At 39.7% G+C, this 72089-nt stretch overlaps 1 protein-coding gene across 1 annotated transcript; it reads left to right on the forward strand.

Moving 5' to 3' along the window:
• Positions 1–12031: 12031 nt before the first annotated feature.
• VEZT (vezatin, adherens junctions transmembrane protein) lies at positions 12032–54412 on the forward strand (the record flags this gene model as incomplete). Its single annotated transcript, XM_009700266.1, has 11 exons — positions 12032–12181; positions 19513–19602; positions 22153–22328; positions 25084–25359; positions 30361–30498; positions 38368–38515; positions 41618–41949; positions 43159–43352; positions 48931–49031; positions 49697–49904; positions 53835–54412. Coding segments are annotated over 11 exons (2391 nt in total), but the record flags the coding sequence as incomplete, so codon positions are not given.
• Between the last annotated feature and the right edge of the window lie 17677 nt (positions 54413–72089).

Consider the following 72089-nt stretch of genomic DNA (forward strand, 5'->3'; position numbering starts at 1 on the left):
AATGGAGGAACAATGAGTGACATTCTTTATTAACGTCTGTCTTAATTTATTAAGGGAGATCATGAGATAGGAAATTTGATAAGTTACCTGAGGTTAGGTTTTTCAGAAAATGGGCTAGACGACAGAATGCTGCAGTTACGGTGTACCCCAGAGTCCTCTGGGAAAGCGCACTGTTTGGTGTATTTTGATAGGAGACTGGAATTGTGTTAGGGTTTTTTGTTGCTGTTTGGACTTTTCCTTGTTTTCTTTTTATAATGTATAAATTAAAGAAATGTCTTGTTCAAAGTGGCTAAATTTCTGCGTCGTCATTCCAGTGGGAGGACTGTGTCAGATCTTCATTGCTTTGATAGTTAATAATAGCCATCTAATTTCTGACTTGAAATGTATTCATGGCCACTTCATATCTACTTGCACTTCTGCTGATGCTGTCCATTAGCATATATAGTTCTTGTATTTCTCTAGAATTTACCTCTCCTAATGTATTCCTGGAAAGCAATCTTATCCTGGCTAAGGATTTTGCTAAACTGAATAATCCAATATATTTTAGCTTCCCTTCACAAAACAGATTTTCCTGTTCTATTCTTTTTTTTGCTTGTTCGTTTGTTTTTTGGTTTATTTGTTTTTTGGGGTTTTTTACATCTGCTTCAATTTGAGTTCATGTTTCTTTACTGAGCTTGCACATAGTACTCAGCGTTCTTGCTGCAGTCTCGTACAACTATTTCCACTTACTTCTGCTGGGAATACTTTTTTGTTTCTTGCATCCTAGGCCTACGGAAAACTTATTCAAGTCTTCATACTGTTTGACTCGGTTGTAATGTGATAGAGTAACCCCTCATGTCTGTCCTTATTTTTATCAACAGCTTCCACATTATTGGAGTGTTTGTTTTTATTAGTCCCTCTCCGTAAGGTCTTGCTGTTGTCTACTGTTAAATTGCAGGCCATTAGCAGTACCCGCTCAAGGTTGTCCAGTTCTTTTTGTATGATGTTTCAATCCTTTTCTGCATATATGATGTTACTTGGTGTTACTGGGAAATTTCATTAGTGTGCTTTTTTGTTATAAGGATAATTAAGGAAAATTCAAAAGCTTGGACCAAAGAGTCATTTGTTAGGAACTCTGTTAGTAACCTTCTTCTGATCCGATAGCTTTCTGTTCAGCATAACCCACTGTTATCTCTGTCATCTATGTATTTGGATCCTCTCCCATCTTTTTCTTCTTAACTGATATGGCATAGTATCAAAAGGCCGTACCCCATATGGCACAGTATCAAAAGGCCATATAGGCCTCCTGCATTTCCTTCACCTAGAAAAATTAGCTGTCTTGTCAAAGAAAGATGTTGAGTGAGTTTGGCATAATCTACCTCTGGTGAACCCATGTGATATCTTCTTTGATTATCATCTGTTTTCTTCTTTGTCTTTGAATTTTGCAAGAAAGAATAATTATTCTCAGTAGCATGCTGGCTTTTGATCAGATTCATAGGCCTGACATATTCCTGATTGCTTTCTTCTCCTTGTAAAGATAGGCACTATGTTTGCTTTTTTCCACTTTTGAATTTATAGATTTATTAAAAATCCTTTCTGCTGGATCTTTGATCCCCTGTGCCCATTCTTTCAGAACGCTGGGATGAAGGTGATCCAAACACTGCTCTTTGAGTGCATTTTCAGCTCCCGATTTCTGCTTCTAGCTGTCATTTGTCCTATATTTTAATAAGCTTGTGCAAGTTTGTTTTTTACATTTGGATATATATTAAAGCCATGCTCACAGAATCACAGAATGGTTGAGGTTGGAAGGGACCTCTGGAGATCATCTGGTCCAGCCCCCTGCTCAAGCAGGACCACCTGGAGCTGGTTGCCCAGGACCACGTCCGGGCGGCTTTTGAGTATCTCCAAGGTGGGGAACTCCACAACCTCCCTGGGCAACCTGTGCCAGTGCTCGGTCACCCTCACAGTGAAAAAGTGTTCCCTGATGTTCAGAGGGAACCTCCTGTGTTTCAGTCTGTGCCCACGGCCTCTGGTCCTGGCACTGGGCACCACCGAAAAGAGCCTGGCTCCGTCTGCTCTGTACCCTCCCCTCAGGTATTTACATACATTGATGAGATCTCCCACGCCTTCTCCCCTCCAGGCTGGACAGTCCCAGCTCTCTCAGCCTTTCCTCATGTGTGAAATGCTCCTTCCTTCAGGTTCACCCAGACCCTTGTTGGAACCTAATCCCAGAGAGCCTTCCTGACTGTGCCAGCTATATGGTTCTGGTGGAAGGACTGGAGCTGGCCTTTGCTGCTTTCCATTTTAATGCAGTGTTTGCAGAAGAAAGGTGCAATATTTTTCACCAGATTGTCAAAATCTCATTTTTTTGGTGCAGCCACAATATCAAACTGCCAACACCTTACATGTTCAAGGGCTTTTTCATTCACAGTGTCTGAAATATGAAACTTTGCATGTAGAATTGTGTAAAATACAGTACTGAATTAATTTCATTGCCATAAACATCTCTCTCCATTTTTGTTTTAGTTTTCATTGGGAAAGAAGGCTTTCCTTACTTGAGACGTTGTTTTAATTTACTCATGAGTTGTGCCATTCCTACAGCCAGTTCTATCCATATTATTTACTTTTTCAGTACATGGAAATACATGTTAAAGAACAGCCCCACTAAAAGCTGGCTGAGTGTCATGGTGGTAATGTCACTTTGAATGTAATCTTTTACTCTAGATCGAGAGGATCTGATCATTAGTATGACTCCAGACTTTTACATTTGGGATTTATTGTTTGTCCCGGTAGAAATCCCAGACTGAAAAATACAATGTAAATTGTAGATTTGATTTTTTCTGACTTCAAATTTTATTTGTACAATGGGGAGAATAATAGCACATTAAGAAAACAAGACTTTCTTTGGCTCACCTATCTGCATCAAGTCTCAGAATCCATAGTAATCTGTATTGAAAAAGAAAACAAGCTGGGAATGAATGCCAAGAGAGTCAAAAATCTCCTGTCCAAATTCAAAAGTTTGTATCTATGTAAAATATCGAACACAGCTCTACTGAACTTAGAACTGGAAATTCAGAACAAAGATTTTGAACGTATAACGGGTGCTCTCATTTCATAGCCAGCCGTTGCTCAAGCAGTCATCTCCCCATCGTCAGGGGAAAATACGCACAGAAATGGAATTTCCAGAGTTTGGAGAGACACGGTCTGCGTTCTTTGTCTTCTTGCTGTAGTGGGAGAAGCTAATGTGAAAAATGAGTCCTGAAAACAGTGGAGAAGTGCTTTATGAGCAGCATGCCACCCCGAGAGAGAAAGGAAGCACCAGGGCTCAGCAGAGCTGGCAGCTACATGGCACTGGGTCTGGCCTGTGTGGGGAGGAGGTAGGAACGGTGGAGTCTGTTTAGGAGGGACGTGGGACAAAAGTGCTCGAGAAATAATCATAATCATCGTAATGCGTTCAAATGTCAGGTTCAGAAAGACAACTCTCGCTGCTTATTTAGGCAACAAACCAAGATGCTGAGGGGTGTGGAGGATACCTACAGATAATGTTCTGATACACAGATTTCTGTAAGAATTAAGAGAGAGTCCAGCAAGAGGCACTACCATTTCCCAGCATAATACAACTATAATCAGAACAGCCTTTAGCTGACGTGTTCTCTGCATGCCTACAATATTAAAACGTCTAAAATGTGGTATTTGTTTGCTTAGAATACTGGTGCATCACTAGATTGAGATTTTTAAACCAAGTGTAGCTTTTGGCAAAACACTTAGTGATGTTTGTTTTCACAAATGCTTTCTCCACTTAAACTGAGCTGTTCTAAAATTATTTTGTTTAAAAAATGAAAAAAAAAAAACCACCAAAAAACCAAGGAAACCTAACCTCAGAAACTTTTTGTCGTGATGAAAATGTTAAGTCACGTGCATTCAAAAACCTGAAAACTATAGGACTGGCAAAGTCATGTGGTTTTTGTGAAGTATCAGGCTTATAAATGTTGTATTCTAAAAAATAATGTCTCAAACATTATAAATTAGGAAAAAGAATAAGCTGAAGAAGAACATTCACACAACTTCAATGGTAGTGTCAGTAATGCGCTCTCAACAGGATTTTTCTCACTGAATATTGGGTGGACTAAAGATGTAGTACTCTCATACGTAAGCATGAAATAAAGCCAGTTTTAAATACACACTTTTGTCAAAACCGCAGTTCACTACTAATCATTCTGATGAGCTGGTTCTGAGACTGTGCTTTGTCTGCCTGAAGTGTGGGCTGTTGCCAGAAGAGGTGGTTGGGCTTCACTCCTCTTTTCTGGCTTATTCCTGTCCTCTTCCTTATGCTGGCACCTGGATTTGGGGGTGATGCTGTAAGCTGGCTCAGGGGACTGAGGAGACTATAAACTAACCTGACCAGGAAAGAAAAAAAAAAGGTGGATTTTATTTTCTGGCTTATTCCTGTCCTCTTCCTTATGCTGGCACCTGGATTTGGGGGTGATGCTGTAAGCGGGCTCAGGGGACTAACCTGGCCAGGAAAGAAAAAAAAAAGGTGGATTTTACTATTTTTTTTACAATCAGATCAGGCCCTTGTTCCATCTCACCATTTGGCTGTATAAATATTACCATTAGTGTTCTAACATGGTACTGCAGCTTTCGTCTGCACCCACTGGTAATGACAGATTAAATTGCCCGTGTAAACGCAGCCTGGGGAGATCTCTCTGCTGCAAATTGCGGTGTACTGTAGAGGCACCTGGACTAGTGACGGATGGACTATTTCGGGTGTTTTGCTTCTCAGCAGTCCGCTAAAGAGGAAGGGGAGGACAGGCTGTGCTCCTTTTCATCACGTGGCTGGGAGGCAGGTGATATCGGTGAGAAAATAAAAGAACCCGCAAGCTTAAAACTGTGTAAAGAACAGTCTGATTGTTGCAGGGGCCAAGTGAACTCGTCAGGCATTTTTGGATGACACTAATGTTGTATCTGAATGGGTAGAGAAAAGTACTATATGGGCCATACGATGTATAAACCCATGTTGCCTTTATTATTTTAAATAGCAAATTTGAAGACAAAAGTATGTAAAAGTATGTGATGATCCATAGTAAATTTTGAGGTCTGTTGATCCAAACATCTTTTAATCCTCCTCTGTATTGATTACTCTGGGGTTGTGTTTACAGGAGGGTTAATACTGCAGAGCTGCTCTCACAACTTCAAGTCGTGAATCAACTTCCTTGAGACACTTGAATAAAGAAAAAAAAGACTCACTGCACTTTTCTTTTAGGCTTCGTAATGTGACTGTCTCTTGTTTCTTGAATGCTTTTCACTTTAGTAAAGATGTTTGCTTACAGTGTGCTGTCATTAGGACTCAAAATTAACATGATTTATGATAGATAAACAAGTTAATTCTTTGGAGCTGGTGCTTTAAAGAGGTTTCTGGAATGTTACAGAAGTACTCCACTAGTTTACCAGTCAGATGCATTCATTTCATTAATTACGTTTTGAATGTAAGTGAAGGATAAAATCTGTGAGTTGTTAGTAACTGGTATAAAACAAACTGGTTTTCCTGTATCAGCCTGGTCCAATGACCTGCATGGTCGGTCACTTCTCCCCCAAAGCTCCAGGTACAGAGCCTGGCTGGCCCGTTACCCTGTCCTCCAGGGAAGGTCACGTTTACCACTTCTACTTTCAGTTTTTCAGGTATTTTGCATCTCTATCCTTGTCAGAAAGGTCCTGCTCAGCTTTTCACCTGTATCTGCATGTCCACTTTTGAACAGGTAAATAATCCAGAGCTCTCGTTGAGTTTCAGGGCTTCATCTAGTACGTAATATTTCTTTCTACGACTTTTCCACGATGACAGTAATATGCAACCACCTGCAGAAAATGTGAAGGGAAGAGCTTTCCCATGTCACAGATCCGGTGATACAGAACCATACACAGGCTATAAAACTTCCCTAACTCTTCAGGACACGCGAGTGCATGCAGAATTAGATATATATTGTGCATCGGAAAATATCCGGGAACACTAAGAGATTAATGGCTTCAAAGTAGTTCTGGGAGCCTGCTTCTAAATCAGATGATGCAGTAGTGCTGGAGAAACCAAGGTCTATTCTCCTGTGGTGGTGAAGGCAGAATAGGAAATTTAAATGACTCTTTCACTGCCTTGAAGTCATTGTCTAATATTAGCCCTGTCAGTGCCTGGCTCTTTGTCAGTCGGAGCGCGGGAGGAGGTGGTTACCAGCCAGGAGAATACGGCCAAGGCTTTTAAATACTGTTGCTTGGAAAGTCTTATTAATGGCTGCATATGAGATCGATGTGCAATAATTCTTTCAAGCAGTATCTTTTTAAAAGCCTTTAGCAATCTGTCATCCTCATCTCCCTCCTCCCCGCCCTGGTTAGAAAGCCACATTAGTCAGGAGAAATCGCACGGTCCTGGGAAGTTTCAAACTGCATCGGCTGATGCCGTCAGGAAAATGCTACTGTGCCGGGGCGCAGGTGCAATTACACTGACGGCTGCTTCTCATCCTCCGCTCCGGTCATCCTGGAGGGACAAGCGGAAAGAAACGGGGAGGTGGGCGAGATTCTTTCAGGTGCATGGGAGCGGTACCGAAGGCAAAAATGGAATACCCTCTTCCAGGAGACAAAGATTGCGCTGTCTGTGAGTGGTAGCTCAACTTCTTCAAATCTGTGTTTTGAGAGAGGGGGGAGATTTCAATACTGTTTGTTTTGTTCTGAGTTTAGTCAGCTGTTCAGCGTGTCTTCACCTTTGCTGTCACTGTGGTAGAAATGTTTTGCGTTTTTTTTTTTTCTTTAACTGATAAGTCATAACTTGTAGTTTTTTTGGAGGTGGTTTAAGCTCCCGCAGTGTTTTTGGCAGATTGCAAACCTCAGCTTTGGAAAAACATATCTGTGTTTTAAGAAAAGATCTTTAAACCTCTTACTTTGTGCCATTAAATACTACTTTTCAGGTTAATCTGCTCCATTAGCTACGGTTGGAAACTAGAGGAGGGGTTTACTAGGTAGTCAGTTTTGTCCTAGTAAAGAACGTGGGGTGTGGGAAGCCCCCATCTCTAATGGAGAAATCCTGAGTCATTTACTTCATGATGCATCAGCAAAAATAATTTGGGTGTGGCTTTGATTTTCAGCTGCTATTGTAACAAGACTATGAAAGCTAACGGTGTCTTAATCTGATCCATGATTGCAAAGGTTTTTTTCAGAATACACACAAAATGCCTCACATATTAAAGTGCAATAACTGTGCTTGCAAGGCTGCAGTAGATGTAAGTATTTGAGTCGGTATCTGTCAAAAGTAAGCTCTTTTCCAAAGCTAGGGAATTCTCTGCTATAACAACCTTTCTGTCACATAGCAGTAGCAATGTTACATATGTTTGATTATCTTTTAATGTTTGGCTTGATTTTGATTTTTTTGCATTTATTTTTACTGTAGGCTTAGAGTTGCAAACACAATGTTTAGCCTTCAGGTGATGTTTTTTTCTAGCCAAGTCAGTGCTATATGGCAAGTGACATTAAAATAAGCATTGGGAAAGGGTTAAAGAACAAAACTAATTTAGTGGACTGTTCTTTAATGCTGCATAATGTATCTTGGGTTTAGAACAAGACTCAACCACTTTCAACAATGAAAAAAGAAGAGTTATAATTAAACGTATGTATGTGAGAGAAACAGTTTTTAGTAGTATGGATCTAAAATAAATATGCTCAGGGAGTTATGAATGAGGAAGAAAGGATTTTTCTTTCTTAATTCTGGAAACAGGAGCTTATATAAACCATTTTATACTATAAATGTCCATTTACAATTGAATGGCTTTGCAGTATGACTATGCAGTGAATTAGAAAAGTCATAGAAAGATAAGTGGGTTTTTTGTTGTCAGTCTGTGCTGAGTCCCCAGAAAACCCTAATTCTTAAGTTTCAAAAAGTATATTCCTACTCAGTACATCGACTGTTTCTGACTACCTTACTTCATTTGTTAACAAGATTTTCCATGTATAATATGTACAAATTACACCAAAGAACTTGGTCATCTGTTTGTCCTGGAACTGTTTTCCATTTCCAGCACACATTTTGGACAGGTAACATAATAAAAGAATGCCCTGGCTGTAAAGGTAATGCCTATCTCTTGTATCTCGGTGGTTTCAGAAAGTGACTTAGAAGAAGAAACTTAAAAGAAACTTCAGAAATAAATACAGTATATGGCTGAAAAACCCTGTCTTGGTATCCTTACTTACTTTAGATAATACTTCCCATCAGTAACGGGTAGTATGATGGTAACATAACAATAAGCTGAATTATTAAAATGTTTTTTCTTCTGTACTTTGTAAATGATTCATTACCATGTCATTCTACCGGAGACAGCTAGAAGTAAATAAATGAACCTGGCTGTCAAACATGAGTAATACTAACTATTCTAGTTATTATCTAAGTTGAGAGTGGCTGAAAGTAAAGATTCAAAAATATATGGAAATAGATTCCTCTAGAATAATATGATGCTGTATTAATAGGAAGATGAGATTTTATATTTTAAATTTCCTTTTCATGCTGTCCATTGAAGCAACCTTGCTGTCCCTTTAGCTCACATTCTAACATAAAAGCTTTCTCTCAAGTCCAAATTATTTTTTTTGAAATTATAACCTATTACTGCTTGCAAGAATAAACTTTCTTATATGTCCTGAATTTCTTAAACTGAAAGTGTAGTATCTATAATATATGCAGAAATGTAAAATCAGGTGCTTTTTTTTTTTTTTTTAAATGTTGGACTGTCAAAAAAAGGAATGCATGAATTTGAGGCAAAGAAAAATAGGAGGAAAAAAGGCAGATCCCTTTTTCCCCAACCAAGAAGTAGATTTTTTTCTTTTTTAATATTATCGTGACATTTGCAGGTGAAAACAGCTGCGCCTGACAATGCTGATGAATGACAGTGTGAATTGAAACCAAGGAACTTTTCTCAGTTAGAACTGCATATGCGAGAGTATGTGCACATCTGTGATCTTTTTTATGGGAAAGAAGGAATTCAGGAGTGAGAGGTTTGGCTGAGGACGTAAGCGAGAAATTCAGAGCTATAATTTGTGGGACATCAGACACATTATGAGATTTAATTATTGCTTTTAAAGATTCGTGAAGATGAAAAATGCTTTGTAAGCATTAACTGTAATACTTCTGTCTCTTGCATTGAAACAAGCAGTACATAGAATAGGATATTTTAATGGTATCATATTGCAATTCTGTAGTTGCGTAATTAATAATTTTCTGATTCTTTGGTAATATTGGAAATTCTGTGTGAATGTTCACATAAATAAAATCTACCCTTCAACTTTTTAAAATTCCTTTACTGGATTTTCTAGCTGTTACTTACATACGTCGTGGGAGAAATTTGCTATAGACTGTTGGAGGCATCCTCAGTGAGTTATACAGACCGCACAGCTTTCCAAGTGACAGGCTTGTTAGTATCGTTTAAAGTTGGGCAGTATCTAGGATATGAAATATAATAAATAAATAGTGTGGGTTTTTATCGTAGCATAGGCTAAAGTATGTATGCCATCAGTGATGTTTCTAATAGAAGAGAAGCGTAATCTTCAAATTTTCTGGGCAAAATGTAAAACTGAATGTGCTACGCAAGAGACCTCACTCTTAAGGGAAGAATTTTATGATTGGTTCATTAAGGTTCTTAATGATCTAATTTCACAAGGGCCTCAACCCATTTCTTATTCAGTGCTTTCTTCACGCACATCTCACGTGCTACTCACGGATTCAGAAAGGGGAACAATGGTGGTTTTGCTTACAGCATAAGGGATTTGAGTCATAGCTTAGTTCTTGGTCATTTAAGTTAGTAATAAAAAATGAGGTTTTCCAATGTGCATTTAAATTCTGCTAATAATCTTTTAGAAAAGAAAGAGAAAGCATGTGGAGTAAGAGAAATGTGTTAGAGGAAGATTCTTGTAGGCCGAGTACTTTCTGAGAAACTGAAAGAGGAGAACCCTTACCAACTTGAAGGAATATGTGATAAACATTCAAGTTAAATTTTAATCAGTTATCATTTGCTAACTTAATAATCAAAAAACTGATTTCCAGTTCCGAGCAGTGATAAAAAATTGCAAATCTACCTGTATTGAGACCCCATAAAAGCCTTCAAAAAGGTAATCAGAAGGAATTTATGTAAAACCTAGTAAGGTGCCTGTATTCCACCGTGATTACAAGAACAAATAAAGTTATTCATCCTAGCTGGGGGCTAAAGTTTCATTAACGTTTGGAGAGATGGTGTATTTTTTACTATTTCTGTAGGGGAGCAAATTTGCTCATTACAGTTAGATGGAAGGTTTTGATATTGCCAAATACCCAGTAAGAGGGGAGAATTGGGCATTCTTACATCTATGCAATACGTCACTTATAAATGTAGCGTTCAGGATTTTAGCTAATTCTCTCTGTCGTCAGTGGACAGAGTCTCTGTCTGTCTCTCTATCTCTGCCTTTCTTCATCCATTTTTGTGAGGAAATGAAACTAATCTAAACAGCATTAGGCTGGTTTTCTTGGTCAGCTTTTAGAAAATTATCTCCTCGTGGACCCAAAAGCGAGGTGCACCCTGAGATACTAGTGGAAAAACTCCTTTGTATATTTGGGTTATTTTGCTGTCTGTCTGTCTATAGGTGAGTACCAATAAAGTACAAGAATAGTCATGTGTCAAATGATGGCTGGCCTTGCTTGGGACAAGTATGACCAAGAGGATGGTCAAGATGAAGGAAAAGTATGGTCAGGATGATGGACAGGTCTGCCAAGAGCTTAGATACAATTTTCTTGGAGTCCTGCCTGGAGCAAGCATCAAAACTATGATTTTGAATAAACCATTCTCTGTTCACCCACTGTTCTGTCTATGCGTCTTCATCTAAATGGGGAAAATTTGGGCTGGTTCTGACTGAAACCTCCATGTTACCCTAAAGCCTCTCGTGTGGGGATGTTCAGGTTGTTCCAGGTGTGTCAGCAGTGAACAGCCTGGTGCTGTATGAAAACCATTTTAAGAAGAACAAAGTTATGCATATCCATTCCTATTCCGAGTTTTGTCCTGAAGTTATTAAGAGAATTTAAGTGTCTTAAATATTATGCTTTCTTTTCCATTTTAATTAAATGATTCTGGTAAAGTGGCATGGTCTGTTTAGGGAGGAACACACCTACTTTCCAGCCAGTCCAGAACAGCACCTTGTTTAATTAGTTGGAGGCATTTGAAAAAGTACTCAACTATGGAGGAAGGATACTTGGAAAAAAGATCAGATTGAGTTGTCACACTGGAAAAATTCCCCCAAGGAAATGAGTCATTAACCTATCCTATCGATGTCATTGTGGGTGAGGGGAATTGGCTGTACCTGTGAGTTAGGTACCAATGTTTGAGTTTCAGGTAATGACTGGACACTGAATCTGTTGTGAGTAACTCGAGCAAAGCACGCAAAAGTATGAAATTGCATCCTTTAAATTGATAGCAGTGATCAAAATAGCACTTTGGTGATGGGGTTAAAAAAAATCCCTGGGTGTAACAAGTTAATTTGTTCAGCTAGTATGAATGATTGCTGCCAAGTTCTGTTGTATGGCAAGCAGTCCTTTGAGATTTGGCCATGTCGGTACATCGTCACAGTAGGCGGGCTGCCTCCACAACTTGCACCAGCAAGTTAATGGTAGTTAATGTAAGGATTTGTGGTAGAGGTTCAGTTGGTAGTTGTTTCTACAGACCTCCACAACTGTGCATTATTTACTGTCAGGTTTTTAGTTTACCCGGAGCTGAAGGCAGTACTGCAGGGGGGGGTCTCACCAGAGCGGAGCAGAGGGGCAAAATCCCCCCCCTCGACCTGCTGGTCACCCTGCTTGGGATGCAGCCCAGGGCACGGTTGGCTTTCTGGGCTGCCAGCGCACGTTGCCGGGTCATATCCAATTTTTCATCCACTGCTATCCCGAAGTCCTCTGCAGGGCTGCTCACAATCCATTCGTTGCTGATTGTGTGGTTCCTGTATTCACAGTTGTGTTCCGAGGGAAACAAGGAATGATTTTTAACATTGGGTTTTTCTCATTTTTCTTTTTTTAACTCTCTTTCAGAATTCTCCACTCTACCAGTATCTGCAGGATTTGGGACACACAGATTTTGAAGTATGTTCATCTGTGTCGCAGAAGGCAGAGCAATGTGCAGCAGCGGAAAGCCAAAAAGAGCGGACTGTGCATGCTGCCCAGAAAGTGAGCGCTCTCCCGTTCCTGAGTATTTATCTTCTCGATAGAGAACCACGTTACTTCACCAATAGGCAAAATCAGAGGGAACAAAGATAAATCTCTTACTTTATTTTAAAAAAAAAAAAAAAAAAAAAACACCCACAAAAAAAAAACCCAGCCAGTTGTCATATTTTATCTGCATGGTTTGTCAGTGTTGTTTGGAGTGTTTCTTTGCACTTACGTAAGCTAGGGAAGCAAGAAACTTTGATAATGAATTTTTTGAGTGTTGTAGATTATTTTATTTACTGGATATTATTATGTTAGCTTAGCATGACATTCTGGGAATAAAACCTGTAATTTTCTGGAGCTAAATATTTATAGATCCCAGCCCTTCTCAGGCATTCAGTTGCTAAATATCACTTACTCTGTGACAAAACATATTAAAAAAGAGGATTTCTGGGAAGTATAAATACAATAACTGATCTGAATGAGATAGTAGAACTGTGCTTAGATTATGGCAATTTACTAACGGTAACAGCTGACAAGGATTATCAACTGATTAACTCAGACATTTCTCTGTCATTTTAAGTAAAGGCTTGTGGATTTTTTTTTAAACATTTTTGTATTAAAATTATGCTTGGGAATTTGGCCATTTAACACCTACTACAGCCTACACATTTTTTGTTTTCCGTATTAAAAATCAATGGTATTTTACTGTTGTTGGTAGTGTACAGGCAATGTGACTCAGATGAGGAGCTGTAGTGTGGGTGAGGAAAATCCTCTTTTGAGGCAGTTAATGTAGGAATCTCTTCGCAACAAGTATATTGAAAATTCAGTAGTCAGTCTGTCTTCTCCTTAGCACCAAGGTGGAGCATGCAAAGAGCAGTTATTTTCTGCCTACCTCTTCCACTTCCACAGTGGAGAGTTCAATTTTCAGTGGCCACGCTCCAACTATATGTTAAGCCAGGAGGAAAAAGAGGTCTCCATGCAGACTTCTGTGTCTTGGCCACTGCGGGCTGAGGTGGGCAGCACCTCACACGTAAGAACTCAAACAAAGCATTCACAGGTCAATGCGTTGCCTCTGAAGAATTACCGTTTCTTTCTCCTCTTTCTCCACTATCTATGGTAGTTTCCATCTTTGTGCACCTTAGGTCATCTGATTCTTGTCTGCCATGGCTTTTAACCTTCTGCTGGAGCTCTGTTTTCCTGTTGTTCATTCCTACTTTATACCTCTTCAGCCATCTTCAAATCAGAGGTTCACAACCCTTTTCCTCTTGTTTGTAACCTCTGCTGCTTCACAGTGTTCCACACTCCCTGTTAGCTGGCAGAGAACTGAGGAGAACATCCTATTTTTCCCAAACACAGACAATATGATATGAGTGGCCGTGAGATCTCCAGAAGGTCTCCCTGCAGGCTTTGGTGGATGGAGGATCATGTGGCAAATGAGAAGAGATGATGCTTTTCTTAGGATCTATTCTCAAGCAATGCCATCTTGACATATACCTCCTACTCAGTTCTGAGATGTTTCAAGGAATTAGTCAAGTGTTAGTCAGTTAGTTAGGCTTTACTTCAACAAGATTTTTTCAGTTTTGTACATGTCCTTTTGTTCCTCCTTTGTTTTGGGTTAGAAGTGTTCTTTTCTTGTGGGATTTTTAATCTATTCCACTCTGTTTAGGATCTTAGGTGGGGTAGAATTCCTAAGTGTATGAATTGATGTGGATAACATCAGTCAGGTTTTTTCTGATCTGAGGGAAGAATATGTGGGTTTTGAAATGCTTGCAGTAGTATGGTGTACTTGGAAGGACTGACATGCAGAGTTTTTGAAGTGGGAATTTAGAAGTTGCAGTGTGAAGCTTGTTTTTCAGAGAAGTGTTGATTGGTCATATTTTCATATCATGATATTCATTTCAGCCACTCTCCGTATGGACTATATAAGCTTCCTCACACACTCATTAGTCTGTTCGAAAAGACAGAATAATAAAACATGAAACATTTTGCTTTTGTCTTCAGTCCTGTTGGAGTCTATCTTGATGGCTAGATTGGTCATAGTTTGTATTTACCAGGTGCACTGTGCGCTTTGCTTCGTGGCTGTGATCGCCAGTTTCTGAGACTTGTAGTCCTGTGGAAGGTTGCCGTGTCTCCCTTCTCTCATGCCCCACTTTCTGATCAAAGATGACCATGTAGAGAAGAGGCAGGCTGCACATCCCTTGAGCAGACCAGTAAGTACCACAGCATCCCCAGCACACGGATTAGACAGAGCCTCTAAAAAATAATCGTGCTATAATAAGAATCCCTAAGTTTAGTACTGTTCAGCCATGTTCTTGTAGAGTTTGCACCTTTTCAAAGAGTTCAGCAATCATGTAGAAAAGAATTACGAAGGAGCTTCATACAGAACTCCAGTCATGTGTGCTGAGGATTTGTGAGCCCGAGGAACAGATTAACCGAGGCGGGGAGCAGAAGTGATTGTGGCAGTGTCTCCATGCTTCCTTGGCTGGTTTCTCTAGTGTAAGATTATTTTAAATTTAACGAATAAATTTATTTCTGTTTACTGTATGTGGATAGCTATTGCATTTGTAATAATTATTGCTTCCCTCAGTGGTCACAAGGCAAGGCTGAATTTAATTGAGGGTTTAACTCACAATTTTTTATACTTTAATTTAAACTACCTTTAAAGTATTCAAGGCAATTTTAGGTCCTTTACCCTTACTTTTCAGAATTGTCAGCTGGCACTCACCATCACCCTCAAGAAACCATCTGAAAATATATTTTCCATTTAAAGCTATTGGCAGTTTTGTGGTACATTTACATTGAAGATACCTATTCTGGCTTAGTGCAGGAAGACTTTAATTAAACGACTGTTAATTAAAAATTGGGGTGACATATTTAATTGGCTGATTACCTGTTCATTACTATGAAGTAATGCATTGCACAGACTATCGCTTGTTAGCAGCATTACTTTATTTTGTATAATTGCTTTTGTGGAAGTCAGTAAAGCAGTATGATGCTGTGTCCATATATAATTTCCACCAAATTTAATACAAAAGTGCTGTGGGGTTAAGAACCTCAAAAGTATTAAGATATACTGCTTTTAAAAGCCTCAAGTAGTCCATTTTTCCCCTCCCTTCCCCTCAAGCATTTTACACTGAATTTTATTGAGTTGGGAGCAAGTCCTCCAGTATTGTGTCAGATGTAGAAGTAATTCGTCATGGTTTGCCTTGCAACTTGAAGGGAGTGGGTGCATGAAAATGGGCTGTCCATTTCTTACAAATAGTAGGATGACATTCACATTGTCTCATCTCTGTCTAGACAAGGATACATAGTAGAAATAAGGAAGAAACCTGTGTGTAATTTCTAGTGATAAAATGTCATAGGTTCTTCCTGCTGCTGTTCCGATAGAAATTCAGGAACATTAACACTTTTTTTTTTTTGTAATCTGGTATCAGAAGGTCTGATTTCGTCATTTGATTTCTGTGTCCCGTTTTGGTAGGGTGTCTCAAGATGAAAGAGAATGAGGGAGAAGCAGCTGGCCACACATTTAAAGAAGTAGACTGGATTTAGGAGGATCTGAGGCTTTGTTGCAACTTTTGTATGACATACAGGCAAATCTTTTACATTCCCATCCAATCATTTCCTCAATTTTACATAAGACTAGAATTATCACTTCCCTTCTCTCGGCCTTCGCTGGCCTAGACTACTGAAATTATAAGATGTCTGGGAAACAAATGGTTTCTGAGTTCTGAATATGTACCTACCCACAGACCTACTATAAAATGATGTTAGTTGAGGCTTAGCGTAATGCAAAATATAATTACAGGGAGTAGGTGATGTTCCATGCTGACTTATGCCTAGCATCTGTGTATCGTTTTCCTTCTGTTCTGAAAAGCAAGTTTACAAATGCCTTAACACTTTAGTAAAATAAAAGTAAAAAAGCTGCAGTATTGCTTTGTCTTTGAGTTGAGATTGCGTTCTCCTCTTGTATTCAGTCAAGTAGGAACTCTGCGCAGATACAATCTGACACGTAGCAAGATTTTGGCAAGGTAAGGATCTAGTTTGGGATGTTCAGGGACTGAAAAAACAAATCGGGCAAAAAAAAAGAGGTTCCTAGTGACTGATAAAAACATTGCTGCAGTGTCTTGCTGTCCTGCCAAGCAGAGCGTATGGTTCAGGCTTAACGAAAGGCAGAGGCATCAGTTGAATTTGAAGCACATCTTAAATAGTTCTCTGTGTGTGTGGTTTTGGTGGGTTTTTTAAATCAGAACATGGTCTTCATGACCATTGAGCTGAAAAACTGTAAAGGTGCCTCAAGGTTGTGTTCTGAGGGCTGATGAAATGCCAAGCTCCCATCTGGGGGAGTACAGAGATGTGATTTAGCGTGGTAATTATAGGTGCGGTGTTCCTGGCTGTGCCAATCTCTGGAGAAAGTTACAGCTAAAGTTCTGGTCTCATGATCACTTGGTACTCAAAAGCACTGTTTGCAAGAGCTGCTCCTAGACCTGTTTTCTGGAATTAAATCCTGTTTGGGTAATTCTGCTTGATCTTTAAGGAATGTATTTCTTCCCATTTAGATTTTTCCTTTCTCAGTCATTTTCCTAGACTGCTGTGCATATCTGAATGTTTAAATTGATTATACTGTCACACCTTATCCCATCTTAGATGTGATAATATTTCATGGCTAGAACAGGGCTGGTGCTGGAGGCAGGTACTGAGGATTGTGTTGGGGCTAGCCCTCAGTACCTGTGTGGGTGACCCGATATGGAAAGGCAGAGGGACCAGTCCTTTGCCTTTGTCTAGGGCTCCCACCCACTTCATGTTGGCTCTGGGTAGCTGGAAGGTATTCAATAAGTAACATTATCTTCTTTCTGAAGTGCACAGAATTGAAAGGTGCCAATGTGAACGATGATATTTTAGATGCCTGCTGGTTTGCCATTTCAGGTTCATCCTGTACAAAAGAGAAATAGTCCTAAGAATTTTGTTTTAGATTCAAATGAATGTACCTCAAATGTGCGTGTCCTATGCTTTTTTTTTTTTTAAGATGTTAGGAGTTACACATATTTGTTATTCAGTTTACAGAGAGTTTGACTGAGTGGTGTTTTAAAGTTGTAAGAATACTCCAGAAGCATTGGCAACATGACCTGACTTGTGTGTTGATGAAAGTTGTTTTACATGTCAGTAACACTCCCAGTGGGAATGCAGACTATGAGACACTATTCCAAGGATCTGAATAATTTAGTGTGTTACTGTACTCCACTGGGTCACAGCCCAAGACCGTGGGTTGTCTTGTTTTGTGTTTTCAAGCACTGACATGCCTGTTGAGTGTTTATGCAAGCTCAGATTTTTATTTTTAAACTAAAACATGGAAAATAAACCAAAAGATTACTTACATAGCACACTAGTATGGGTTTTTTTTCAGTAATTCCACAGTCTAGTTTAGTCAGCTGGTAGCAGTTTAAAATTATCCTCGGTGTAGGTTTAAATGTTCATGATAAAAACCCAAAGGCTTATGAAGGCTAAGCAGCTGAAGATGATAGGCTCCAAATAATTTAATACTTTAAATAGTAAATGAACAATTCTTTCTGTACTCTGCTTTCAGAGTACAGGGGAAAGTACTTCTGAATGAAACATCTGTCTGCAACTCAAATGCAGAACAAGAACCTTTGTTTATTTAATCTTAGTTTTCTACAAATTTTAATTGGAAAATTTTGGTTATTTTGCGCCACTTGAGGATAACCTAGTGCTGCAGCTTGTGACACTCTCCTCTTCCAACTTCTGTCAGTGCCCTTGAGCAACATCAAAATACAATCACTTGGATTTATTCCATAGTCTAAGAAGTGTGGATTGCTGGGGTAACTCCCCCTAATAAGCCACGATGACGCCTGTGTATCGGGAAGAACTCTCATTATGAAACCCCTATTGATTGTCTCTCTGCGGACCTAAAACCACTTCCTTTTGGTGTAGGTCTGCAATTCTACCTGTACACAGAAAGATGAGACAGAAGTAAAGAAAAACTTGAGTTAGGTTACCTAAACGGACGCCAAAGTAAGTTATTTCAAAAATCGTTGAAGCATAAGGGCTTTAAGGTGACAATTTCTGATGTTACTCAAAGCTCTTCTGCCCTGGCTTGTTGCACCAAACTTGTGTCGCGCTGCCGTTCAGAGGGCTGTCAGGCTGATCACAGGGCTAACCGCAAAGCTCCAAGCTCCTGTTGCTTGGTTTTACTCTTTTATTTCCCACCTTATAGTTGGGGGGAAAAAAAAAGAAAAACCCAAGAGGGGAGAAAAAAAGAAAAAAAAAAAAACCCAAGAGGGAGAAATGGAAGCAGCTGATTTAATGCATAAACCTTTTATACGTTAAGCTCTTATCATCTGTTCGGATATTTATTTTTTTTTATTTTGAAACAGTATGCCACAAAATGTAAGTGCTCTGCAATTAATTTTTTTTCGCATACATTTCATTTGATTGTATTACATGTCAGCAGTCTGACGATTAAGAGGTAGGGCCTCAGAATTCATGAAATATATGTAAATAAATATTTTGAAAAATATTTCCTGTCAACTCAGTCTGAGGAAAGTAGATATACAGTGTGTGTCAAAAACTCCTTTTTTTTTTTTTTTCATTGAATGGCTGCAGAGTGAAGCAAAATCATGCATCTATTTAATTGCAATCTTTCATGCATCGTATTTTGGGAAGATACATGAGTAAAATGATGCGATGACCAAGAGAGAGTCCCTCTAACTGGTGACGTTCGAAGTTGTGTTTACAGCTCAGATCAAAGTGTCGATCTAGGTTGCATGGGATGCAGGATGGAGACAAAGTACCTGATAGCACACACGGGTTGGGACAGGGAGTTTCTGGGACGGTTCCTCCTCTTACAGTCACTCTTCCCTCTCTCTGTTCACGACTTCTCCGGAGCCTTGTCCTCCGGCTGCGGTGGTCAGACCCGGAGAAGAACAACCTCTCCTTGGCATTTCCTTTTCTTCAGTCCCTGTCAGCCATTTCACTTCACTGCTTTTTTTTCTCTCCTCAAGGGAAGAGAATAGTAGTTGCCAACTTGAGATCAAACTAATGCTAGCTGTAGTTATTTTTAACAGTACAACATAACAATCCATTATGCTCCAACTAGGTGGGGTTACCGAAAGCTTTATTTCAGGCTCTTGTGTGCAGGCAAACTGACGGGAAGCAGATGTCCCCTTAGCGTACTCTGAAGTTAGGCCAGACACAGTAAGCAAAACTTCCTTATAGGTACTTGAGGCTGAGTTAACAAGAAAAGCAAATGCAGAAATAAAGGAATTGTCTGTTGTTATTTATGTGGGTTTGGCTTTGGGTTTTTTTTTAATTGGAGTAATTTCTGTTCCCTTCAGCAAGGCATCCTGTCAAAACTAGTTGAGTTCTTTAGAAGTTGGTTTCCTTTTCCACAGTATAAGAAAAACGATGACATACTTCACCGACTGGTAAGTGATCACTTTTTTTTTTTCCATTTCCTCTCCTAATCCACAAGTCTTCCTCACCTCTGTACCTCATCCTCTGAGTGCTATCTTTGATCTGCATTGTTGGTTTTGGCTCCAAGAGTTTTACTTATTCTTCAGATAATATTGATTCTGGTTTTTCAGAGTTACTGTGCCAGGCAAATTAGTCACACAAGAACAGGAACAATATCAGTAGGTAGATTGAAGATGTTCAAAAGATGGAAGAGAAATTAAAGTAAAAGGTGTGAAAAATTAAAGAAATTCTTGAGAGCTGAAAGGAGTTAGCTACACTGGAGGTTGCCTCCTTTGGTGGAAGGCAGCGTGGAGATGCTAGCTGAGAAAGTCCGTATGTTGCAGCCTAGTGCCTTGGGGACACAGGTCAAGAGAGAAGGCTTTAGAACTTCATCTGAGTGTTGCTTCACCCTCTGTTTCAGCTCATTAGCTCGGGTGCAGGACCACCGCCGTGCAGCTGTGCTCCCCCTGCACCCATCCTGCCCTATTTGTTTCTGCACCGCTGTCCACAGTGCTTCGGCATTTGGGAAAAGCAAAGCAAACTAAGGCACCTCCGTTCTAATGCTTCAGGGCGGTGTTAGGCGTTAAGAGCAGATGACATCTGTGTAGTGGTCTGGCTGCAGGGGGAGGCCAGAACAGTTCTCTGTACCACCTCTGTGCTCTCATTGCAGCAGGTCGGGTGTCCGTCTGCCTCACCAGAAGTTGTATTCTCCTACCTCTGGAGCCTGCAGGAACTTTTAGGGTCCAGGTCAGCCTGCGTGGGGTAGACCTCTGAAGGGTGATAGTTCTACCCCAGATAGTTAAAAATAGTTTTATGCTGCCTTTACACCATGGCAGGGGGGTTGGAACTAGATGACCTTTAAGGTCCCTTCCAACCAAAGCATTCTATGATTGTATGATTCTCTGCAGCACCACTTTCTAGCCAGGTCAGTCTCTAGCCGGAGCTTGTCTGAGATCTGCTTTAACTTGCACCCACCTGCTTCAGGTTCCTAGTCTGGCTTGCAAATGTCACATTAGTTAGACTGTTCCAGAATCTAAAAGTTAGAATATTAATTTATTTTTCTCTCCTATGGCGTAGGGATGATGTCTTCAAATGTAGCTTGAAAAGAAAATGTTGAGCAACATGAGAAGTTAGGAGTTTCCATTTCTCAGAGAGTTCTGCCGAGTCCAATTGCTCTCTCTTCTCCCTTATCTCAAGAGGACAAAATTTCCTCTGAAACCTCTCATTAGTGGTCTTTGGTTGTCTTTTTTTCTTCCTCCCTCTTCCCCTATGAATCAAAAGTATTATCTTAACAGCTTTTTTTTAGCCTTACTTTCTTGCGATGGAGACACAACCAAAGAATATGGAAAACATGTTTCTCCAGCTGCATGCTACAGTAGAGTACTGGAACGACACAGGATGTGTCAGAGGAGGACAGAGTTTCCTCTTGCACACAGTCCTGAAACAAATGTTTTCCATTAGAAAGTAAAATGCAAGTTATCTGAAGTAACATCAACGTATGGAATTAAAGTTTTGACTAGCCATCTTATGGTTTCATAAAGAATCTCAGTCCGTCAATGACCGAACTAAACAGATTTTGTACTGTGAAATGTCATATTTGTGTTAACAGCTTCTATTAGAGGGTTTTCAGAAATATTCTCCTTTCCCTCCTGTAATCTAGCTAGATGCAAAGATGCACGTGTTCAGTGTTTGTTGGGTTTTGTTATGACATTCTTAACTTGGAGTGTGTTGTAATTATAGTTTGGTGCAGTATGCAGATTAAAATTTCAGGGGGCTTCTCTGATGGATGTATTTGTCTTCAAGAGCTGTGCATATGTCTTGAAGAGCGATAGTTGTAAGGAAAAAGATAGCAAATGCTGATCATGGCATCAAATCCATAAGTAAGTAACTCCCTGAAGTTTGCTTGGAGTTTAGCAAGTGTGAGGTCTTCAGAGTCCCATGCTGTTTCATTTTTGGATCGAGTTCCCTTGGGAAAGGCACAGAATCCTGCAGGAGAGGACTTCACTGCCATGGCTCAGGGCTTGAGTCCAGTGCATTGACCCAACTGTTCTTAAGTGTCCAAGGTGACTTTTTATTGACTAGTTTGTAATATCTCTCTCTTTCTAATTTTTATTTGTTTGTTAATGACACAAATTACATCATGACATAAAAAAAAAAAGTGTTTGCTGTTTTATTAATGATCTTCTAATAGATACAGTACATCTCTGATTCTTACACAAATATATTGGCATAATCTGTGGCATGTTTCCAGGTATTGTTACTATCTAGGTCAGATCACAAAGTCAGCGCAATGCATCCTGCAAGTCTGAATTGTTAGGTAGTATGTGAGTTTTTAAAGTTAAGCAAATTTAATAAAAATGAAGTAGCTACTTGTGATATATCTGAAACATTCTTGTAGTCTTTGGGAACAGATTGTTGTCAGTAAAGTGTAGAGTGTCTGGGTGTTTCCCTTGTTCTGCTAACTCAATTTTAAGAATTTACATATTCTTTACTAATGCCTGTTTTTTCTCCTGCCTGTTAAGGATGTTGGATTTCGATTTGACACGCTCCGTACCATCCTGCAACAGGAAGTTCTGCTGCAGGAGGATGTGGAACTGATTGAGTTCCTTGACCCCAGTATCCTGTCTGCAGGGCAGTGTAAGCAACAGGAAAACAGACAGCTTCCAACGCTACGCTCCCTAGCAACTCCTAATATTTGGTACTGTACAGAGAATATTTACCACTGTTCACTGAGGAACCAGCAAAAAATATATTGTGTATTCTTTATATGAAATGCAGCAATAAAGTAACTATTTTTTTTTCTCAGATCTTTGAGTCATTGGTCCACTAGTCCCCAAATTTTTATATAGGATGGTTTTTTCCTTGGACCTTTTTATTGAAAGAGTGAGTTTTAATCTGAGATAGCTACATGAACGGGAATGGATACTTCCAAACCCTAATAAATGCTCTAAGGAAGAACTAACATGGTTGATTAATTCATGAATTTCTAAAGCTATACAGTGGTGATTTTGATAAATGAAACATGATTGTGAAGACTGAATTGAAAAGTGTTTTCTTTGCTGTGGTCTTCACAAAATATGTTGGAATGGGGTGTGCAATTTATTTTCAGATGTAGAATACCAGAAGAACAGACTAAAGAATATTTAAGTAAGATGCATTCAAGTCAGCAGAGGCTGGTGAAATTCACTCTAGAATACTGAAGGAGCTAGCTGCAGCAGTGTCTGAACAGCTACCACCTGTATTTGAAAAATAACAAGGATGGTGGGTGTTCTGACCAAGTAACTTGCTCAGAAATGGATAGGAATCAGTAGATAAAAATATATTATAGCACAGCCCAGTGCTATGTTTTAATACATATGTTAGGAAAATAGATAAAAGTATTATAAAGCCACAGCAGGTTAAAACCCCAAACTGTTTAAGTTGTACTATGTTATTATTGATGCTGTCTGTCAAACAAGAACTTTTGAACCAGATTTTTCCAGTGGTTTGTCCTGGTCCTAGCACTATTTGTTGTTTCTTTAAATGTTCAGATGATAAAGTACACTTACAAGATTTGTCAATATTGCTCAGCTTACAGATGACACCAAGTTTGTAAGTGTTTTGGCAGAATGGACTTCAAAAGTAGCTTGGAGAAATATCTTGAAATCAATAGAATAGTCAATAAGGAAAAATCAAATTAAGAAATACAAAGTGGTGAATAATTGGGTAGGCAGGACTACTTCAGAGAGGGATCTGCACATCGTTGCAGAGCATAAATTGAATGTGTCGGCAAATTATTCAATAAAATGGCAGATCTCATCCTGGTGTCCTTGTTATATGCGGGACACGGGGGTTTACTTTTCAGTCTGTTTCCCTAAGCCTTGTGTGAGACTACAGCATCCAGTTTTGGATGCCACACTTGGAGAGGCATAGATAATTTAGAGACAGTCCAGAACAGAACAAGAAGGAGGAGTTTAGAAAATGTAATCTTTCGGAAACATTAAAGAGTGCTAGGATTGTTTGGCCAAGATGGAGAAAATTGAGGTGGGATGGAGCAGTGTTATGATGTGTAGAATGTAGTTAATAAGAAGGTAGTGATCAGTCGTTGTTTATTCTGTTCAGAAAAAGGGAAGGATATGAGGAAAAGGAATGCGATTAATTTACCGATGATTCAGACTGGACTTGGGGGAAATATTTTGAACTCTGAGGATACTAATGAGTTGGAATAGCTACCTGGGTGGGTTGTGGAGGCTCCATTTTCTTCTTCAAACTGTCTGTGAAGATCTGGATTAACCAGAAACTGAAAATGGACAAAGTGAGCTCTTAAATCCCTTCCAGTCTTTCATTGTTGTGATTCATTTTGTGTGGGTTTGATTTTTTTTTTTTCTTAATGTACCAAGGAAGTTAATAGACTGTGTGTCTGTCCTTTTAATTACATATCTGGAATATTTTAACCCTGGACCTTTACTGAAACCTCTCAGTAGCCCTGAAGAGTTAACACTTATAAAACTTGTTAAAATATGACCACAAAACTGTCCAGAAAATAGAAAGCCAGAGATCATGTCTTATTTTAGAAACGGGAAAATATTCCTTGTGAATACTTCCAAAATTAAACATAAGATACGCAGCTTTAAGGGGTGAAGAAAGTGAGTATTTTTCTTTCAAAAAATTCTGGAAAAGTAAAGTTGTTCTGCACCTTGAAGCCCATATCCCATCCATCTCTGTGAAGACTGTCATAAATTGACAAAACTGCAACTATAATACTGTATATGAAACAGGGTGTATTTTCTAGCAGTTACTTATTTTTGCTGAATTTTTCTAGATTAAAATAACAGCTTTATGAAGTTTTTTAAATGTCCTTGAGAAGTAACTGACCTGAGATACTAGTAACTCCGTTCCTTAAGGATTTTCAAAAGCTGCCAAAGTATTTAGAATGATTATTCAAGCCATCTTTATAAAAATGTGTTAAAAACTAGTGGTGTGTTGGTGTCCAATTTAAATGAGTCAGACTCTGGAAAAAATAAAGCTGGCATTACTTGATGGTTTTGTTACCAAAAGAAACATGCCCTTCCCTACTGTACTCTTGAACCTGGAAGTACGGATATTCCAGTTTCTACCCACCCTGGCCTATAATGCTGAGTAGCCAGGTTTTTTTTCTTTTTCTATTTTCTTTTTTTGTTTAAAGTCATATGTGTAAGAAAAACTGACCTTTCAAAGGTACATTTGTCTTCTACTCATGCGATAAAAAAGCCGGCGAAATGTTTCCTTAGAGTCTACCGACCAAGTAATACCATGTACGTATACATCTAAATCTGCCAGGAGGAGTAGTTTTGGGTGTTTACAGCTGCCTTCAGGACTTACATAAAAACCCCATAATAAGATGTCATAATCTCAAATGTAACCAAAAGCTTCCTGATTTTCCCACTTGTTTGACCTCAGGAATCTGTGGTTGATGATACCTTTTGTGTTTGCAGGGATGTGTCGCTGTTCCTTGCCTTTGTAAGTGCACTGCTTATGCTTCCTTCGTGGTGGAAGGAATCATCGTGGCTGCTGTGGGGACTGGTCCTGCTTGTCTATGCAGTCTTTCGAGTGTGGGGCACATGGAGGACAGCCAAGCTGCAAATGTCCCTGCGAAAATACTGTATCCAGCTGGAAGAAACAGTGGCGAATAGCCGAGCTTTTACTAATCTTGTGAGGAAAGCTCTGCGACTTATTCAAGAGACTGAAGTCATTTCCAGAGGATTTACCCTGTGAGTCTATATTTCACTCTATTTAATACACTAATCCATTCAAGCCAGAGGTCTTGTTTCACTGTCTCCCATAACAAGTGGCATTACTGAAAAACATAATACTTAAAGCTTTTTGTTACATAAAACAGTGTTATTACCATTCATACAAAAAGTATGAATTCCAACAATTTAGTGTTAAAACCCTGCATCCTGAAGGAGAATTAAGTCTCACAAAACTTGTATGCCTTTGAAATCTCGTGCTCTGCTAGCAATGTAATACATGAAGAAATGGATTTTGAACTAATTTAGTTAACTATTTTGGGGAGTCATTTAGAGAGTTGGTTGTTTAAGGGTTTTTTTGTATCTTGTATTACCAAATATATGTAAACCTGCAAGTAATTATTCCTATTTTAGAAAACAAGATGGCATGAAAACCATTCTATTTTAATTTAAACATTATCATCTGAAGTAACGAGAACACAGCAATCAGGAAAGACCATCAAAAGTAATTTCCCACCTCAAATAAAGTTTACATTACTCTGTTTTCTCGCATACAATTGTTGAGATGTTCAGATTCTTAAATTATTTACTGCTGAATTTGCCTCTCATCCACTTAAGGGATGTGAAAGTGTTCCTGTTTATTTAGCTCTTGTAGCTATTTGGTAATTTTTGCTTATTTGCTATGTGGAAGGGTGTCAGAACATGTTCAGTGCGTGCAATGATCCCAAAGCCAACAGGCCCGCTTCTGTGCACTCTCATTGCCATGTATGCCTTTCCCTTGTAACAACCTATGGTTAGATACGTACCTGTGCCAGTTAGACTTAAGGTTAAAGGCGGTGGGAAACGCCAACAGCTAAAATCCAGTTGACTTATTTCTAAAAACAATAAAAAATTCCCTTGTGTGCACCAAGAAATTGTTTGTTCATGCCAGACCAACGCTCAGGCACATGTTTTTACACGCAAACTTGAAACTGTAGACTTAACATTTTGAATTAATTTTCTAGCTTGAAATACCTTCAGTATGCTTTATCGAAGAAATGTTTCATTCTCCCTTTGGAATGCATAAGCATGTCTTCAGTCTGCCTAGCTATGTGTTTTGGTTTGTTTTGTTGCTGAAGAAGCATATAGTTAAGCAATAGGCAGTCTTATCTTTGCAAACGGGTTCTTAAAAGAAATTATTGTTAGGGCTTGTCCAAATTACTGATGCGAAAAACATTTGGATTTTTTCCTAAGTTTAAGCAAACGAACTTGTGGTCAATGTCTAAATTGCTGGTGCCTTGTTCTTTTACTACATATCTTAGATAACAGATTAACAAAAAACAGACTGGTCTTTAAGCTGATGCTTGATCTAATAGCCTCTTTACTTAAAACTTTGGCAAGCTTTTCAAAAGACTTTGGAGTATGGATGGAGTGGGAAAAGTCTGACTGTGCCAGCATCCTCATTGGAACAATTGTCCAGTATGAAGAAGTCGGTGCTGTACAGGTTTTGGTTTGGTTTAGCCTGGAGGAGGTTCGAACTCCAGAGTGTCCTTTCCTGCATCCACATGTGCAAGAGATGCTGCTGCACAGGGCACCATAAAATTCTTTGCTTGAGATAGCACTTCATGTATGATCCAAAAAGATAGCTACCCCTTTTTTCTTCCGGAATTTTGCTACAATAAACCGTAGCAGAACCAAGTTTAGTGTGTTCTCCTGTAGTAACCTCATCAAAGTCTTAATGCTTGTTCAGAAAGAGTCACGTGGCAATAGAAGTGGTTGCATCTGAAAAATTAATGCGTATCTTCCTGTGTCAGTTTACATCTTTGAAGGAATGGGATTTCAACCAGGTAGCACAGCATCCTGTTCAGTGGTACATACGCAGCTGTTTTAATAGACCGCTGGCTCAGCGTTGTTTGGACCATGCATTAACCATGTTGTGAATGGAAAGATACCAAAGCTGACATTTAAATAGCACTGAGTTCAGATTTGGGCTAGCTGTACTTAACTAAACTCTGGTATGGCAAGCCTAGGTCTGCAGCTTTGGCCTGAAATTCCCTGTGTTCCACTGCTGGTTTTTTCTCCCCATTGCACCATCCATTGCTATGTTCTTGTAGGCTAATTTACATATGCTTTGAAATATCTATGGCTTTGCTTTGTCCTATCCTATTTGCCCCTTGTTAATTGATATTTGACTGTCTCTATAAATGTTAAATTATTCTTGATGAGGTTTTGGTCAGTTGTCCACAGATTCACTGGTTTACTATTGTGTGGTGGTGACCGCTATATACTTAGCCAATTCAAGCATCATTTTGCCTTCATTCCCCTCCCACCCAAAAAACCCCACAGCAGCCTCTTAGAAAAGGAACTAAGAACCCTGGCAGGCCTCTCTTATATTAGCTGCTCTCAAAGGCACCTGGATATTCTGATTTCAGAATGCCCTTCAGAAGTGTTTAACGCAGCTGTTGGCATTTCACGTATATCTGTATGGTACAAGCTCTGCGATGCAGAGATGGCTGAGACCTCACCGGGGTAGTCTGGATTACAGAAATAGTGTAGCCAAGGTAGGGCAGTGCTCTAATCCGGCAGAACAGCAGCATTTCTGTCTGATTGCTTCATTTGCAATTAGATAAATGAAGCCTGATCACGAGTTGCAGCCTGGAATTTCCACTGGGTAATGAAAGTGTCTCCATTCTCTTGCACGTTATAAAATGAGGACTGTAGGAATACGTAATGAAGGGCCGCAGCAATAAGCAGCAAGGAGTTATTTCCTTGCCTGTCACTGAAATAATTTCTCCAAAATGCTCACTTTCTACTATATTTTAAACTAGAATCAAGCTCTATGGTGTATATAGCATCTGTATAGAACTGCTGTCATGTTGGAGTGCAGTAATAGGTTTTTATTAATATGTCTGTACAAGTTTGTTTAAAGTTGAAAGCCTATTTAAAATTGGCTTGTGAGATTCATGGAGAAAGAAGTCACTGTTCTTTACAAGTAAAATGGATTTGGAGCGGTACGAAAAAGGAAATTCACCTTTAACCTTTTTTTCTTCTTGCTATTTGTGGCTGATACGCAAAACTGGTAACATTTTTAAAGTCCAATTAAAATACATAGAAGACAAATGGAACATTGGGAAGTTAGGGATATGGCATGTCTGGCACATAGACATTTATAGCAAAGTATACTAATTTAAGATTACTGGAATAAAGAGGAATTATTTTATAAAAAACACTGAAACAAGCCTTGCCAGAAGGAAAGTAAATTGTTTTGCTGAATACTGGCAATAGTACATGCTGTGCATGAGTTGTGCTATATTTGTTCTGTATAGGAGCTGGAAATTCTTACATTGCTGTAGCAGAATATAGATTTTTTTTTTTTTATGGTAGAATAATTTTGCTCCTTTTCTTTGAGCCTGCTTCTGACAATTCACCCAGGGCTTGAGTCTACAAACTGATGGGAGAGTTTATCCATAAACACTTCCAGTTGTTACCTTCAAAAGCTAGGGAAGCATTAGAGATCAGCGTGTACAACATTACGTGCTATGTTCCCTAGTGAAATGTATGGCAAGATTAGCATATTAAATTCATATTTAGAAATTGAAATTAACCCCGTTTGGGTTTATTTTATTCAGATTTTAAAGTACTTTATGAGATGTTCTATAAACACTCACATAATTTAATACAGTACACAAATATTTCAGTATGATATTTCAGCTAGCGTATTCAATATACTGTATTATTTGGCATGAATCTCCTTGCGTTAATCATATTTGCCATACTGGTACGGGTCCAGCCTTGCTTACTGGGTGGGCTGCATCGCTTTTCATATTTGACAGTGAAGGCGATAAGCTGTTTCCCATCCCGGTCAATGTGCAGCGTGGTCCAGCTAAGCACAGGCAGTAGGACTGACATTTTTCCAGCAGGGTCAAGTCTGCTGGCCAACGCAGCAACCCACCTCAGCCTTGCCAGGTACCCTGTATACTTTTCCCTTTTGAGTGACTGTGGACATAAAGTCACCTCCTCACCATGCCCTGGGAAAGATGAGAGGAGAAGCAGGCTTCCAGTCCCCAAACAATTCATCACAATTCATCGTCCTGGTCTCCACTCTACGTCTGTTCCTGAGTTGATCCTAGTCAAAACAGTCCCAGCAAGTAGAGAGCACCTAGGCTATTTTCAGGGTCTCAGTCATAGGTTTGGCATCAGACTATATACGAATAGATATAACTGGATGTCAATCTTTTTTTCCTTTTCTACAGCTTAATGTTACGCAGACTTTCACCCAGTTCACAATTCGGTTTATTTCCAGATGAGGCAATTTCTTACAGTTCTAAAGCCATTCCGAAGTATATTCTAATAGGCAAATGGCACAGTTTCTTTTAAATGGTGTATTCACCTGAATGTGTGGACACCAAAATTTATTTTCAAATACGCTTGTATTGTTGCATCCATTTCATGTGTTTACCTGTCAGACTCCCACAAACGCAGCTGTCATTCATTGCATGATGATAAAATCTATGTCACCACTCACATGATACTTCTGTTGACCTAGAGAAGATTCTGCATGGAAAAGATTGAAAGAATATCATGTTTTGCATGAAAACCAATAGTAGCACATTGTTCTGCAAAAATTATTTAAATAACAAATTTGCATATAAAGAGGTATGTGTTAAATATCTCTGTGTTAAAACTTCCGAAGCTTGCAGCGGGGTTGTGATAGTTTTGTATCAGAGATAATGTTATGGCCTGTCTACCCTTAGTGTATCATTTTGGAAAACTTTGGAGAAGACAAATGGCCTCAGGAGTTCTGCCATGGCTCAGATGAGAATGGAATCAGGCTGTCTGCTGAGGAACCCTGGCTGCTTTTCTGAAATTTTGATTAAATATATCATTGATATGATGGAAATTTTTTTTGCTCTCATAGTTACTGAGTGGTTTGAAAAAGTTTTCTAAGTAGTGGAATGAGAAAACTGATGTACTGTCTTTTAAAAATGCTTTAGGACATCTGTACAGTTGTATCACATTTTACTTTTCAAGTTTGCTTGACAGGGTCAGTGCCGCTTGCCCATTTAATAAAGCTGGACAGCATCCTAGTCAGCATCTTATTGGTCTCCGGAAAGCCGTTTATCGATCTGTCAGAGCCAACTTTCGAGCTTCAAGACTGGCTACTCTATACATGCTGAAAAAATATCCTTTTTGTAAAAACTCACGAGTTCAGATGTTCCATGTTACCTACCTGTAATTGTGCTAGTGTTTAGAGTTCATATATCTAGAAACGTACAATTTCTAATTACATATCTAAACAAGATAAAGAAAAGGTAGCATAGTAAATCAGGGCTTATGCTTGGTTTGCAACATTCTTAAAATTTTTGTCGTTTTCTGTACCGTGCCGTGGGAGATGAGAGTCTGTGTGCTGAAAACACTGTCCCAGTCACTGACGCCCATGCCTTTGGTGTAAGTACTGGTAATGTGTTTCAGAGTCCTTCAGAATTTTGTTTTATACTACCTCTTAGCCATCTTTTTTCCTTGCACCAAAATACCCTCTTCTCTGAAGAAGATGGCCTTCCACTCCACATCCCTGTGTTCCAAGGTAAGTTGGTTTCCTGTTTCAGACAAGCTGGGTGAAACTCTGATTACATTAATTAGCCAAAAGGCACATTGAAGAGTGAGGAGTTTCTACTCTGAATCAAAGCAGCACACTTTGTTCAGGTTCCATTTTGTGAAGTGTCATCTGTATTTCTTTGGTGAATTGTATACTTTCTTTAGTGGCATTAGCATTTCAAGAGTTTTTTCTATGTTTATTGTACTTATTGTACTATATAGGAAATAACATCTCTTCACCCCGTATTACAGCAAAAAATAAAACAGTGATGTTCCTGATCTGAAAAAACACATGCAGGGAAACAAAAGCTGATGGTAAAGCGAATGTTGAAAATCTGACATGACAAATTACTTGGTTTGTCTTCCAGGAACATAATATTTGACTAATGTATCTTGCCTGGCAAATGGGTGGATATATAGAGTGATGATGTGTGCACACACAGAGGCACACACAGAGCAAGTGTGTGCGTTCACTTTAAAGGAAACTAGTATTTCTTTGCAAAAGAATAGCTTGTGTACGCATAGGCGTCCTCATTCTGGGCTCAAGACTTCCCTCTCAGCTCTGAGGAATAAGGTGTATTTGCTATGTAAAGAAAGAAAAAAATACTCTGACTGGTTCGGAGACGTTGATAAGGGCAACTGATACCTAGCTGGGAAATAATCAGGAATCACTTCTAAGAACATGGGAATAGAGATCTGAAAAATAGGATCCGTTAGCATGGCCTTCCCAAATATCCTCCCCATGAAGAAAGTCAGTCCAGCGGCGGTTATCGCCGGTGTGTAGATTGTTGCTCCGGCTGGGGAAGTTACAGGTTCAAGGAATATTGGTGTGTATTAGACTGTCCACTAGTTTTGTAACTACTAAACTTAAGGAATGTCTTTTAAATTAAGGAATGGGAGAGAAGAAAGTTTTGTTTACTTTGGATAATTTGACATTTATATCTGTCTCTGAAAAACTTTTAACATCTAAGTTCCATTATACCAAAGTATCATGCAGATAGTCGTAAGGGCCAGCAGAAATAAATGGCCAAAAATTTCTTGAAGTTGCATGTATATGGAGAGGTTCTTGATAAATGGACAGAGAAGCATTGTATTTGTGCAGAAATATCGTAGTGGCAAAACCAGTGGTAGCATGTGAGCTGAGATGCAGGCTGGGCCAATTCTGCAGCGCATGAAAACTGAAAGTAAGGAATTTAAATGTAAGGAAGGTAAGTAAAGGATTCCACCTCCCCGCCATGATAATTAAGAGCAGCTTTAAGGAAGTTTCAAGTTGCCTTACTTTGAATTTTCCCCTGCGTATCGTGAATGCCTGAAAACGTTATGTGTATTACGTGGGTATTGATGGCAAGGAGCATCTTTCAAATAGGTTGCAGTGCCTTGTGCAATTAAATAGTACTTTTATGCTGGAGGGGCCAGAGATTCCTTCATGTCGAAAGCATTCACAGCTGCCACTTGTGACAGCTTTAATGCCTTTGGCTGTCATCAGATTGTTAGCATAAATCTGGCCTACAGCAAGGAGAGAGAGGAACTGGAGAGATTAAATAAAGGAGTGAGGTGATAAATTGAAGGAAAGGAATGTTGATAAATGAAAGGAAAGGAACTTCCATCCAAAGTCTGGAAATGAGATCCCAATTTTGACTTTTACAGTTCCTTTTAGTAAGTTCTGCTTTGCTCAAAATCAGAAGATATTCTCGACTCTAACTCCTCTAGGTTATTTGAGTATGGATTAATTAATTGCTATTTGAAATTAGCTTTTTCTGAGCATTGTGAGAGACATGAATCCAGTAGCACTATTAGTGATTTACAGTGGCAACAGCAAAACAAAATGCTTTTATTAGAGAAAAAGATAGTAGAGAAACATTCCAAATATTTAAAACTTGGACTAATGTTACAAAATTACATGAAAAAAAACCCAAAACCTATTTTCCCTGATTACTCATAATACTGTTTAAATAAACATTTTTTGTTTTACTGGATATTGGTTTGTATTTTTTATGGCAGAGCAGATCTATCTCTGAATTTAAGCAAGTGAAAAACTGAATCATTTTTGCTTGGAACAATTTTCAATAGGAATTTAATATGCAAAACCCCTCTTAGTCTCAAGAGCAACCAAAATTAAATCTTCCCAGCTAATACACTAAAGGTCAAATCTTAGTTCCATTTTTAACTGATGGCTGATCATTCTTTAGGGCGCTTTTTCTCTTTAAGGAATAAGGAAGTAGTAATTTCTTAAGTGTGAGCAAATACATAGGACAGGCACTGCTTTGAACCACGGGGCATGCATTCATGGAAACATTTATGTGCGTGTATAAATGGGAAATAAACTTTCATATTACAGTTTGCTTTCTTTGGTTGATAGTCTTCAGTTGATGCTGCAATGTGGGTGTAATGTTTGTCATTTGACAACAGTGGGGAGCCTTGGGCTTCAAAGATCCTTTCTGTGTGATGTCCAGTTAGCAAAATAAGGTCCTAGTCTGTGACTGGGCCTTCTGAGTGGTGTACAGGCCGACAAAAGGATGATAATGTGGAATATATCCTATTGTCCTTCATCCATGAGTTTCTTATAATAAACCTGGAAATCTGAGATTGCAGTTTAGAATGCAGTGAAGATAATTGTTGCCTTAAGGCTATGGTAAACACGTCTTGAACTGAGACATGTCTATTTTTAGATATAATGGTGAAAGTATTGTAGAAAATGGTATTAAATTTACTAATGCAGTAAAAGGTATACTTTAAGCTTTCATTTAAAACATTCCTATATATTCAGAACTTACTAGAAATACCTGTAGCTGAATTGTTTTTCAAGCTTACTAAGTGAGAATATCCCTTTCAAAAATAATTTGCAACAAGATCAATTTACTCAATTTATGGGTTAATAAGGACTGATAATTTTCTCTACTTTGAAAACATGCATTTGTATGTGCTTAACAAAATCAGCTGAACAGCCTCTTATAGGAACTATTTTCTGAGACAGGTTACGTGGATGTAATGTTAAGTCAAAAAAGTGTTCAGAAATAAGCAAAATCTATTTCAGTGGGTTATTTTTTTCCCTGAAAAAGTCATTTCAGTGAATGATATGTCTGAGCTAAATTCTACTGTGAATTTTCATACTTACATTGTTTTAAATCTCGACCTTTAAAACTATACAGTAAAATAGAGAAATGTTTAATCTTAAAAATATTTCTGGATTTGTATCTCATTTTGTCAACAAATGCAAACTGCAAAGCACATTGTTGCTTTATTTTACACTGCCTTGAGAGATATTTTTTTTTGTCAGTAATCTTAAGTAGGTTGCTAAACATATACTTTAATGTATTAGATTATTTCTGAGATAAATATCAGATTCATACTTTGAATCACTAAGACTCGTCCTATTGGAAGCCAAAGGGAAACTGCTTTGAACTTAAGCCACTTGCTTTATGTTCTAACTTCAAGAGAGACAAGGAAGAAAATATACTTGAGGGCTGAGTCTTAAAAACTGGCTAATCTAAGTATTAATCTTAATTGTAGTCATAAATGAGTGACTAAGTAAAAATAAATTAGTAAAAACATCTTAAATGTTAGGTGATATATTGATCTATACTAATCCATTAAGTGTAAATTTTATAGCCGTCAGTATTATTCCTCCTATAAAATATCTGCAGCAAATTAGGCTTTTATGTTAATGTGTATCTCAAATGTGTTAGAGGGAGAGCTGTCTGATGAACCTGTTACAGGGAATTAAAAATCTTAATTCACAGTTTTATTCATGGCAATACAAATTACATAAACTTGCTATGTTATCATTACTCGCTTCAGTAAAAGTAGATGTTTATCAATATTTGCTTGTGGCTAGTGTGCCTCCTTTTAGCTAGGCAGCTGCCTTCGGTGAGTAGAACAAATTAATACTGTCCTAATTAAAATTTATTCCCATGTAAAATAGAAAAAATATACAATTATACTTCGGCCTTACACCAGGTTTTTGTATCAAACTTGGTGGACCAGTAATTTAATGAGATGGAAAGTCATATTCCTTACATTTTATGTGAAGGGTCAGCTGGGTGCTTGCAGAAACAATTCAGCGTTTTCTCGTGCCATTCTTATTCTGATTTGTTCATACTGGCAAGAGTATGTTGCTCAAAATCATAGAAGAAAAAGCCAGAAGGGAGAAAAGAGAAAATTATTTCTCTTTTAATCTGGAAGATAATGGTATAGCACAATGCAATGGCTGAAAGCTTAAACTAGAAATTAGGCTTTTTGGGTTAAGTATTTACAAGATGTTGTGCAGACCAGTCACTACTAACTCAACAAATCTCTGCGTTATGCTCCATTGAATGGTCTAATAACTCAGGCCGTATTTCAGTCGGCGTGCTAGTTGCTTGATATTTTTATACTTAAGAGCTTGTGGGTTCTGCGTCATGGGAATCTATGGTTTATTCTCTGATTTAATTATATGCAACTTGGGTGGAGGAAATTTTGTAGCTTATGTTACTGGATGATGTTAATAGTCTCATCCTCAGCTGGTGCAAGGTGGTGTGATATTCCATTTCTGTTGAACGATATTGGTGGGTAGGACCTGGGTGTTGGACTATATAAACTGAAAAAACTTTAATTTTATTCTAAGTGTAAGGTGTCGTTCTCTGATGGAAAGGCATAAATAGGGTTATAAAACCAGATTTTAGATAGCCATATTTTAAACTGAATGATATCTTAGCCCATTAATGTGGAATGGATATAAAATATATTCTATGTCTTTTGAGATGAACTGAGCATGGGGAAACTTGCAAATTGCCTCTACTAAATCTAGTAAAAAATTGTTCCTTCGCCTCTGTAAAAATGTAGTTATTGCATCATGAAATGTTAGAACACCTACCTTTTAACTTGGGAAACGGAAAGCTCACACAAGAAAACAGTAAGCTGAACAAAAAGTAATACCCTCTTTGGGTCATAAAAGCCTAAATCAGAAATCCGATGCTGGAAGGTCTGAGTAAAGACACTTGGACGTTTTTCAGTGCGATGTTTCTTCCTTGGCCAGCCAGTTCATCACATGCTGAGCTCATCCCTTCCCGCCTGGGGAGCAGGTGAGAACTGTATCAAAGAGCAGCTTCGCCTTCTCGGGGATATTGTGAGGCCCGCCTGTTAGATATTTAGATGAGGATGTGCTTTTGAAGAGCAAAGTATGAGTATGAAATTGTTACGTACAGGGGTACATGAGTGTTCTTGCTTTTCTCTACGTAAGTAGGATTGGCCTCCTGACAGAGGTTAGACCTTCACTGTACAGAGACTTTATTCTGGATTTGACAGTTTATTATTAAGTAGCTTTGCCTTGTCTTCTTCCAAGCTAATAAGGAATGTAAGTTAAACCGATGAATGAAATATTTTCACAAAGACATTGAAAAATTTAACTAACCAAAGGTTAGTTACTGTATTTTGGCTTTAATAGAAAACGTTAGCAGTAAAAATACTTGCATTTTAGAGCAGCGTGCATGAAGGAAGTGTGTTTGTGTCTATGTATATGTTTGTGTGGATGAGTTTAACCTTTATAAAGGTTTAGTCCTTAGGAAGCTAATGGGGGCATGGGCTCAGGCCTCTGCTTTCGCCTAGCACGTAGAAGTGGGAGTGGGTGGGCTACAGTAGAGGAGGGCCAGGCAGGAGGTGTGGGAGTCCACTGGGAATCCCTAGCTGAGACATAGTATAATTATTATAATAATAATATAATAAGGGGCTCCTTTGGTCAAACAACACATTTGAGAGGTTCCCTAGAAATTATTTTTTTTTTTCAGCATGACTTAGAAATTCACATATGTCCAAACCGCTTTTTCTGATGTTCCTGCTGTTGGAAATGTCTTGTTGCAGGAAGAGATTAAGAACGAATATAATTAGTCTCTGAGATAACTGGTCCTGAAGGGTTTTGAGCTGATTTTTCCATCTCTGATGGAGTGACCATCCTCATCCCATGTGCTCCATCTGCTGGGCATGCTGTCAGGTTACCGTAGAATAGACACCGTCTTTTATGTGAGGCAGCAGGTGGTGGCCACAAAATATTGTGATTTTGAGTGATTTGCTTTGCAGGCTTTCATCTGCATTTATGCGTCTGGAGAACACTTAATAGGCTTCTTTCTTCCTGGACTTAGGGGAGAAATTAGGGAGAAACATTGCTTGTTTAGAGCCTGAACACTTAGTATTGCTGTTTCTTGGGCTACAGAAATTTTATTTTATGCAGTGTTCTTCTACTGAAGCGGTAAAAATTTTCTGGAGGAAATCATTATTACAAGTTTAATCCTATGAGGATTTAGCAGGTGGAAAATTTGGGAGTGAAAGCAGATGGAGCTTGCAGCTTCCCCAGAAAACACATTAGCTGGATGGGAGACAGGTGCTTCTAATCGGCTTTATGAGCCCCAAGAGATGGGAGTGTTCAGCTTGTAAATCAAAATATAAATTAAAAAACCCCATAGTTTAAATTAGACTCTTATTTTCATGAATGCTTCGCAATTTTTTTAAAATGCATTTCTGTGGAATGTATTTGCTTATGACCTTAAGTTGTAAGTTTCTGTTTTAAAACAAATTTTACTATTTTGTGACTGGGTAACTATCTAAAATGTGCAGAAATCTTGAACTGTTCCTCCTCCTCGTTCCTCAGCATAAGGTTAGCCTAAAATTAGTGCTATTTTAGCATAAATGCTGCCCAGTCTATGAATTATTTTTATCTTGTCTTCTGGTATCAGTTATATTGTGATTGCTTCCTACTTTATAAGCATTTCTGAGGACTGGAAATGGACATTTTCATATTCAGTATGAATTTCAATGTGCTGAATGGTGTTGGTAGATAACAGTTTGCCACTGTTCCTGCCAAGATCATGGTGGCTTGACAGTGATATAGTCAATAAAATTATTGATATGACAATCCAGGAGCTCCTCTTCTTCACGGTACTACCCACAATGTCCAAGAGCAGTTATTGTAGACATCTCTGAGCGGTCCCTCCGCAGACAGAACTCGCAGGGGATTCCCATCATCCGGAGTTTGGTCTATAACACAGGCTACCTTTGAAACTTCAAATTGCACAATTGTTCTCCTCTTTCCTCTGTTAAATAGAGAATTTCTGGTTGAAGATTGACATAAGCTACTTCTTGGAAGCTTAATATTTAAAGATAAGATATTTTCCTCACCTGAAAGGGATCCAGGGATTTTTCATCAATCTGTTTTGTTTCTTTTTAAGTGTTTGTATTTAGATGTCGGTGTTTTTTTCAATGTCTTGTCTCTCATCCTTCTAAGAGCCTTTAAAACTTGTTCTCTGAATAAGGATTGCAAAACATTTAATTAAACAGGATTCAGGTGGATTTGGGTGGAATGTATGTGCTTTCGTACAAATTGCCAGAAATAAGAAACCTTATTAGGTGGTGGTTTGGGTATTTTTTAACTTTTCTGTGTGTTTAATGCAAAAGTTGCTTTGTTAACCACCTTAACTCCAGCTAAACCTACCCTCTGAACTCGGAGAGCGACAACGTGACCAGCTACATCTGCGTAGTCCCCTTTACGGAGCTGGGTCTGGGACTGAGCGAAGAGCAAGTCTCTGAAGAGGAGGCACACAATCTAACCGATGGCTTCAGCTTGCCTGCGCTCAAGGTAACCTCTCGGAGAAGCACAGACCCATCCACGCAGGCTCCTGGTGAAAAATCTCTTTCAGTTGTCGTGAAGCCCTGTGGCTTCTACTTACTAGCCTGTAGTAATGCAGTCAGCTGAAGGGGCGATGTAATCGGTCTCATATCATGTGTTTCTACATTTATTGGCATTTAGATGATTTTTTTTTTGCATGTCATTGAAGAGGAGTTGCACAGTACAACATTAGGATTTTTTTTTTCTGCAAATCATGTAAATTCAAGCCAGGGTTTTATAATCGGCTTGATCAATCTCCTTTTTAAACATGATTTTTTTGCTTTCTGATTTCACTTGATCCCAGTTGAATAAAATAATTTCCAGATTTGTACTTACATCTTTTTTAGCTAATCTCTTGAATAAAAAGAGCGATATCAGAAGATATAAATTAGTTATAATTGCCAAAGGGAATAGCTGCATTTAGTTGCACTGAGGACTAGAAATTCTGAGCTTGGACCCCTGCTGCTGTGAGCCAGTGTGGTTCTTTGATCTTTGAAAAACATTTAACTGAACAGAATGACAACCGTATAATGGCCTTTTTATCTATTTTGTTTTGAGATGTTGGGTATTTTTAATTTACATGAGTCAATGTTTGCAATTGGAAAGAAGATTTAATTTGAATGCAAGCCTTCTACACTCTGGTGGTTCTCTGCTGAGGCAGTTCCCTTTTAACGTGATTTTTTTAATGGAAAATTCCATTATTATGTGACTTCTGTGTTTCTGTGGGGTTGGCTCTTGTTGCGTTTTATTCACTTAATTCCTAGACCTTGACTTCTTCTGTTCTGACAGTAAATCGTACTAGTAATGGTGATTGCCAAGCTTTGAGGCTTTGTCTAATTAGTTGTAAGCTAAGAGCTACATCAGATGTGAGCTTTTAGGATTTTTTTCTTGCCTTTTCATTAGCTGAAGTTCTAATTACAACCATGCAAGCCCACTCATTCACCCACTTCTTTTTAAGCACAAGAAGCCAGGCAGAGGTGCCCAAGCTTGTAAGCTAAGTCTTTGTTTACCTGCAATTTGCAGTAATTTAACTGAAATCTGTTTTAGTTAAACCAGTTGGGATGCTTTCTGGGTACAGTTAGGCTCACAACTAGTAAATCTCAGTTTACGTTAACTCAGAGTGATGTAGGTGATGTAGGCTGGGTGTGGTGTAGTTAAACCAAACTAAATTAACATAAGTCAGTCCTAAGCAGATTCCTGTGCAGATAATAAAATAGATATACTTTGATAACCTTACGACATATTTGTGTTGCAAGCCCTGGATTTATGTGCAGTTCTCTTCAATCTTTTTTAATTTGAGAGAACTTGTCTTTATATTAAAATGCAGGTAGAATACAGACACGTATCCAGATTTGATTAATATTTTAATTTTCATTCAAGCTCATGTCTAGGCCATGTGACAAATGTAGCCTGTGTCTTTTGGCTACCTTGTCCTTGAACTAAACCAGTTTAAAGACTGAGAAGTTTTTGGCTTAAGAAAAAATACCGATTCAAGCTGAGGAGAGCCAGTTGGATATTTTGGGTGAAGTTTAAGTGTCAGTAAAAATCATCAGGAGTCATTGGCAGAGCACGCTATTTGCAACTCTAAATACATCTGGAATTTCCTTTTCTCTCGTCGTTGTGCCTTTTTTCAGGTAGGTTTTGGATTGTTATTATCAATTCCTAAGGTCCACTACTTTTGTGTGCTACTTCTTCACTGCTTTTGCCTTATGTCTGGTGGAAGGGATTGGTCGTCTTTTGTGCTTTTTATAGCATGAGCTCTTGACTTTCTGTCCAGGGCACTGCACCTTCAGGGACACTTGGGTGATTGCTGCCCATTTGTTTGCTTTTTATTTTAGCACCCTGCCAAATCACGGTCTTGCATGTGTGCCCCAAATTAATTTTCTATCATTCTGTGTTCTTTCTTCTCATAACCATCTTTTGTAAATTGAGAATTTTTTTTTTTCTTTTGGAAATTTGCATCCAAGTGTTTTTGATGCACCCTTGGAATATATCAGACCACATCTATCTGAAGGCATTTAATTTTTTGTGCTACTGTTCTGAATGTTTTGCTCTTGATTGATTGCACACTGGAAAAACTGCTATTTGTCCATAGTAGTAGAGTACAAAGATGTAAATATATTATTTCCAATCCTGTAGATCTAAACTCTCAGAACAAGTAAATTTTTAGTCCTATTCTGTAGCTGAGGGGGGTGGAAAAAAGCATGATAAGTAATTACTTTGTCTTCCTTGGTCTGGAATGCTTGAGAACAGATTTCAGACTACATTTCATAGTCACCTACAGTTGATCCCTTTTAATAAGGGCCAGTATTGCAGAGAAAAGTGTCACAACCTTTCCTTTTCATTTTAGAGATCTAAGATGCTACTGTTCTGTCATGGTCTACTGAGGCAACAGTCTTCTCTAAACTAAGAAAACAGTTCATTTCACTGGAAGTGGAAGTTCTCAAGAAATTGAAATTGTGGGTTTCCTTGCTGGACTGACCTCTTTTGTACCATACATAACATTGTGAATTGATTAATTTCTTACAAGCCTTTCCCTCCTTAGTGGTATTGGTGAAATTTCTCACTTTGGCTGAAAAAAAAAAATGAAGTGAGCAGCTCAGCTTTCTTCAGCTGTAGAATGTTTTTTGTTGAAGTACAGTGCAATTAGACTCATGTTTCAAGGTTGGATGTGGGGCAATGCAGTAGTTCGTAGATCATAGAAATGATAGCTTGGCATTATAAAGGAAAAAATGTCTTTGCTGCCACTGGAATTTTGGTAACCCTTTATGAGCTGTAGGGTATGTGGAGAAACTGCCTGATGAGAATATGAGTTTTTAGGCCTCTGACAGCCTTCTGAGCATAATTGGATGTAATATCCCTCATCAAAGAGTTCACAGTCACCTAATGTTCATAAGATCTGAACCTCACATGGTCTGGGATACCCTTCAAAAACAGTCAGCAGATTTTTGCAGTTTTTCAAAGTTCCTTTGCCGGTCGAGCAATGTTTTCCCATGGCGTATCTGTGCATTGCCTTTGGAGGCTGGCTGTCTTCCCCGGTGCACAGAGCTCTAACCTTACCCTGTTTTGCAGGTCCTCTTCCAGCTCTGGGTAGGGCAGAGTTCGGAATTCTTCAGGAGGCTGGTGCTGCTCCTCTCCCCGGCCAACGCGTCCCCCAAGCCCTTGGTCTCCCCTGAACAGCTGCCTCATCATATCTTGTCTGATGTGACTCAAGGCCTACCTCATACACACGCTGCCTGCTTAGAGGAGCTTAAGCGAAGCTATGAGTTTTATCGGTACTTTGAAACTCAGCATCAGTCGGGTTTTGAACGGTCAACCAGAACAAAGCAGAAGTCAAGAGAGCTGAACAGTCTTCAGACCGCAGTACGCAGCTTGCAGCTTCATCTCAAGGCACTGCTCAATGAGTAAGTTGACACACGAGTTAAGAGAATATGCCTGTAGGAAGAAGGCTTCAGACTTGAGTTCTCTGGGTTGTCAGCTCGTATCCCAGATTAAAAACAAAAAAGGCCGATACGTATGGTCATTGCAAACACAGGCCATAGCGTGGTGTCAAACATCCTTGGTTCAGTATGGAATCTGATATTGTTTCCTGGTTATTCTTTAAGTATCTGGTGAAAATTCAAAGCTAAGCAGTGCATTAAGATCTTGCCTTGCTTTTGTCACTCCCTTGAAAAAATCTGAAAACATACTTATCTTTCATTGATTTTGCAACATACCAAATGCTTTATAAGAAAGTTCAACTTGTAATAACTACCTGTGGTGGTTTAACCCCAGTTGGCAACTCAGGCCCACGCAGCTGCTCGCTCGCTCCCCCGCCAGTGGGGTGGGGGAGAGAATCAGAAGAGTAAAAGTGAGAAAACTTGTCGGTTGATATAAGAACAGTTTAATAATTGAAATATAATGATAACAGTAATTTTGAAAAATTGCAATGAACAAAAAGAGAAATAAACCCCAAGAAAAACAAGTGATGCAAATGAAAAACAATTGCTCAGCACTCACCAACCAATGCCCAGCCACTTCCCAGCCCTCCAGGACAGCTTCCCCCCCAGTTTATATACTGGGCATGATGTCATATGGTATGGAATATCCCTTGGGTCAGCTGGGGTCAGCTCTCCCAGCTGTGTCCCTTCCAACTTCTTGTGCCCCTCCAGCTTCCTCGCTGGCAGAACACGGGAAACTGAAAATTCCTTGACTTAGGGTAAGCACTACTGAGCAACAACTAACCCATCAGTGTGTTAGCGACATTATCCTCATCCTAAATCCAAAACCACAGCACTGTACCGGCTACAAGGAAGAAAATTAACCCTATCCTGGGTGAAACCAGGACACTACCTAGTAAATATTTTTAAAGATTCATCACTGCCTTGGTGAAATAATTGAAACTGTCCAAGTCCTTTAATCTTACATATAAGAATTACTATAACGAATGCAGGTGAGCCATGTATCTTGATGTGGAGAAAAGGATCTTCTTTTTAAAATCTTGGTGGCATCTTTGAGGAGTTGGCCGAGTTAGATTCTTAAAACCTGAAGAAAATATTAAAGGAAATACTTGAAGGAATGGTGAAATCAAATATTTATTATTACTTATTTCTGTTCATCTCCTCATCACTTAGGGTAATAATTCTTGAGGATGAACTTGAAAAACTTGTTAGCACGAAGGAGACACCTGAGCTGACAACAGAAGCCCATCAGGTTCTGGAACAAAAACTGAAGTTTATTCAGCCTCATATCCAAGCAAGCAACAGCTGCTGGGAAGAAGCCATTTCTCAGGTGGAAAAAATGAGTGGAAAAAACCCAAATAAAAAAGGTAAATGCGAGAGATTCATTTAGCAACTAGTGGGATGATACACTTTCAAGACAGAATGGTCAAATGGATCAAAGACAGCGTTCAGCCCGTGTATCAGAATTTTAGCTGAAGAAGGTCTTACAACTGTACACTTTGAAAAACTATATATGCATGTCAAAATTTTTTCATGGTGATGACCTTGAAGCTTTTGTTTCAGCCAAAAAATGTTAACTCCGTCTGTTAGACCTGTGGATTCAGATCGTTACATCTCCAGGTGTAGATCGATAGTGGCTTTTTGCCTTTTGATTGGTGAATCATATGTGAAGGGGTAGGATTTTGATGAATCGTCCCTGCAATTTTCATTTATTTACTGCATAAAAATTACATAGTTAATTGAAATGACAGTGGCGTTGTCATGAAACTTTCTTGACAATGACATTTCATGGAACATTTTAAATTGTAGAGGATGTATTGAGCATATCATACCCACTTACCTGCTCTCTCAGAGAGAGTGAGCTAATCTTGTGTGTGCTTAAAAGTTGTACTGAGCAGCATACCCCAATGTTTTCCCATGTGTCCCTCTCCTCAGTGACCTGTACTGCCCATGCTGTTCTCCTTGTGAATCACAACTAGCTTAAATAATGGAAGTGAACTTGGGCTCTCCTGACACGGAGTTGAACCTGTAATTTCTAATCTTTCTTTTTTCCAGGAGCTTTTTTACTGTCCTAGGAAGGCACAGCCCAGCATCTGAAAAATGCTGGTAATGGAGACTGCATTAGGAAAATTATGACTTGGGGTATCAGCAAGTTACCTACAGAAATCCAAATTTGTAGTGAGCTAAGCTCTTAATGATATATGGGTGGGATATCCGGTAGATGGACGGGCTTAGAGACGTGCAAGCTGACCTTGGTCATGCTTACATCAGAACTGGGAGAGCTAATGCAGGCTCCGTGCAGGTCCAGACGTGGTATAACCAAATTTCTGTGTACTTCACCTGATAGTCTAGTCTTACAACTTCCCTCTCGGTGCTGCGTAAGACATTTGCGTGTGCTAGCCTGTTGTGTTTTGTTGGTGCCCTCCACAACCAGCAGTTCCGCTGACCTTTTTTTTCCCCTTGCCTTAAATGTTCTTTCTAGACTGCATGCCATAGTATTTTTAGTTATTTTAGTTTTATTTTTGCTTTGTGTATAAATTTCACAGCAGGCACTTTTATTATAACTTGCTTCCTTTTAAAGTTCAGTACAAAAATAACCCAGTGTGTGATCTAGAAGGGAAGGATTGCGTGGGAAATAAAAAAAATTTAAAAATCCTTCGCTTTCACTTTTGCCCAGTGACTTTCTGGGAAATGTGCTGGGCTTGAATCTCTTGTTTTGCAACAAGTTTACTGAATTACTCCACAGGAGCTACTTTTAAATTATGTTGGTCATTGAAAACTATTTTTATCTGCCTACATTTGACTTTCTTGGTATATTCTAAGCAATCCGGTTTCTGTGAGATGACCTTTTTAAGCTGTGTGTGAAATCAAGTCTAATTCTTCGGCTGTGTTTCTGCAAATCTTAACAGCTGGTCTGTCGGTCATGATTATGTGAATCACTTCGTTAAACTGTCCCAGTTGTTTTTTTCAACGCTTCCTGAAAGCTCTTTGGAAGAAGATACCTTCCTGCAAATATAGCAGCTAAGCACATCTTTCTTGTGTCTTTATGCTCTATTATCCAAAACCAAACGAATCTTTTGACAAGAGCTGTAGTGAGAGCCCCATGGTAGTAGAACATTGTGTCTAAGTGGATGCCCAGCACTTTTGCTGCAATAGATGCTTAGTTCAACTAACTAGTTCAACCAGTAAAGCAGTGGGAATACTGTTTTCAGTGTCAGTTATGAACACTGTTGAAGAGGGAGCTGTTTCTGATGGCTTAGACCCAGTTTTGAGAGGAAATGTTTCATTACATAAAAGCCGTACGTATTTGTTAAATATTTTTAACAGTGTCTCATAACTGTGCTTAGTATTTAAACAACATAAGTCTTTTTTGCTGCTTCATCTATAAATACAAAATGTATCCAGTATTTAAATTTACTGTTTGCTTGGGTTTTGTTCTTACTATGTTTATATACTGAGCAAAAAACCGTATCTTTGCTTGTCCTTCTTGGTTCCTGCTGCTCTCAGCACGAGAAGGTTTCCTCCTTCCATGAGAAGCAGAGGTCAGCTCAGCAGTTGCAGCAGCAAAGGGCCCGTGTTGCTCCGCGGAGAGGAAGAAACCGGGAGTTCCTTGGTCCGTCCAGCATCAGAGTGTTGTTGTTGAACCAGGAGTTGGAAGTTTCCAACCACTAAGGAGCTGTTTTGAATTCCAGGCTATCCTAGTTGTGGCATCCTACGTAGCCGCCTATCACTTCTTTTCAGAGCAGTTTTGCATATCTTTAATTGTTTTCTGTATAAACAGATGAGTCTCCTTCAGCGAGCACTACACACTTCTCGCCCTAAATCATTCTGTGTCAAAGCAGGTTTCTTACAGCTACGTTAAATAATTCACTGCGTCAAACTCTGTCAAAGCAAAGCCCCTAAGTCTGACTGGTTGAACATTCATACGCTCCCACCAGCCTTTCATGGGTGGTGATACTAGCATCTGTGATAGTAGATGGTGACTTTAGTGAGTGCCGTTTGGCTTCTTTGTTTACAGGACTTGGTGTATTTCCAGAACCAGTGCCGTTAGTCACTGATCTGTCAGGTACAGGACAGAGCAAGTGGGACTTTAGCATCTTGAGGGGAATTCACCTCTACTTAAATTCATTGGGCAATGATAGACTTCTCTATCATTGATCTACATGTAGATCTTTGCTCATTTCCAACATGAGTTGATTCTAGACTTTTCAGCTGTCTTCTCTTTATTCTTTCACCTTTTTTCATCACTGGTAAAACTGATTTACCACTTACGGCCTCGACAATTGTGGGATTCACAGGGAGTGTTGCGAGCGACCTTGAACAACATAGCCTTGAAGGAAATAGTCTGAGAAAGTAAGTAATGAAGCAAGCGCAGAAAGGGAGCTGAAGATAAAAATGTTTTGAAGCACAGCTGTGAGACCCAAACTAGAAGACATGTGTCTTGATTAACAGCACCAATTAAAAACTTAGGTGCGGCGCGTGGACAGCAGGGGTTAACCAATCCATGAACAAACTAGAGCGCATGGACAGGTAGTGAATCTATATAAGCACAAACTTGTAAACAATAAAGGTCTTTGGTTTTACCACTGATTTACCACTTACGGCCTCGGCAATTTAAGCATGTAGTAATCTACTGCTAATTTTACAGAATGGAATACCCTTTATGGCTAGTTACAGTATTGTTTTAATCATCTTTGAAATAATATCCCTCAAACTGGTTAAATTCCATCCTTTTTCCTTTTAAACCATCTCTATCTTTGCAAATGTATACAACTTTTGTAGATATTTATAAGAGTAAGACCATAGTACTCTGCTACGAGCTCCTGGATCTTGCAGTCCTTTGATCCACTGGAGAGGAACTAAAGCAGCAGCAGTTTTAGTGAAACACTGTGAATTCGTGATCTTGAAGCATATCCTCAGCGATGGCATCATCCCATAGGGATGTACCGAGCAGGCTGTACGTATTGGAGCAGCTGGTTTGCTCCTCTGGTTTGGGAAGGCAAACTTTTAATTGGTAACTTCCCTATACTCTTCCAAATTTGTCTTCATGCCTTCAGAAGCATGTTTCTATTGTTGCTGTCATTATTATTACAATGTTTTTATTACAAGGCGGAGTTACGCAATAGACAAGGGGGCTTGATATTTATAAAATAAATATCTCATGACGATTGTCCACTTACTTCAAATTTCACCACATGCTTCACCTTTCTTTTAAACTTTGCATTTAGATACTTTGGGAATATCAAATCTTTAGCTCAGCCCAGGCAGCTGAGGAATTACATACTTCTCTTGTTTGCAAAGGCAGGTAACTGAGCACCACTAAAATTGTCATTAATGTGAACTGCCTACTTTCAGAATACCATCCCTAAGTATTCAATGTATAGATTAAAAATTGAAAATAGGATAGGTGGGGCTTGATGAGGTCATCTAGCCCATTTCCCTTCTCAAGGGTAAATTATTGTTTGTGAGTAAATGTTGTTTACCTGTGCCTAAAACCCTCTTTTTTACAGACATTTTACAGTATTTGCAGGCATCTATTCTAGCACCTATCTCCATTACCAGTAGAAAGTTATTACTGAATACAAATATCTCTTGCTGCAATTTCAAAGCGGTACTTTTGATGCACCCACAGCGGCAATCCATTTCCTCTTTATAGCCTTTACATTGTTGAAGACAGTTAATATCTTTCTTTCTCTCTTCTCTACGTGACTCTGTATCCCAACTCTTCCCTGACAACTATATTTTATTTAGTCCTCTGATCATTTCCACTGTTTCCCTCCGGACTCCCTCTGTATTACTGAATGAAGGAGCCCCAGACTGAGCACTCTGTTCCATCCACAGCCTGATCAGCGCCAGAGCAGAAATGTAATTTCACGTGTCCCAACAGTCAGTGCTGCTGTTTATATGCACTAGTATGTAGTTTGGCTTTTTTGCTTGCAGCAGGGTATAGCTGACTCCTAAGCTCTCACAGCTTTTTCTCAGTGGTGCTGCTTAGCCAGTTGTCGTGTATTTGTGCATTTGGCTATTCCAAAGCACAAAAATTTGCAGCCACTATTACCAAACCGCTGTATCCAAAATCCAGTTCTTCCCGGGCTGTATCCAGTAGTATTTTCAATTCTCATTGTGCCCTTCAGTATCCTTGCAGGTTATCCCAATATCAGGAGATTTAATGAGCTAAAACACTTTTCTTTCACCCATTGGAAATATGAAAGAGTATTGGACTCGAGACAAATCCTCACTCAATATATTGTTCCTGTCTGAAAATGGTAACTGCACTCTGATTATCCGAGAGACTGTTCTGTGCACCTAATAGCAACTTCTCCTGGCCTCTGCGTTTTGCTTATGAGTATGTCATGACACCACGTCAAAAGCCATGCTGAAAACAAAATGCAGAACATCTTTGCCTTCTTTCTATTCAAAACTCCTGTTACTGCATTGGAAAATGAAATTGGAGTGATTTGACATCTTCTATTCTCAACACACCCACGCTGGCTGTCACTTACCTCCTTGCTACCTTCCAAATGGCTTCCTGTAAATTTTGTTTGATTATTTCTTCCAATATTTTCCCATGATTTGAAGCTGATTTGCCTATAATTTTACTATTTTACTTCTCTTTTTAAACTTGGGCACCAAGTCTCTTTTGTGGTTTTACTGCTTTTTCTTGCCATCTGCAGGTTTTCGAAGTCTATAAAAATTTTGAGATTTGTTAGTTGAAGTATTTCAAGATGAGTTTCATCAGACCCAGCTTATATCAAAATAGGTCAGTTATTTAAGTGCTCTCTAACATAGTGTTTCAATGTATTCTAACCAGGCTTCTCACCATTTTTTTTCATGTGCCAGTCCTGCCTAATGAAAATGCCTGGACCCTGCCTGAGTGAGTCAAAACCATCATTCACACTCAATCTTCTTCTCTTTTTTAATCCCTTTTCTTCTTTCCCCCTAAAGGAAAACTTGAAGTTTCCTGTGACAACATACAGCGTACTACAGTACCTTTAACACAGCCTACCATATACATAGAAAACAAAGATCCAGTCCCTGAAGAGCAGGTAAAAGAAAATAGGACCATTAAAAATAATAATTGGGGCTTGTTTGCTGTATCCATTCCTTTGTCGGTTGCTTGTGCAGTGACCTTCTTGTCTTGCCAAGACAGATCAAGTAGGTAGGCAGTGCCGTGTCATAACTGGACTTATAGAAAAAAGCGATGTATATTCCTGTTGCTGTTCCATGGGGAGGTATTCCCCATCCTGGAAAAAAGAGCGCTAGCATTCACTTCTTCTCATATATATCATTAGAAATAAGTGACAAAAGGAGAGCGGCAACACAACTTAGAGAAAAAAATGTGAATTTCAAAGAGGCAGTATGTGAAAGAGAGTCCTACTTGCATATAAGCATTGGCATTGCTCATTTCCACCTGTAATTATGGGGAAATGGACTCTCATTTTCAAGGTGTATCATAGAATCATACTTGTTTATGAAAGTAAATCTTAGGTGACTGCGGTAATGTTAACTTTCAGTGAGTGGGTTTGCTCCAAAATTATACAACTATAACTGAGCGCAGTGTCAGATGCACTGCCTCTGCTGAAACAGGGCTCCGTCCTATTGCTGTGGTTGGCTTGTGTTGAGATCACTCAATCATGCGTCAGATTGTAGGACAGGGTCTACACTAACAGTGAAAATCAACATTTGGGGTTTTTTTTCTTTCTTTCTTTAGGAATTGGAAGCATATGTTGATTATTCAGATATGGAGAATGAATGCAAAAGGGAAGATTTTTACTACTTTTCCCAGGAAGAAAGAGAGAGACAAGAACGAGAGAGAGAGGAATCTAAGAGAGTGTTACAAGAATTGAAGTCTGTACTGGGATTTAAAGCTTCAGAAATAGAAAGACAGAAATGGAAACAGCTGCTGTTCAGTGACCATGGTAAGCATTGCTTTTGAAAATTAATTCCTTTCTAAGAAAGGGTAGGTGTCTGCCATCAACTTCTGACTATGTTAGAATTCAGACAGCTATAGTAGTGTCTTTGACAGAGCTGTGTGGCCTGAGTTTGCTATTCCATCTCTTCATATTAGTTGTAGCAATCATTTTACTATATATTGAAAGGAACTCAGAGAAATGGGAATTTGGCTCTAAACAAAATATTGAGCTAAAATATTAAACACACAAAATATTAAGACAGCGTAAAGAGAAATGTCAGGCTATGATCCATGCAAACTGAACTGACTTTCTTTCATGGCTTTCCAGTAAATATAAATTTCAATCAGGGTGCATAAATAAATTACTTTTCAGAATTTAAAGAAGCCATCAGAAATTATCCCAGACTTACAAAAATATATAGATTAAAGTGAAGAGCTAGACTTTTCAAGTATTACAGGCTCATATTTGTTTCCATGAGAGAGTGAGTATACAGAATATGTCTTAAAAAAAAAACCACCACCCAAAAAACCAACCTAACAAGAAGAGTTCTTCCAAATTAACCTTTACTGACTCTGAGGACTGCTGGGTAGGTAGCTCCATCCACTTGCACTTGAAGGCAGGAATATGAAAATTTCTCTTGCTTCAACAAGACAGTCTGTTCCAGCAGTAAGGCTGGATACAACTTGATTCTTTTTACTGCTTCAGATGTTTGATTTATTATCTTTAAAATTGGGAGTAGTTTGTCTTTTCCTTTTTCCCTTCTTTTTCCCATTTTCATTCCTTCCTCTTAAAGACAGACTAGGAAGAGGCCTCTAAAAAATTTCGTGTTCTATGTTAGGAAAAACAACCCTCAAGTCTGGCAACATATCCAAGGGTTCTCCCTCTGCCGGCATCTACCAGAAAAAAAAAAGACCATGGATTGCATCTTTCAATAATTTAGTGGGAACACACAGTAACAGACCATACCTATTTATGAGACTTTTTCTTTTGACATCAAACCCACAAAAACACCTGTTCTTCACAAATTTTTTCTTTATGTCCATTTATCTACAGCTACGGTAAAACAAATTACTTGGCCATTGGTATTGACTTTTCTTCTAGCTGAGTTCAAAAACCCTAAGACGTCAGATTGCATCAGAGTCTGCTCAAGAGTAGGATTTCTGTATTATCCTTCTGAGGTTAGATGTGACACCACACAACTCTTCACATAAATGCCTTCAAGTCTTTCTTTCCTCCCTGTTGAAGGGAGAAGGAAGGAATCCTACCTCCGGTTGAAGTCTTGACAGATCTAGTGACTGCTGCAGAAAGAATTCTTGTCAGGAGAGCTTGCATAGGGTATTTCCTTTTCTAGGTGAGCAGCCGATACCTGTCCACATCAGTGTATCGTCATAGCCATAGCTGGAAAGAGTCAACTGACTCCTGTAGTCTTCAGGAAAGTCTTCGGAAAGCCTTTCCGGCTCGTGTTGGTTCCTTTCCTTCCATATATAGATATTCCATTGGTTTAGGATTAGAGATTCAATAGTGGGGAGGGAGGAAAGTGTGATTTCCTCCAGCTAACTAGGACTAATCATTGATTACTTCCATCCTGTACAAAACTGAAAAACAGGAGGGCAGTTCATGAAAGTAATTAATATTGTCTCCTTTTGGCTCAGAGACTGTGTGTGTCTAATCTGAAAGACTGATATGGGCAGCAGATATAACATCTTCGACTGGTTTTTAAGGAATTTCTTCATTATTTCTTCAAAAGAAACACAAGTCAGTTAAATATGAGACAATGGACCGTGGCATATTACTGCTGCGGACTTAAATTTATCCATACACACGAGTCATTTCTTACAGAAACATTTTTGTGAGCTGTGCTTTCCACATTTGTGGCTTGCTTTATCTTGAAGATTTAAACCCGGAAAGGTTCATGTTCTTGTCTCCATTGGCCCAAGCCAATGGATGGCCATGATATCACGGTTTTCCATAGCCCTCTTAAATCTTCCTTTTACAGGACGATCATATTCCAGAAATCCTGCGTTCTCCTAACTTGTGATCATTGTCAAAAAAAGATTCTGAAATATTCAAAGGCTTTAATCTGTTAGTTAAAGCATCCAGCAAGCCATTCTGCTTTGCTAGGGTTTTTGGTTCATGGAAGGAGGGACTGGTGAGGGTTTCCCTATACAACAGGTCAGCTCCAAACAAGTTGAGATGTCTAAAGAACACAGCATGAAGTCCAACTGGAGATGCTAGGTTGGATTCCAGAAGAAAAACATCATCTTAGCAGAGCACAAGACTAAATGCAAATTTGCCCAGGCCCAGCACCGTGGTAATACCGCTTACAGTCTGGGCAGCAGGGAATTTCTGGGAGCGTAGGTGAGCTTCTGGTTTTGGTCCTTGGCCATCCTGTTGTGCCAGTAAATTGGAAGTGCTTTTTGAAGAGGTCTTTGAAGTTGTTGGCTTCGTTTTCATTTGTCAAACACTGTAAACCAACTTTTTTCTGGTGCAAAATCACTTCTAGCCTTTCCCCTAACCTCTCTTCCCCCAAAAAAGTTCATTCTGTCAGTGGTTGCGTCGTACCCAGCTGTTTCCCCTTCTCCCACCTTGTCCATACAACAGTTCTTACACAGCTGTTTCTCAGATTCGGAAAGCTACACGCAGAATTGATGAATTCCACCTTGCTTATTAACTAATGGACTCAGCAAATTGGCCAGCTGAAGTATCTGTTTATTTTGGGGGAAATTTTGGCTTTGGAAGTATTCTGTGGAGGAAGCAGGCAACAAGTTTGCTCCCAAGTGATAAGATTACTGTGCATATTCCTGCCTCTTCAAGCAAACAGGCAGAAATAAGCAGGAGCGTGTTTTTTACAAGAGGGGGAAGGAACTATGCTGCTAACAACTGAGATGAGTCTGGTGCAGCCCTCCTTTGGTATATAAGGTTTTAAAACAAACAATACAGTACAAATTCAAAGCCACAGTCTTTCAGACTGCTAACGACAATAATTATCAATGTGACAACCATAATGATGGGCCTGCCTTCAGCTAGCTAAAGTAAATATTACTGAAATAGGATGCAATGGAAAAATCCTAATACCGTTAATTTTGTTTCCCGTAAAAAGTTTGTGTGTTTCCCAGAGTTATTTTCATCTCTGCTTACAGGGGTAAAGTCAGAATGGAATTAGAAAGGGAAATGCTACTCGGGAATCTGCTGTTGCCGCTCTCATTTATGTTCGTGCTGCTACTCTAATGGAGCTACTGCACTTTAGGGAATCTGTTACTTGGAGATGGACATTATATCGTTTTCTTAAAAAGAAAGACGTCTGTTCTTCAAGAAGTGATTGTACCGAGTTATACTAACCCTTAACACTGGGAGGAGAGACTTCCTGGCAAGCATCCCGTTGCTGGCAATGGGACTCGCTGCTGCTACTAACTTCAAGAGAGGCTAAATTAAACCACACTTTATTTGTGAGGACACCTTACCTGACTGTATGAACACGTGTTGTATTTGTATGTTGTGGTGTATGAGATCAGATATTGCCTATAAGGACTTTGTCATGTACCAGCTGTCTTTACTGGATTAGGTAAACTGTTGTTTAAAACGAAGACAGTTGAAATCTGTATACAGTGCAGTAGTTTTACTTGTTTTTTACTTTAACGTTGAATGCATCATCTGTGTTTGATGCCGGTTTTCAACATCATCAATTTTGTGCTGTCTCTTTACGTCACAGATTTTGAGGAGTAGTTACAACAAGTAGCTGTCACATTTCACTTCAGCTTTGTGATTAGAAAACACTGGTTTCTTTTTAAGTTTTGTTTGATTGTGTTTTTTGTTTCTGTTGTTTTGGGTTTGGTTTTTTTTAAGCCATTTTGACCCTTGCAATCTTGCATCTTTTCAGACATTTAAATATAGCAGCTTGCTTTTAGTTATCATTTAATTTTTTTCCCCCTTTTTAAGCTGCAGTGAAACCCTTGTCTCCTGTAGAACCACTGAAGCTACTAAATAATGTGGAATCACATGTGAATTCAGATACAGAAAAGCAGGACTGCAGCCAAAGTTGTGATAAATCTGAAGAAAAAGACTCTAATCCAAAAGCGAATGCTGCTGATAAAAGCAGGACAGAATATTTGTATGAAGAGGACGAGATGGAGAAAAGCAAAGACGATACTGCTGATGAAGGTATTTCTACAGGGGCTGAAGAAAGAATGTGTTGTCAGCGTGAAGGGGAAGTTGAAGAACTCAAGCCGAGCCATGCGGATGGAGTAGAGGTTTCACAGTCTCCCTCTAAGGATGCTTTAGATTCAAAAATCAAGCATAGGCTGGCCCAGCTCCACATATCAACAGATTTAAACTTCACATCTGGTCTGGCTGCACAAGTTGCTGCCAGGTCTTTTGCTTTCACTACAATGCAAGAAGAGACTTTTGGAGATGAGGAGGAAGAGGAGGAGGGGGAAGAGAAGACACAGGAGCGTGAAGACCTTGTGGAGGACTGTGAGAATGAAGATAGAGGCTCTGAAAGTGAAGGAAAAGTATAAGTCTGAGCTGAACTTTGTGAAACCAACAGCAGGCAATTTGATGGAAAAAACTAAGGTGGGGGTTTGACGATGAAAATACTGGATGGAAAAAAAGGAGACCTAAACAGAATACATCTTGTTCCCTAAGTCTGATACACTAAATAGGACTTATAAATATATTGAAAATTTGCAGGTAAGAGAAGTTTAGGCTGCATCCAAGAAATAGTTGGCTGTTCCCTTTTTAAGATCCTAGTGGTGGGTTTGGGAATTTACCTTTGTGTTTTCTGTTTTATTTATTTATATTATAATGTATTGTGGGGGTTTTGTTTCTAAAAAGAAGGAAAACCAATGTCTTGAATTACAACAGACTTTGCTTTTTTGCTCTCTGATTCTGTTGTCACGGTATCAATGTTTGTTCCAACAAAAAAGCCAGGACATTTCTTTTGGAAGAACCTGAACTGTTCCCTGTGATCTTCCCCCACCACTTTCATTTCACTTCTTGTGCCTGCAGTGTGTTGGCCAAGCCACCGTAGGCATCTGTGAGTCCGTGGCTAGCGATGTGACTCCCAACTAAAATGTAGAATTTTAAATAAAAACTTGAAAGAGCTAGTAGTCGATGTGTCCTGGGGTATGGGGCTGAAATAGTATAAAGTTAGTCACGCTTCATATTAAGGTTTATTTAGAATTTTATGAAGGGTTAATAAATGATTTCTAGATGTTGTAGTCCATGTTAGAGAAACGTGTAGTATATGTTAGGGCGGGTTATAAGCACATCAGTAGAAAGTACTATCGACAGCTATAAGTTATCTGTTGGATTGATAAGACATGAGACGTAAATACCTATTTATTAAAACAGCTATTAATTATTTGTTAACCTTTTGTAAATTGAACCTTAATATAATTGTTTGGTTTGATACAATGATTGATTGTACATTTTTGTTTACGTCCTGAAGTAATTTTCTTAAAGCAAAATTATCTGAGTGCTTAACAACAGACAGTATTTTGTTTAAACAGCATACTTGCTTTTCTCTGATGTTCTTTCATTTTTCCGTAGATCACAACTATAACCTGTGTGATTAAGAATCCCTGAGAGAACAAGAATTGTGTATTTTCTAAGGTGTATCTTGTAACGTAGTTGGCACTGAAGTCTGGATGTTTGGTGTGAGGTTACGTGGGTTGGTTTTTTCTCTGTGGTGGTGGTAGGAGGAGCAGCAAACCGATGGTCACCTCACAGAGGAGCTGGTTAATGGTTTCACTGCCTTCTCTTCCTTTTGCCCGCTGACGCAAAATGATGCAAACGCCTCATGTCTCTAATGGTGAGAGAGCCTCTCTTTGTATGGAATACCCTAATTGGATATGTTTCCAGTCCCAAAACACCTCACCAGTTACTTGGGGTGTTTATTCTAGAGAGTAAAGGGGGTTTTAGATGCAAGTGGTTCGGAGCGATCTCTTTCCTAGGATGCTGTGGTGGGAAGTGAAGGAAGCTAACGAAGGTCAGCAGGTTAGGGTGGAACTCTTGACCGTATGCCAGAAAACAAGTGCTTGCTTTCAACCTCCCTCCCTTCTCTGAGTGATTTTGTATGAACGCTGTTCAATATGTGGATTTTTTCATAGACCGTGAAGAGGTTCTCTATCAATTGATAGAGAAGGGCGTATGTGACTTACACTGTTCTTTCACAATATAATGCCTGTCTTCTCCCTCACACGCAGATTTTGGGAAGAGAACGTTTTGCCTTTCTTCATTAACCAGTAACACTGTGTTCTGTGCCCTTCGTTTTGTGTAAGTGACTGGAAGCTGAATGGATGATGTCTTGGGGAACTTGTAAAAGAAAAAAAAAAAAGGTGCTTCTCATAGCGTATTCGGAAGCTAAGCCTCCTCTTAGTGGTAGAGTATATTCTTCTGTAACCTGTAAAGGTTAGGCTAAGATGATGAAACACTGTTTTATTTTCTCTGTGGTAAGCAATTTTTTTAATCAAGTCTAGAACAGCTGCTTTGGATAAATTGTGTTTGAAGCATTGTCCGTGCTTCTGAAAAAGAAGTCTTCCTCATCCTTGACTTGAGATTCTTGAGTTCACAAAGTGCCCAGATATCTTTTGTTCCTAGCTAATTGCTCTGACTGCCTAAATGTATGTTTGTTCCATTTTTCCTTGAATTCATCCACCAGCATCTCATGATCTGATGTTGTGTATCCCAGAAATGATACTCCTGAACTTTTCCCATGGGATCCAAATCTTAGTTTACAATCTGTATGGCTATGATACCAACCTGGAAAAATGATCAGATTTAGGATACAAATTCTCACTGTCCTCGCAGTTTTGGATGTAGTCCATAGTAGCCTGAGTGCTTTGCATTGCAACTAAAATAGGTTTCAGATCTCACAATTATAAAAGTCACTAGCTCTTTATTCCTTCGCTGCAGTCCTTGGCAAAAGACCTGGAGAATCTACTGTGGTGGCTTGCTTGGGACCTAATTTTGTAATATGCTGGTCTTGGTGATGAAACTGGCCTAAGAAAGCCCACCCATCAGTAGTTATTCATTTTCACCCATCAGCCACGTCAACACAGGTCTTTGCAGCTGTGTTATAAACCAGCTCATGAGTCCACTTGGGTCAAAAATCCACCCTTTTTAGGGGTTACTTTTCACCGTTCTCGTTGCAGTGATGCAGTTTACAGCATTTACCTCCAAAGAGCTCTATCGGCACATCATGTGTTGCTGGCCCGAGAGTCAGGATCGCTCACGTTTACACGATTGGCAAAGATGGTGCAGTGTGAAATTAAAGCCTTGACATTAGACATGGGTATGATCAAAGGATGACTTTTTGGAGCAAGTTCTGATCCCACTTTGAACACATAGATTTTCTACAAGCAATTTAACTGATTTCCATGGTCTGTCTTAATGCAGGCTTAGGAGCTACATGTACGAACACCTGGGCTCACTTGCTGTCTCTGCCTCTCATCACATCTATATGCAACCACCATGAGGTCATTCATTTTGATTTATTTACTATTTTCCCTGCAGAAAAATGTGGCTAACTGTACAGCACACAAAGCATGGCTCCCCTTGATTTGATAACCAGGTTCCATCTACATATAAATAGTCTGTTCTAATCCAGATTTCCTCGTAATTATGTCATTTTAAAGGACTCTGTGCATACATGCTGTGGATTCCTTCAAGAACCTCACAGATTTCTTGGCAATCCTGATTTATTGTTGCATTTAAAATAATATATGTGAACACACTGAAGTGTGCGTTAGCCCTGAAGAGTTGTGTTAATATATTGAGCGTGTCGAGGTCCGAGTGCTGTTCTGTGTTCTTTGGCTCATTACTCTAGATAGGGATTTTTGTGAAACCAGAACATTTACTTAGAGTTTTGTAACTTTTTGAAACATGTTAATCAGGAAATCCATACTAAATAACGGGTTATGCCAAAGGATATCAGCAGCCAAAATTCTTTGCGAAAAGCAGAGCTAACAATAAATGCATTTTCCCTATTCCATTTCCAATTAGCAGCTCTGTGAAGTTGTAAAGAAGCAAGTAATTATATAGGGTTAAATAACTTCTTCTCCTCCTGTCCTACCGAAGGCACTCCGAAGGTGATATTTGCTTCTTAGCTTGGATTGCAATCTAGCACTACGTCTTTTCTGTCACTTAACTGTACAGCTAATGATCTTGGTAAAGGCTTAAATGGGGGCAAAGATCTGTGACAAGAAGATTACTTGTTCCTTTTTTTTTTTTAAGTGTATGTCTTCGTAACAGAAAGGAAACAGTGGTGAAAGGGAAGCAAATTTGGAGAATTACAGATAATCGAGCATCTTTCAAGTGGAGTCAACTGTGCCTGTGTCAACTATAAGCAAGATTCGCAAATGGGAAGGTTTCTGCTATCGGTGGCAGTAATGAGATGGTTTTACTCCCGACAGGATTACTAGACATCGCTGAATCTTTCACTCACTTTTCTGAATAGAAGATGGAGTCCGGTAGAGTAGCCAGTTTTACCGAGGTTTCAGACTTTGGCCTGAGCACGCCTGTCCGTGTGTGACCCGACTGTTTACAGTATCGGAAATTTTTTGTGTATCTGAAGGGGCAGAATTTGCAACTGTCTTATTAATTTCTTTGGTAGTAAAAAGCCATCTAAATGGTGGACGGTGTAGAGTTGTTGGCCCACATTGAACTTTGTAATCTTGTCGTCTATCCCTTTTTTTTCTTTTCCTTTTTTTTTTTTTTAACAGAAACAAGGGGTCAAGTATGCTAAACTGCCCTTGTTCTTTAAAGTGTTTAGTGACAGGCTGCTGTTGCTCTGCAAGTGGCTTGTTCCCAGGGCTAATTACTCTTCAGAATTAACAAGGTGTCGTACTGTCTCATGGAGAAAAGCAGGCAGAGTGTGAGAAAGGCACTTGGTGAGCGTAAAGGGTCAGGCTACTCTGTGCTTGTCTGTGACAGGGGCTAATAGCAGTTGCTATTAGTAGTAGGGAAGAGTAGGAGAAAAGGAAGATGGTGTAGCGATGTTTCCCCAGGCTACTCCCCAACAATTTGTGGCTCAGGGACTTCTTGAGTCAGTGGTGGTGGCTGTCACTTAACAGGTCCCGAAGGAATTCTTTTCCATAAATTTCTTCAGTCTCATGTTTGGTCAGTTACTACTAGTACCAACGCCAGTGTGCACCCATCTTTATTATAGTCTTTTACAAACAAGAAGATTTGTCAATAATGTTTTTTAATTTTCTTTTTTAAACTGAGCAAGGCCACTTCTCTCAGTCCTTCCGCAGAGGTCCTGTTTTCCACCTTCTGGTTGCTTTCCTTAGAAACCTGTCCAGTTTTTGAAGTGTAACGACCAAAGCGTGGTGCAGTACTCCAGACGTAACCTCAGCAGTGCTGCGTATGGAGTAATAATCAGCTCCCATAAAACACTGAACCACTCAAATATATTTGAGTCCATATAGGAAAAAAATCTGTTCAGGTCTTTTACCCCTAGCTATTAGGATGACAAATGAAAATATTTGGCCTAATGGAGGAGAAATATTTATTCACTGTCAGCAGGATTTGGCTGGACAATGTTTTTCTTTGCTAACAAAACAAAAAGTTGTTAAATTAAAATGATCTTCCAACAGCTGCCAGCTGGTCTAACACAAACTAAAGATGCCAAACAGCACTTGTTTAAATTTCAGCTTGACTTTTCAGAGCTGTTCTGGTCTCTGATGAATAAGTACGTATGACAAAATGTATTATTGCACAAGAAACATGGCAGTGGGTATACGGATATCAGAGATCAAACTGTGGCTGATTTTTAAAATGCTTGGAGGTGTGCTTTATTCATATTCTCATGATATTTAATTCCCTGATGTGGATGTCTTTATTTTAACACCTTGAATTTTAAATGCCAAAAAATACACTTTGGTTTCTCTGACTTGGAAATGGGTGCAGTAATCAGATAAGTGGTAATGGTACTGTAACTGTGATGATAAGACACGGTCAGGGGTAAGGGGTGAAATCTGCCTGTCATGGATTTTGCTTTGTAGACGGATACGGCAATATAGTTTGAGGTACAGATCAGTATGTAACTGTTCTTGACATTCTGCCTCACCTTTCACACTGCCATCTCTTAAGTTATTGGCAGGTTTGTCAGAATAAAACGTGACTCAACAGCTTGAACGCTCTCTTAGCCCACGTTACACTTTCTGAATTGAACATGGGATTTTGAAGGAGTAACTATAATTTAGTAGATGAGGGAAAAGAGTTTGTTTCTCTGTTACAAAGTGGCTTATTTTAAAAGGGTTGAAGAGGACCAAAACTTGAATACTTTCACGTGATTAGCATATTTTGATCTTTTTACCTTCTCAGCTTTAAATCTTAAAGGCCTCACGGACAGTCTGCTTTGGGGGATGCTGTTCCGTAGCAGCTTAAAGCAATCCAGGTCCAGGCTGCCGTGGCCCTGCCGTGGCCGTGCAATCCCAGTCCCTCCTTTAGGCTGGCTTTTGTAACCGCCCAGTGAGTTAGGGTATGGACCTGGCTGAAAATGCACCACTGCTTTAACTTTCAGCTGGCTCCTCAACTAACTCACCGTGTGGTTGAAAGAGCACTCGTAGCATCTCAGGGGAGGAGGAGGGAATACATGTCTGGGTGATGAGGAGGAATGCCATAGCTCAAATTTAAATCGGTTTGAATTAATGTTTACATGCTGTGAGTTGCATCATTGGTGTCTGTACTGAAGTGGGATAAACTCAACTCCCTATGTTGCTTCCTTCAGCCCCATATTTTCTGTTGATCGAGGATGATGCCACTCATTATTTTCCTCACTCATTTTGGCTCCATTTTTTTGTTGTTCTTCAGGCCTAGGCTGCCCAAGACCTATTGTGTCTTATTCCACAGAGTCTCTAAGAACTGTTTATTATACTGCCAGTAAAACTGAAATGATCACGCATGCTTTTTTTCTGCTTACTGTTTTCACCCTTCTGGTCCCTCTGACATCCATGGTCCTCTCCCTTTACCACCACCCTTAAGAGGTTCAGATTTTAAAATAATACACAAATTCTTTCTGTGTGTGTTTGTAACACAGCTTGATTCTTCTGTCAGTATTGGAATGACTAGATGTAGAAATTTATACTGATTTTCCCACTTGAGAACAGAAACAGGAGGTGGACACCATCATGGGGAGTACTACAGTCAAAACAGAAATAATAATGTATAGCAGCTCAAATTCATACCGCACTTTTAGTGTATATTGGCTTTTATAAGTAATTTTGGCTTACTGAAAAACACCAGTTGTGTTTTAGTAATAACTGCAATTCTAGTACAAGGTCCCAAAATAAGTGTCATTAGTTGGCTTGATTTGGGCTCAAATCTTAATATTTAAAGACTGCTTCCTGACCTTCTCCAGCTGCATGGACCAGAACTGAAAATAATCTCAAATTTCCAAACAGAGAGTGACCAATACCTTCCATTACTTTGTGCTGTTAAAAAGAGGTCCATTCCTAAATAAGCAAAAAGAGAAAAGTCAGTGCTTAGTATCTTCAGTAGTCATTACTAACAGAGAATCATGCGTTTGATCGCAATAGAAATACCGTACATGAGGGCTGTTTATAATGTTTGATATTTGTGTTTCTAAAATAATAATAATTATAATAGGCTTTAAAAATATTATGGGATAAAAGCCAGAAATCTATGAATTTTTCTCCAGATCTTTCATCCAAAGGCACAGCTGGTCAAATTTAAAGAAGTTGATGCTGTCTGTTCCTGCACTGCTCAGTACGACAGTGTACTCCTAGTTTTTCATGTCCTAACGTGAGCGTTCACGGGCATTCTCCATGTACCTGTGTGCTCGAGGTCTGCAAAGCTTGTAGAGACCGCGGAACGGTGCTGAGGGAAACCTATACAGGAGCGGGATGCCTCACACGCATTTTGGGTTTTATTGTCTTGCGCTATTGCAGCATCCATGCCATATGCAATCCCACTCAGAAACCTTTTCCCTTCTCAACTTTCCTCTTCATAGGGCACCCAAACCAATTGTGGAGGAGGTTTTTTTGTTTGTTTCTCACCTAGGTTACTATCCTGTAATGCACCAGGTAACGTATCTCCGATAGAAGCTTAAACATTCGGGCCCACACTGCAAAAGACAGGGCCTGGGAACACGGACTGGAGAAGCTCTTCTGGTCTGAGCACTTCTGGGAAGGGTTGTACTGAGGTGATTGGCTCTGGGGGTGCTGAGCGAGGCTGGATGACTCTGCAGGTGTCTTTCAAAGCTCCGGTTTTTGCTAAGTCCGTTCTTTCCTGCGGTGGTCTCTCTCTTCCGTCTTGGCAGTCTTCAGCTCTTCTCCAGCATTCTGCTGCCAAGGCTTTCAGAACTTGGCCACTTTTTCCCTTTGTTTCTGAACCTCTTGTCAAAACTTTATGAAATGGCAGGTTAGAGGGAATCCACACCACTGCTGCACATTCCCAGTCATAAACTTGTAAACAGAAGGATCCTTAGGGCTGGTAACTTCTCTGTCCTGACTTTCCTTCCAGGGAGCTTTGACCTACATTTCAACCTGGCCCTCCTATTCCTTCCTGGACTTCCAAACATTTGCTTCCATAAATCTCCCTCCTTAATGATCATAAGATGGAAATGTTTCCTCAGCAAGACTGATCCTTGAACACATGTTCCTCATGACATGAGCTTTACTTGTTCTTTCCAGCAGGAGGGTGGCACAGTTACGTCTGAGTCTACGTTCCCCTAAACAAGCTCGCTTCTTCCTGCAGGAGGGGCTGAAAACGCGCTCTCCAGCTGCGATGCTGATGTGCTTGGGCTCCCCGACTGCCTGGCCTTGAGCTCTGGAACCTCTGGGATCTAGCAGATGTGCTTAAAGCTTTCCCACTGTCAAAGAGCATGTGCTTTCAGAACACAGTCATTACTAAAGCTCCCCTGAATTGAACCATTTTGAATTTTTATTGAGCAGCATTAATAGATTGTTTCTTAACTTCATTTGAGGGGTTTGTGTGAGTTTATATGTATATATACATACACACTTTTCATATTGTACGTGTGTATTGCCAGTATCACATTGAAAGGCTTGTCTGGCAAAGAGGTTGTAGTCTTCTCATCTCAAACTTCCCAGTTACTTCCTCAGAAGGTAAACAAAAACTTAATTCCTGCTATCTAATGGCAAAAGAACTGAATTCTGTTCTACCGAGCAGGCTGTGCGTGGAGGTATTGAAAATGCACGCTGATTTTACACCTTTAATTAGAAAAGCTATTTAACCTTGTTTTCTCTTATCAAGGCTTTGCACCTGAGCTGCTGTGGGTACCTGTCTGCCCATCAGCCCTCTCTTAAACACTAAACAAATACATGCTCCTCAACATTTCCTACCTGCTAAGTCTCCGCGTTTCCTAAAACAGGGCCTAAGGGCAGCATGGATTGCCAAGGAAACCGTAGGGAAGGGAAAGAAAAGAATCTTGATAAGCTGCTGTTTAGTTGGTTAATAAATGAGAGCTAAAATAGAAGAGGAATTGTTTAAAAGAACAAACTGCAGCAAGAGACTTCTGGCAGGGCTACAGAGGGAAATGACATGTGATACACTCGGAAGTCTGGAGACACTGAGAAGGATCCACCATTTCTCTTCAGCGTGAAGTGGAGACAGGACACGTTCACCAGACTGGTAGTCTTCAGCAGCTCTTAAAAAAAAAAAAAACCTCTACATTATTTTATCTACATTTTGTTTCCACAGAAAGACCTAGTCCTGCCGTGCTGGTGTACCAAGCTGTACGTAAATCAATCTCCATCTCTCTTCCGTTAGGCTCCATATGATGACGGTCTCTTTCCTCCGGCTGCACCGAACACCCATGGGGTTTGGCTCCACCGGGAGCCTCCCCTGCACCTACCCTGCCAGTTGCTGACGCTGCTTTAAACCCAGTTGATTAGATCGGGCTCAAGCAGGTTTAGATCAGCAGGTCTTTAAAGCAGGTATGAAGCCTGGTGGTGAGGCTCCAAGAACTAAAGGTCTGGGCTGGCTGTGGGCAGTAGCAGGAAGATGTTCCTGGGTTCTGCCCTTCCTTTGTGATAAGGTTTCTTTCCTGTGGTCTTTTCCCAAACCCTTTTGTTTCTCTTTTACTTTCCCACTTTACCTCCTCCCTTTTTCCCATGGATATGAATCAGGACCTAAACTCTTTCTTACATATTTGATGTTGTGCATCACCAGGATTATTTTTAAGCCATTTTTTAAAAAGTTTTTGGCTGGGTTTCCCCAGTTTCAGACATAGTCTTCTCAATTGCAATGCTAATCACTTTCAAAATCTTTTTGGTTGCTCTTATTTCTTCAGCATCTGTAGTAAAATTCTGCCTCACGACTGCATGTATTGCTTTTTCTCCTTATCCTGTATCCCTGACAGCTGCCTAGGTGGTGTGGCTGTGGCTTATCCGTCCTTCCATTAGTAATGATTGAATGGAATAGGGAATGCTTTTACAGGGATGCATAAATGCTGCATCAGCACTTTGTTTGATCTTTTATACAGAAGTTTGTTTATAATTCCTCTTTCATCCTAAAGATGAAATTAATTTTAAGCAATCTTGGCAATAGTTAGTTTCTGCAGTGTATTTTGCTGGTTCCTTAGTACAAGCACTTTAGTAATGAACACTGGTTACTCCCGTCTCAGTAAGCGATGCCTGCAGACAGAGTGTATTTCTGTGTGTCATATGCTTCCAGTTGCACCTTCCCATCATCTCTCAGAGCCCTGTATGCTGTGCAACCATGAGCAAACTGTGAGCAAACTCCCTTTTAGCGTCACATAAATGGCTAGGTAAGTCGGGCTTTAGGAAGAGAGGGATGTGTCAGTTGAGGAGACTGGTAGCAGGTAGATCTTTAGCTGAGGAACCAGGCTTAGGTGCTCTGCAGGAGATGTCTTCTACTTGTCCAGCTGTGTGACTCCTAAGAAACAGACTTGCTCTGTACGCTTTGAAAGTGCCAAAATAGTGGCAACAGCACGGACTGGCTGCTTTTATCTGAAGCTTTGTGGCTCCCTCGTAATGCTTAGACTTTATTATCAGAAGGGCTGTGTTCTGCTGACGTTAGGAGCTGTGCCTGATGCACACCTCTTCCTGTGAACTTTCCCCGTGTTGGTTTTAAGGTTAAGAGCTGTTGACATCCCTTAGGTATGGCTCACTCTCGCCTAACTCATATCCCCAGGAAGGAAAGCTTAGAGCTGACTGGGGAAGAAGGGAAATAATTTGATCTTGAAAGGCAAGGGGAAGCTTGGTGAGGCAGGAGTATTTATTCTTATGTATTAAATCTTGCTGCCTAATCAGTGCATAATTTGTTGTGCGGTACAAAAGGTCTTGCTTATTCTTTGCTATTTCCAGGTTGGTTTGTTTTTGTATGGAATACTGAACAGATCCAATTGCTGCTGTTAGAAGGAGAAGCCTGTCTACCAAGGGGGTCCGTAATGTTTTCCTTTACTTGGAGATTTTTTGAATGCTAAATTGCCTGTGTGTGTTCTTCATAATGTACCATATGCAAATATTCTTCAGGAATTGATACTACCACTTCAGACCGTTGATATTTTCTATGTAAGAACTGTACGTTTCCTATACTGCCAAGAATGTATATATATCTATGAAGACTTAAGATTGTATCTTTTTGAGCAAGCCTCTTTCTTCAACCATCTGAAACTTTCTTCCTGTTTCTCGAGTTCTCTGCTAATTTATTAGACACTTGTGTTATATTGTGTACTTTTTTGTATCAGCTGTATCGCTGTATTTCTCCTTTCTCTCATTAAAACCAGTTCTTCTCATCCTTCTACTGTGCTGCTTCATATTGGAAATACTCGCACTGTATCAGGTAACGTGGTCTAAGGCAGTGGGTCTGGCTGAGATGGAGCCAGACCAGTCCTAAAAAGCCAGTCATTCAGACTGCCATTGTTCCACTGGTCCCAACACGTAATCAGTTTTACTGTGTTAAGCTTCTCTAAGGTTATTTTGCAGCATAGTCCGTACTTTCATAAGATAGTGAAGAAGAAACCTAGAACAAGGTACCTGTGGTATAAACAAATGGACAAGACACAAAAACTGTACCGAGAGATGAAATCCGTCAGTCTCACGGATGGTTGTTTCTGCTGACATACGCGAAGAAACCTGTGGTCTTCCTCAGTGAAGCAAGTTTTGAGGAGAGATTTGGAAGAGGAATCTAAGCACACTTTTTTTTCTTCTAGAAATGTGGCCTTCAACTTAGTCAGTTCTCTATGCTGTCTCCATGCCTAACTCATCTTCCAGGTAAATGAAGAGGAAAAAATGAATGCAGGGTAGGACCTGTTTGCTTACTTCTATTAGAGAAGCAGCTGATTTACAAACAAGAAAATGCCGTCTCCCAAGAAATCACTCCATGAACAGGTAGAGAAATGATAGTGCTGCTGTTATCCTCCCAGTGCAAAGCAAGATTGCCAGTGCTTCACTGATGCTAATCCCTTTGTAGGAGTGCAGGATCTTCCTTGACCAACAGCTGTACTCTCAGTAGTATCTGTTCCACAGCATGGTATGCAGGAGGAAAGAGTTCAGAGGTCCCTTACGGTGGATCCAAGTTATTGAAATAAAGAAAGTGAACAGAACACGCACCTATGCGTTGAGTATTTGAGGCTGGGAGATCAGCTGGCAAGAGGGAAAATACCAGGAGCTTCTGCTCTTGGAGAAGCTACTGTTTCATCTTTAATTAGACACTTACTTAAGGATTAAATTAATCACATCTTTAGCAGCACCTATATATAATTATAGTAGTGCATATGGAAACAGCAATGTCACCTAGCCTTTGTCTTCCCTCCGACTCTTCATCACCCTCTCCCTCATTACGACTGGTTTTGTGCCCACAGTTGCACCCGCTCATGTGCTCACAGCCTGTGCGTGAAAGAACCCTGTGGAAGGTCCCAGTGGTAGCGTTTAAGGGTTTCTTGTCATGGTGCTGTGGTGGCAAGGAGCAGAAACACCCGTGTAGAATAACCGTGCTGGCTCTGACCACGTGTGACATCGGTTATACTTCGATTCAGGTTAGGCAAACACCCCTCTGTGCGACTGCATATGTTTGCTTCTGAAGTTGCATTTAGGGATGATGCCGCAGTGGGAAATATTTAGGAAAATTCGTAGTGTAGAGAAGAACCAGCACAGGGAATTCCACAGGCCAGTGCAGCCTTTCCAGTCACTCACAGAAACATTTGCGAAAACACCCACCCTAAAGCTGATCTGTCCTCACTGCAATCAAGAAAGCTTGCCGCTGACTTGGTGGGAAAGCACGGTAGGCCAGTAATTAATGCGTTTGAAAATGCTACTGTTAATTACCTGTCATATTTAATCCCTGACTTCTCTACTACTCTAGTAATTGTTTTGTGTACGCGTGTGAAGTGACAAGCTTCCTTCAGAGAAGAACGGGCTGTGAGTACAGCATGTGTTGTTTTCTGCTGTTGTTCAATGTAAATGAAGTACTTTGTTTTGTTCAGCTAAAAAGAAATGCAAGAAAGGAACAGACTTTCCGTGACCTGTCCCAGCTAGCTAAGAGCAGCTCAGCAAAAGACTGCACACTCCATTTCGGGCTATGTCCTGTGTTGTTTTGCTGTCACTGCTGTCATCTGCTTCTCGGCTATTAACAGGAGTTTAATAGATCATCATCATCATCACACCCTGCAAGACGTATTGGTTACATCAGTAGTGGAGTGCAGTGGCCTTTCATTCGTAACAGCCGCTCTCAAGTTCTGGTTTGATTACCGGTTTGCAGCACCACTAAATTAAAAATAATGATATGGTTCCCAAAAGCTACGTAATACATACATTGCAAAAGTTGCAATTATTTCCTCTTTCTGCCTGTCTTTGTTTCTGCTTTGGAAACTTCTACAAGAGAGCTAATTGTTGCAGCATGTGCTTTAGCTCCTGGGAACGCTCCCTCCGTGAGCTGTCTGCTGTTTGCTGGGAAGTATTTGACCATCTGCTGCTGCATCTCCAGGTTAGGCTTCCAAAGCTTCCCTGGAACTATGAGTTACATGAAGAAGGTAGTTGCCAGAAGACACCTGACTAAAGTAATTGGTCCTTTAATCACAATTAAATTCGTATGGATAGTGCCCAAATGTAAATATAGCAGCCCGTAAAACAAGTAAGACTTAAGTCAGACATGCACAAAAGAAATGGGGGATGTGCCCAGGACCTTCACCTCTGGTTTCTTGTTTCCTCCTTGCCAGTAACTGCCAGTAAAGATTCTGTAGCTCAGCAGTTGGGGTTAGACAGTCCGAATGTTGGGTGTTGTACAAGAGGCAGAACTTGTAAACGCACCAAAAAGGTGCAAACGCTTCGATATTGAGACTGCCGTACTTGCTGCTCTGAATCACAGTGCTTTATATTTGTATTTAAGAAACTGAACAAAGAAGCCAAAAGTCTCAGAATGAAATGATTAAAAACCAAAATACCTGAACTTGAAATGACTTGGAAGACAGTAACCCATGCGATAATCACTCCTTGTCTTCGCTATTTGGTTTTGAAGATCCTTAGTTGACTTGCTGTACCCATTGAAAATACAGTTGGCAAAGAGCAGCTTTCCTTGAAGGTACATCTGCCAAAGAAGAGAACCGAAAAAATGCAGCATTGGCAAGAGCAGCCTCTTAGTCTAAATGCAGATGATAGATTGAGAAACAAAGAAGGTTGGTAGGTAGCCTGACTTAACAACTTTATTATGGCTTACAGCTTTCACCTTTCATGACTTTGTTATATAAAATATTTTATTTCATGTAAGAAATTAAAAAATAAATCTCGTATTTTTCTAGTCCCTCCAAGACACAGCGTACTGGGGTGTATAAAACAACATTCTGCATCCTGCTTCATGGACAACCAAAACGCACCACCATCCATCCCGGTAATATTTCAGTTTAGATGTGGCACAACATGACATATTTGAAGATGAACACAGACAAATATGTTAGGCATAGGAAAAAAAACAGTGGGTTTTTTTGTTTGTTTTTCTTTTGCATATATTGACAAAATATTTTTCTGTGATTGTTTTGGTTTGTTTTTTACTAAGAAGGAGTACAAGTAGGGTATCCTGCTTCTAAACTTTTATAAATAGCAATGAACTTTCCCCTTTAAATACTGTATATCATTGGAAACAGTTTTCAAGAGAAGAAAGGTGACCAAGCTCATTTGACAAGTGATTGTAAACTTGCAGGAATTAACTAGGCCTGATGTTCAAAATGGGGCCAACATCTCAAACTTGCAGCCGTTTTCTCTCCCTGGAAAGGTAAACCGGGAGACTGAAGCTAATTCAGAGCTGTTCAGAAAGATCCAGAAACATTTTCCAACTCTATTTCCACAGTTTTGAACTTGCTTTTGATTCTGAAGTGCATTTCATGATGTCCCAATCATTTGCACATTTCCCGAGGCTGCATTTGCAGATTACTGTCTTGCCCTGACATCCTCAACAAAACGGAGGAGTTAAAAGCCAACTTCTGTTTTGAGCCAGAACTTAGAATTCTGAAACAAGTCAGATTAACAATGCCTTTTGTAGTAAGATCTCGACAAATGAAAGGAGGTGGCCTTCTGGATTTTTAGAGTATTTCTCTTGGGTTTGGATCAGTTTGTTGGGTTGCGCCTTTTGGTTTTCGTGTCCCCAGATTCAAAGTTACCAGAGCAAGTTCAAGAAAAGGTAAGTAATTTTTTGACATGTTGCAAAGACTGTTCCATGCACATATAACATGTGGATGATCTCAGAATTAGGGCTTGAAGAAAAGCCTGTTGCAATATTAGATATAAAAAGAATGATGGTGAGAGCATCAGCTTTTTCTTGGTCAGTAAAGAAAGAGTGACCCAGTTGGGCCAGATTCTCACGGACATGGAGGCCTGCGGCATTGTTCTGGCAGTGTAGAGGAGCCTTTGTTTAAGTGAAAATTGGCTTCATTGAATTTAAAACTGTAAGAAGCGTTTAAGCTGATGAACTATCCAAAGCTGCTTGTGTTGTGGGATGTTCCCAGTGTTACCCAGCTGGAAACATCTGGCTCGTTTCATGGAAGCTCCCAGCATGCAGGACTCCAAGTCAAGGCTGTGAATACTTCAGGGTAACGCATATGCAAGTAACAATGGAGGTGTTCTCTAGAAGGAAATTCAGAGGGCGGCTGAATTGTCTCCGTCTTACGCTCACACCAATTTGTGTTCACCTGTAATACAACCAGTAATGAACATGACGTAGAACGCTGCTTTTACTTACGGGTAATAGAGAGGGGAAAAAACCATTTTACATCATCATTTTTCAGTTTTATAGGCAAAAGTTATGATGATAGCACTGGTTTACTCCACTGTCACCGTTTAAGGCTGGGCCGGCTCTTAAAACGGGCGGCAGACGCTCTAAGAAAACTCCTGAAAAGAGAAAATAGCCCTGTTTTAGCCAAACCAGGACATCCACTCTGAAACATTTTCAGTCAAGTAGCTTGTCTCATGACTGTGAAGAGCTCTGTTCACTAGAGGGTGAGAGGAGCACCCACAGCAGTGAAGATTTGGAAGTGATGAACAGGTCAATACATGTTCTAACACAGGCCCTCATTTCTCCGCTCCCTTGCTTAAATCCAACGTTGTGAGCAGTGTCAGTGTCGCGACGAAGGGAATGCTGTAAGCTCTCCTTGGGGTACGGTCTGCAGTGTACGTCAGCAGGCGGAAACGACGGTAGCATTTGGCCTCAGCTCCCAATTCTCTGGCTATATGGACCCCTTCATGGCCGCGTGCAAACTCTTGCTCATTTGTTCTGACTTTCCTGACTCTCTCTTGATTTTCCTATTCTCTCTTCAGTTTCTTCCTCATACTTTACTTGTACATGTGTTTCTTTCCCTGCTTCTTACTTTTTTCGTAATCAAGGCCTCATTTTGCTTCCCAGAACTGGTCTTACCTCCCCTTCCCTATCTTATTTCTCGTTACACAGATCCTTCTGATCTGACGTCCAGTCTTCTCATACTTCTCCTCTGTATCTTCATTATCATTCTCCCTCAGTTCTGCCTGTTCTTTCCTTGCCTATGGTGGGAGCACAGAGAACAAGAGAAGGAACCTCCAGCCACCTATAGCCCAGCTTACTGCCTCCGCTCCATACGTCGGGGATTTGTGCTTTGGTTTGGTCACCACTCCCTGGGCTCTTCCAGCCTTTGGGTTCCCCGTACAGATAACCCGAATTAGCTTCCACTTGCTCCTGCAAGCCCTTAAGGTGTTGTGTTGTCCAATTTAAGCGCCTTTCACTGCCCCATGGATGAGGAAGCAACACACAACGCTCCTCGTGTTGGCTTTGTTTAACCACTGGCATTATCCTACTGCTCCAACGCGGTGGGGTGCACACCAGTTTTGTTATTTCATTTCGAGCGCTGACTCTGTTGCAGCGTGGCTAACGATGAAAACTGTAACAAGGAGGGAGGGAAGGAACCTTTTGCCACTGAAGGAGGCCTGCAGGATGCTTTGAACAGAGCACTGCTGTTCTCTGATCCATCTGTGTTCGCTAATTGTGCAAAATGAAGAGGCTGATAGAAGGGGTAGATAAATCTATTCTAAAGGTGATCTGATGCATGAATACACAATGCATTGAAACGTCTCTAAGTGACTAGAAATGAGAAGGCCGCCTCCGGCAATCACCATCGCTGTCAGAGGAATGTGGCCCTTTCTATTACAGTTCACCTGGTTGAGTCTGTGATGTTATGACACGGAGGAATTTCATTATTCCTTCCACCACGAGCAATCAATTTGTGCCTTCAAGCATAAAATTCAAGTATGCTTGAAGCTTCACTTTGCTTGCATAATACGTAAATGCCACCAGTCAAAGTTTTCCAGTGTTTTTCAAATTCCCGTCGCTCTCATTACGGCCTTCTGTAGCGTGTGACTTTGACAGGCTGGCATTTTATGGCATGAGTAAGAATTTTATCTTCTACAGGGTATCTTTCTGGCTTGGTTCACTCCTAAAACACCAGGAATTTATGGAATAAGAAGGTTCATTAGCAAGTAGCTCTGAAGGTCAACTTTTCTCAGTAGGTATAAACTGGCATAGCAAAGCTCTTTTACCCCTGCTGGGGTAAATTTAATCCAGAGTGTTTTAAAGCCCAAGTCGTTAGTGAAAGTCAAGAGATAAATTTGGATGGAGGCACTTCAGAGTGGGGGAAGGTTCCTTCTCCTCTCAGAGCTAAACTTGGTTCTGGCAAATAGCCTCAGACTGGAATTCTTGCGAGAGTCATAATAAGCAAGCCAGGGCAAA

Source organism: Cariama cristata, unplaced genomic scaffold (genome assembly GCF_000690535.1).
Source record: "Cariama cristata isolate BGI_N322 unplaced genomic scaffold, ASM69053v1 scaffold2025, whole genome shotgun sequence".
In the NCBI taxonomy this organism is placed as follows: Eukaryota; Metazoa; Chordata; class Aves; order Cariamiformes; family Cariamidae; genus Cariama; species Cariama cristata.